The sequence below is a fragment of the Herpailurus yagouaroundi genome, unplaced genomic scaffold (assembly GCF_014898765.1).
Source record: "Herpailurus yagouaroundi ecotype Mexico unplaced genomic scaffold, PumYag 191, whole genome shotgun sequence".
Taxonomy (NCBI): Eukaryota; Metazoa; Chordata; class Mammalia; order Carnivora; family Felidae; genus Herpailurus; species Herpailurus yagouaroundi.
This window is the reverse complement of record NW_024412422.1, coordinates 16707996-16779508: the sequence shown is the minus strand read 5'-3', so window position 1 is coordinate 16779508 and position 71513 is coordinate 16707996. Positions and strand designations below refer to the sequence as shown.

At 50.3% G+C, this 71513-nt stretch overlaps 2 protein-coding genes across 2 annotated transcripts; one reads left to right on the top strand and one right to left on the bottom strand.

Annotated features, from left to right (window-relative positions):
- The first annotated feature begins 25616 nt into the window (after nt 1-25616).
- LOC121010483 (ribose-phosphate pyrophosphokinase 2-like) lies at nt 25617-26767 on the top strand. Its single transcript, XM_040444169.1, has one exon. The coding sequence runs from the start codon at nt 25882-25884 to the stop codon at nt 26566-26568; it is 687 nt and encodes a 228-aa protein (XP_040300103.1). The 5' UTR covers nt 25617-25881; the 3' UTR covers nt 26569-26767.
- A 3378-nt stretch (nt 26768-30145) lies between these two features.
- On the bottom strand, nt 30146-64221 carry LOC121010126 (transmembrane protein 132B-like). Its single transcript, XM_040443474.1, is given in 10 exon segments — nt 30146-30503; nt 30505-30923; nt 30926-31257; nt 31681-31745; nt 32182-32373; nt 59552-59697; nt 61016-61151; nt 63136-63160; nt 63850-63921; nt 64139-64221. Coding segments are annotated over 10 exon segments (1611 nt in total). The 3' UTR covers nt 30146-30362.
- Between the last annotated feature and the right edge of the window lie 7292 nt (nt 64222-71513).

The following is a 71513-nucleotide window of genomic DNA, read 5'->3' as shown; positions in this document are numbered from 1 at the left end:
CTCAGATCGTGAGTGTCCTGTGTCCCCAGCACCAAACTCAAAGCCAGGCACAGACCTGGTGCTATCCAACCAGTTTTCAGACATTGTTTGAGTCGAACTGAGTAAAACGGAATATAATGCAGTTCTGAGAAACACAAGAGGAGGCCAATGTCCCTAAATCCTGAGTGGACAGAAACCGTCCCCAGTCCCCAGTCCCCAGCTGACCAGGGCCCAGATGCTTGTGATGGTGAGGCCCCGGGCGGGGGTGTGGTGCCCGTAGCACAGATGATGTGAAGAACTGAATTTCCCAGAGAGCTCACGCTTGTTCCAGAATTAGGGGAGCAAGAGACGGAAAGGGCTTTTCATGGGCTTCTGACGCACAGAACAAAGATTTGCCTGAGGGGATGTCACTTTCCTTTGAAAGCTCAAAGGACGTCTTCCAGCAAATGTGCGGAGTTATTTGTAGGAGGCGAGCAGTGAAGGCCGTGTGCTTGCCCAACGTCCTCAGGCCGCCCCAGAGCCCAGGAAATGCCCTCTGTTTCCCGAACGCACGCAAGCTTGAGCTCAAGACAGATGCGGAAATGATCTCCATACCGTGTGGATAAACGAGTAAAGTTCTATGAAAGGCCGTCTCAGCTATTTGAACCAAATGGAGACCTTCTTGGCGATGGGGAGGCTCATTTCATTTAGACTTTGATTTTCTTTTTAATGTGTATTTATTTCTGAGAGAGAGAGCAGAGAGAAAGAGGGGGACACAGAACCCGAAGGAGGCTCCAGGCTCTGAGCTGTCAGCACAGAGCCCGATACGGGGCTTGAACCCACGATCCGTGAGATCATGACCTGAGCCAAAGTCGGATGCCACCCAGGCGCCCCAGGACTTTGAATTTTTAATCCTGGTCTTCGCTCCGCCTTGGCGTAGCTGCAGCCACGTCAGAGAGGGGACACGGGTGGGCCCTGAATCTCTGGGCCTCAGTTTGTTCATTTGCTAAGTGGGGCCAGTGATCACGCCACCCTCGTTAGTCGGGAGGACTGCACGGGCCGCTGTGAGTACAGCTCAGTAGCTGTGCCCATGTCCGCAGGAAGCACCGTGTGGACCTGAGCCCCGAATTTCTCCCAAGCCTGCCCCTGCCTCCCTCAGTCTTGCTCCTCCCGTAAACAGCAGCGGCTTCCCTAAATGTATGTTCAATGACAAAAAATGGCCACGACTCTGATGAATTTTTCAAAGTCACGGCATCCCTTTGCCTGGTGTTTAAAAACAAAAAGTACCTATTAAGCAAATGTACATTTCCAAAAAAAAAAAGCAATAAACAGATGTCTCTCATTAGCGAAATAATGTGCCCAACTTTAATCTTCTTCCTTAATGCTCATCAATAGATGTGATGGAATAAAGCCTTCAGCCAAATACCCAATTTCGCGAGTTTCCAGACATGAGGAACTTTGTAAAGTTGAGACAAAGGACACACCGGCTTGGCTACATTCTGGACAAGGACACAGCTGCCCAGTGTCATCTTGTTCTGGGATCGTGTTCCAACATATGGTACCCAAATAAAACGATTTCCCTAAAGGAGGCTGGATTGATCCCTCCAGGATCAGAAGAGTAACAAAGAACAGGGCTGGGAAAGCATTAACCTTGACCTGACCTTGTGTGCACCACCATATCTGTGCCTGGCCCCTGTGCTCAGGGAATGTAGAATGACCTTTGTCTCGTCACTGGACCGGAGACGGGGTCCGGGTCGCTCTCCTGTAGAAAACTTGGAGGACCAGGAGTCATGAAACCCAGGTGGGTGGTCAGGAGGGAAGCTCGCTGGGGGCATTCCCGATCCGCAGGTCAACCAGGTGGGCTCTCCCATCACTCCGGAAACAACCGGCCCTCTTCATCTATCTTTTGTTTTCCACTCCCGACAAAGACGCGGCTTCCAAAAAAACACCCGACTTTCCTCTTAACCCTCCCACAAGAAATCACAGCGCGAACGTCGTGGTGAATGCCGTGGAGAGCGTAGCTCCCACTCACCGTCGATGGCAGAGGGAAACAGTGAGAAGCGGGGACTTGGGCGCGCACAGAAGGTGCCCCGTGTAGACGGAACCTCTGAATTCTTCGGGGCACTGAAGTTATTTTCTGGCTCAGAGAAAGAGGCACGCATAGCGGCCTGCAAGGAAAAGAATGCTTCGCGGTGCTGCTGACCTTTCCAGTCAAGAAGACCGAGGTCAAGGAGGAAATAAACATGACAAAAGAAGTCTGGGTTATTGAGGGGTCCAGGGATCTCCACGGAGGCATCCGGTAGACTTAGCTGCTGCTTGATCCCAATGTCTGAGGATGGAGTCTAGAACCCCTCCGGGTTTGGTGGGGGTCACTTCCAGGAGGCTGTAGACGAGTGTTTGAAAACCCCCTGGTGTCATCCCTGGGCGCGGACCCTACAAACGCTCTCGGGGCCTCTGTGTGCATCCGGGCAGTGAGGGCTTCGCGGAGGCTCACTGGAGCCAGGTAGCGGGGCGCCCTTCAAGTGGTGCTCCTGCCAGGGGCATGGGTCCCTTCGTAAGGGCAGCATAGGAAGGCTGACACCGTTGTCTCCTCTCTTTCTATGCTAATTCATGTTTAATCCTAGGAAAGATTCACAGACACTGTGCTTGTCCCCTTTGACTTTGACCCTGAAGTCAATATCGATTGCTCTTCACAACAGAGTCACCACGAAGAGGCCGTCTCATCCTCGGTGGGTAGCCTGGTTGACCGAGGGACCGCCGTGTCCCGGATGGACTCGCTGGGTGTTTTGTCACTGTGTGTCACTTCAGTTTGGGAACAGTGGCCACAAGTCTGATGGGAAGCTTGGAATCCGGCACAAAGCCTCCTCTGCGCCCGACGCGCTCAGGGTCTGCGAGAAGAGATTTTCCACGGCTCTCTTATCCTGGGTCCCCAGGTTTGTCTCCGGAGCGTCGTAGGGGACCCGCGCTGGCTCCGCGTCAGTCTCCGGCGTGCCCGCTGCTGTGTGACTGCGCCTGCCATGCTCCCGTGGCTGCCATGCAGGATGTCCGGCTATGTCTCATCCGAAGTGACGAAGTCCGTTCGGCTGGCAAGGAGGTTTTCCAGAACCTTAGTTTGCTTCTCTGGGAAGCGAATACTGGCAGGGAGCCAGGGGTACACAGTTTATTGGGGACAAAGCCTGTGGAAGACAGACGCAGGAGGAAGCGGAGAGGGTTCAGGAAACAGATCTGAGAAAGTTCCAGCCAGCACAGCGGGAAGTCGGGAGCGGGGGCTGCCTGTTGGCGGAATCCCGCACCGGGCAGAGCTGGCCAGTCAGGGCGTCCCTGCCGCGATCTGCACGGTCTCTGGGAACAGGAAAAACGGTGGATCCAGAAGGCAAGAGGTGGAGACTGTCAGCTGGCCGGACCATTGCTGCTAAGTGACCACCTATGGAAACCCAGGTGGCCCCCGCCATTGCAGTGACGACGGGGCGCCTGTAACGGACCCACTTGTACTCCCGAGCCGGGCTCGTTACTCTATGGGTCTTTATTGGAGAAGCAGTTTCAGTCACACATCTGTCCCCTCCTTGATGCCTTCATTCTTTTAACAGATACTTGCAGGGCCGTATCTTTCATCCAGCCCCGGCCAGGGAGAGAGTATCACTCCTGCTAAGAGCTCGCCCTCTGGTGGCAGTCAGACCACCGGCCAGGCCTCCGCACCGTGGGACAGCGACGGTGGTGCGGTACTCACAGGGCGCTGGGGTGTGCCCTGGGGGTGTGCCGGGGACGGGTATGCACCCGGCCTCGTGAGGCCCGGCCAACCGTCCGGGGTCCCGCAGAGCCAATCTTGCCTCTGATCTTCCTGGTGGCCAACATTCTGCATTACTGGAGATACGTGGTGTTACAACTGACATGCACACATGTTATCACCGCAGTGACTCTCTTTTCGTGTTCAGGGAGGACCCGGGACCGGACAGGCCGATTCCTTCTCTTTTGGAACCCTTGCAGCAGTGAGCTGTCGGGAGCTGACGTCCAAAAGCAAGTGGGCGTGGGGTCAGAGGTTAGACGTGAGACCCCCCCCCGCCCCCCCCCCCCCCCACCAAGAGCGAGGAGAGAAACCAGGGCAGGTGGAGGAAGCGGGCAACAGAGAAATAGATCGTAAAGATAAACGCCTGCACTTAGATACTTAGTTACAAACCAAACCCAAATCCAGGCAGGAGACAGTAAGGTATTTAATAGCAGTTACTCATAATATCAGGCGTTATTATTGTCTCTGTTTTATAACTGAGGGAACTAAGTTTGAACACGAAGCAGAAACGCAGAAAGAGGCTGGATGAGATTGCGTTCAGCTCCAGGGACAGAATCCGAGGGGCTCGTTCCTTGTCCCCCCAAGCCCAGTACGATAGACGCTTGTGGAGGTTAAGGTACACGTGGGCTCCCACGGTGACCCCCGCGGAGGCTGCCCATTAGGAAGAAGAGGCAGGCCCCCGTCCCCCACCCCTGCCGCCTCACCTCGTGACAGTGTCCGCTGACTGGGGGACAGACCTCCCACTCCCCAGCCGGGCACCGAGCACGGTTTACGTCTACAGAGGGGAAGGCGGGTGAAGTCAAAGACCGGCAGCCCCCAAAGGCAGGCCGTGTGATTAACGGGGGCGGGGAGGCGGTCATGGGCTGGGTGCAACAGGGGGATGTACGTTGCCCATCGGGGAGCTGTGCCCGGCAGCGAGGATGGGATGCTCGGGAGGAATCACCCCGGTCCCCCCTTCTCGGCGTCGCGGACGGTTCAGCCTGAAGCTGACAGTGAGCTGTATCCACTAGGAAGACAACAATGCTTCCCTGAACCACGGCTGTGTGTCAGGTACGGCCTCGGGCCTGGGGATAAGACGGGACAAAAAGGCAGAGGGAAGTCCCCACTGCACTGCCGGGGGACTTGCATGCTGGGGCGGGGGTAGGCGGGGATCAGGTGTATCGGTGACGTCCGCAGCACCCCCATCAGGGGCAGAAGGGGCACGGATGAGAGTGAGGAGGGGGTGCAGGGAGTGTGGCCGGCGGCCGGGGGTGCAACTTTAGGGAAATAGGTAGGAATCCCTCGGCGAGGAGGTCGTCCCGTTGGAGGGGCTCTGTGTAGCAACGGAAAAGCAGAAACCACGGAATGGTCGCGGTAATGACCTGACAGAGCCCCTACTATGCGCCAGGGTCGGTCGCCCACGATTTACTTTACTGATTCTGCGTTTTACAGATACACTGAGGAGCAGATAATTAAGAAGCTTGCCCGAGTGACGTCGGCTGGGAGCCGTAGGGACAGGCGGTGACCTGGGCTCTGACAAAGAGTCCCCGCACTGTCCCTGGAGAGTGGATAAGGGGATAAGGCCGTCAGTGGTCAGTCGGTAGCCGCATAGACAGCAGTGCCTCGGGGGTCCTAATAGGACACATTGACAAGCCTGTGGTGAAGTTCATGAACATATACAGCTCGAAGAAGAGTTCTGGGCGCGGGTACGTGTTCAACTAAGGATGTTGGTTATTACTAATGTCACCGTTACGAGGAGTGCCTTTTTTAAAAATGTTTATTTATTTTTGACAGAGAGAGAGAGAGAGAGAGACAGAGCATGAACAGGGGAGGGGGAGAGAGAGAGGGGGACACAGAATCGGAAGCAGGCTCCAGTCTCCGAGCTGTCAGCACAGAGCCCGACACGGGGCTCGAACTCACAAACTGTGAGATCATGACCTGAGCCGAAGTCGGACGCTTAACCGACTGAGCCACCCAGGTGCCCTTACTCTTCCTTTTTTTTCAATGTTTATTTATTTTTGAGAGAGAGAGAGAGATAGAGACAGAACGTGAGCAGGGGAGAGGCAGAGAGAGAGGGAGACACAGAATCGGAAGCAGGATCCAGGCTCTGAGCCATCAGCACAGAGCCCGACACGGGGCTCAAACTCACAGACCGCGAGATCATGACATGAGCCGAAGTCGGACGCTCAACCGACCGAGCCACCCAGGCGCCCCATGAGGAGTGCCTTTTAAATCAAGGCTAAGATATGGGAAAAAAGTCAAAGTCATCCTCAGTGGAGAGAAAGTCAGAAGCTGTTTCCCTGCTGGGGCCGTGAACTGTCTGAGGAGTATCTATCTGTGTCTTTGTTTCTGGGCTTTTCCACCACCCCAGCCACCTTCCTGGTGCTCTGTCCCCAGCCATCATTGGGGATGGAGGCCACGTGCTCACGGGAGGACAGTGATCAAAGTCCCAATGGCCCAGGCTGGTCCCATGGGGAGAAGCCGTGTCTCCGTAAGCTCACTCCATGGCAGGGGTGACTCTGGGGGCACAGGACCTGCTGCGGGGCCACGGGAACCAGACACAGCTGCTCGTTAGTGACATGTCTTGGGGGGGGGGGTCTTGCTATGGCCACCATCATTCTTTCTGTCCTTTATTAATTTATTTGAACGCTTGCACAAGAAAGCCATCCACCCACCTTGATGGGAGCCCCACAGGGTAACAGGATTGTTTTTATTTTTTAAGTAGTGGACCCAAGTCTACTCGTCTATGGGTTGATATGTGACGTTTGAGTCGTTATGGCTTCCTCTACAAAATTACGTGTGCATAGCTTGTTTTATTAAAGTGACAGTTACTCTCCTCTTTGCTCTTGTCCTTAAGCTGAAAATGACACCCTTCAATTCCTCCTCCCACGTAACACATAAGAGGGCGCTCCGAGGGGAGATTCCCCCACCCCCCACCCCCCACTGGCGTGTAAATAGTAAGGAGCAGTTCTGGAAATTACTTGCTATTTTTTCGGAGGGAACTTTAAAAGGCCTCATTTTTAGAAATGGCTTCAAACTGAAATTTTAAAATCTCCCTCTGCTTATTCTAGGCGCCCAAACCTAGAGAAGGCAACACACGAAAAAGGGGAAAAGATAAGCTGAAGACTGAAGGGGGAACGTACAGTCTGATTAGCGTTGCTAACTCTCCCTTTTAGCAGAGGTGCAGAGACACGGATGCAACAGGCCGGCGTGGCCGGAAGGAAGGTGTGGTCCTGGCCACGCGCTCTCGTGTGGCCACCCGGTCTGCTCTCGGACGTGGGTGTCCCGCAAGGAGAGATTTCTTCTTTTAGGACAGGGTTTATAGGAAAATTAAGCGTCAGGAAGAAGCCTTCTGCAGCCTCCAACGTGAACTGGATTCATTGCCTCTACCCGAGGGCAAGGCTTTATTCTACCTGCTTTGAAACGGCCTTGTCGGTTTGTGTTTTCAGGAATAAAGGTTTGTGGGAGGGTCACAAGGTGGTCAGAAATCATTTGTGAGCATTTCAATGGCCTCATGGGTCTTTTGTCAGGAACACGCATCCTCGTCTGGGAGTGAGGCCCTTGGACCTGGGGACCATCCCCGTCCCCAGGAGGCAACGGTGACCAACCCCGTGGGCCGCGCTTTACAGAAGCGGGGCTCACACCACGGCTGCTGTCGCCCCCCGGGGCTTGAAAAAGAACTGTCCCTTTTGTTACATTAAAATGAGTTCTCAGTACGATGCTTATACATTCTGAGAGCCTCTCCAACAGCAGCAAACCTGTTTAATGAGGAAAAAGCTGGTCTCAGGTCGGAGTCCTTGTCACTCAGTCCAACTTGAATTTAGGGACATCATTTTGCACCCATTACACATTTGGAGAGGAATTGCGTTCGTGTGCGGGTGATCCCTAGCTCCGTTTCTGGTGGGGACATACAATTTCCTTCAGCGATGTGTTCATTGGAGCAAAGCCTGCATCATGTTTTCTTTTTTTTTTTTTTTAATGTTTATTTTTGAGAGAGAAAGGGGGGAGGGGCAAGTGGGGGAGGGGCGGGAAGGGGGGAGGACACAGAATCCGAAGCAGGCTTCAGGGTCTGAGCTGTCAGCACAGAGCCCGACGCGGGGCTCAAACCCACGAACTGAGAGATCGTGACCCGAGCTGAAGTTGGACGCTTCACCGACTGAGCCACCCAGGCACCCCCCCCATTCCTTTGTTTTAATGTTTATTTTTGAGAGACAGAGAGACAGAGAGACAGAGCATGAGCGGGGGAGGGGCAGAGACAGAGGGAGGCACGGAATCCGAAGCAAGATCCAGGCTCTGAGCCGTCAGCACGGAACCTGACGTGAGGCTCGAACCCATCATGACCTGAGCCAAAGTCGGACGCCTAACCGACCGAGGCGCCCCACCCGTATCATGTTTTCTTTGACGCCCAGCTTCCTCCATTCGGATGCTTGCAAAATCCATCACGCCTGTGCCCGACGGTCTTGGTCCTCCTCGGTGCCTCACACCCTTCCACGGAGGGAACAGACCCCCACAGATCTGTCTGTTGTGCTGTCCGTGTGCGTTTGGATGCTTCCCTCTGTGGGGCTAGGATCGCAAATGCGTTTCTAGGGCGTGTGTGTACTCTGGAGTCATGGGGATGCGTGTACGCAGCTGGGATAGACGCATCCAAAGAATTTGGGCCCGGGGTGTGGGGGCCCTGGCAGGTGTCAGGGCCCGGATGAGATCCTGACCTCACAGTTACGCTGCCAGGAGCCAGAAGCACTGTGGCCACACGTCCTTGCCTCACAGCCTGGCCAGGAGGGACGGTGGCACGAGCCCGTGTTTCCGGGCCCTCCTCCTTCCTGGCTCTGAGAGTACGGATGCCTCCTGTATCGCTGATAACGTTTGTGTCGCTCATCGTCCTGAGACCCTTCCTGGCTCCCAGGGGCCACTGGAGAGAGACCGCTAGCTTAGCAATCACCCAGAAGCCCCCACCAGCCCGTCTTCCCACGCGCCCTCGTGCCCTGCACACCCTCTGTTCCAGCCACCCAGGGCGACCCCGCCTGTTGGGAATATACCGCGTGCCCTTTGTGCCTTCCCAACACTGATCATTCAACAGGATGAAAGGCTGCCGCAGATCCAGCAGTTCCAACGACACGGTTTACGTGTGACTCTCACACGCCCTGCGAGGTCCGTGTCTGACGTGGTTTGTCTCCTGTTCAAGAAGAACGCTCGATGCCGGGCCAGTCAGGGAAGGCTGGCTTTGGCTGCTAACCCCGGCGGCTGCCGGCGACATGTCTTATCACTTGGTTATGTTCGTGACTGCGTCTGCCACCCGACTCAAAGGGCCTGGGACACGGGCTCACTCACCTCTCTCTCGTGTGACTGAACCAAAGTGAGTGAACAGGGAATAGGCATTGGATGGAAAACCCAAGAAGCCGTTTCCTACGTGTTTTGGCATGTGTCGCTACTCCTCGCGATGAACTTCTCATCCCAGCCGGTGATGTGTCCGTGGGGTCCCATGAGGAGAGCGGAACTAGGGGAGCCCGGAGGGCTCAGTCGGTTGAGCGTCCGACTTCGGCTCGGGTCACGATCTCGCAGTTCGTGGGTTCGAGCCCCGCGTCGGGCTCTGGGCTGACAGCTCGGATTTCAGCTGTTTCAGATTCTGTGTCTCCTTCTCTGTCTGTCTGTCTGTCTGTCTCTCTCTCAAAAACAAAGAAACCTAAAAAACTAAAAGGACAGAACGTGTCCACATAGTTCAACAGGGATAATTTTGTATTCTATTCATATACGTGTCTAATAAGCTATTTACAGAGAATATACACTAATTACAGAGGTGCCGTAAGAGCTCAGTCTACAGGAAAGTGAGGCAACCTGGAGATAAACAGTGTCAGAAAACTGTCAGTACCCTCGGGACTGGCCACGCCAAGGATCTGGGACTTTGAGGAAAAGTCTAAACCCTCAAAGAAGGCGGCATCCTCAGGGCCAGAGCTAGTGCGGGAAATCTCCCAGCCGAAGTCAGGGCCACAAGCAGGTGCTCCCCCAGGGCTGGGGCGGGAAGGGCGGGGAGGACTGGACCAGAGACGGAACAAAGCCAATGCTGGAAACACCCCCAGAGTAGAGAGAGGGTGCCAAGAGAAATGCTTTGGTTCCTCCCGTGTCCTAACCTTTCAACCTCCCCTCACGGGCCCGGCTGGCCAAGCCCACACAGACACGCATGCAGAAGCCTCAGACACAGAGTCTGCAAAGATCAGCCCCTGCCATGCAGGCCAGAGCAGGGAACGCATCTGAGAGCAAGCAGGAAAGACCCAGCGCGTGGGGAAAACCGAGGGTTCGTCACAATTTTGTTACTTCCACCGGCCGATCGGTTTCGATGGATGCGGGTTGGGGCCGACGGGGTGCAGGCGACTGCGGTGGCCCTCCATTTCGCCCCTTCTCCGGGGGGAAAGCCGACCTCACAGGGCAGGGCAGAACCCGTCACCGTCGCCCCGCGTCCCTGGGACGATAGCAGCGCTGACCTCATTCCCCAGGGCCGTCACAACGTCAGCTCCCACCAGGCAACTGCCCTTCTGCCATTCTGAGTGTGAGCCTTAAGACCTGGAAAGAAACCAACGAAAGTCACGTCCTCGGTAGGAAACACACGTTCCCCCCGGCCATCATTTATCTCACAGGGGGGATCGCAGGTCGGCTGGTTCTCAAGTTTTCCAGAACCTCCGCTCTCTTCAGCTCGCACGTGGGACGGGTTGGTGCACAAGAGCGGGAAGCAGCCGGCCTAAAGTGGGAGAGAGTTCTAGAAGCACGCCAGCTTTCTTTTTTTATCACCAAAAGACCCCAGCAACGGTCATTATGTCACGCAGGCAAATACTCATTATTTCACTTCTCCCGTACGTTGTGAATATGCTCTTTTCTTAGCGGCAAATACTGGAGCCGCAAACCGATGGAAACTCCCGAAGCCGTACGGGCACAGCAGAGGCAGAGGGATGAAGTGCCGTGATCCCGGCAGGGGTGAGGTGGCTTCCCCGGTGACAGAGAAGGAGAGGAGCGTCTCGGCTGTAGGACTGCAGCCCAACTGGCCTGTGTTCTGTCTTTCTGCAACAGACAAGTCCCAGTTTCTGCTCTTTGTGATGCAGACGAGGCCACTTGGGTCCAAGACCTGTATACGTCTCCTCCTTCACACGCAGAGTCACGCAGTCCTGTCTGAGGGCCAGGGGCCCGTGGCGTTTCAGGGAATGCTGCAAGATGAGCGTGAGCAGGCTCAGTCCCAGCTGCCTCCTGTTGACACGCTTAGCGATGTGCAGACAAACAGTGTGGGAGGTATTTGTAATTCTCAGCCAATGTCCTCAAAGTGCCCCCCAGGAACACAGATGGATGTGCGAGCTGGCTTTCCAACGGTGTAGAGTAAGTGACTGAAAATTCCATCTTCAGTTGGAAATTAACTTGGGGACTTTGGAAATATATCACAATATCTGTGAGCTGGAGAGAGATCTATGAATTTCAATCAGTCAACTCCCACCCAAAATACACAGATCCAGGAGCTTGGGACATCTGGTTTACCAGTATGTCTTTCTCTCTCCCTCTCTCTGTCTCACTGTCTCTCTGTCTCTCTCTCTCTACGCCCTCCCACCTCTAGCTTCGCTGCTATGCGTGCTCCCGTTTGCGGCCAGGGGCCGTGATGATTTCCGCAGGTGGATATCTCCCCACCTGAGTCCAACGCATTTAACTCAATCAACGGAGTTATCGCTCTGAGGCCAAAATATCTCCATTTCCCGTCCTTAACCTTTTTTTCTCAGATGAGTGTGGCCTTCATTTCCAGCTCCGACTGGCAGAATCCTCCCAGGGGTATAAAACGATAGAAGAAATCAGAGGTACGTCCTCCAGGTGCTCCCCCGACGGACCTCTCCACTGCCTCCCACAAACCCTTGACGGAATCTTCCAGGCTTGTGTAAAGTTCTGTAACGAGTCCCGTAAGTGCCAGGAGCCTCCTGTCTGCGGCGAATTCTCATTTAGGATGTGTTTCTCCTCTAATGTGTTTATTCCCCAATTCTTAGCGTGTCAGGAACGCGCTAAGACAGAAGCCGTAAGGGGCCTGAGACTCGCGGGCCGTATTGTCCCCCGACAGCACAGGGTTTGCAGGCTGTAGCTGTCTCCCCTCTGTCTGTTTAATCTGAGCCTCAATACAGGCGTTTGGCGTGGGTTTCTGCAACGGGAAGATGTAAAACTGTCAAAGCCACCTCGGAAAACCTGCTTGAGCATCGTGCTCGATTTCCTTCTCCTGAAGGGGTGCCCAAGTCTGACGACCGGCTTTCGTCTTGAAAGCAGTGTGCCTTTTCTCTCGGCCACTATGCAGTAAAGCCTGGATCCTGGGCTATCTCAATCCACACAGCCAGCTCCTTGCCAATGGAAGCAGACACGGTAAAAATGGAGAAAGTTGCACCCCCCAGGGGATGCCTCCAAAGTCCACCGCACTTAACCCATAAATGTTGATGGTAGGCTGAACACCACACACGTCTCGTATTTTTGTGGGGCTTTGCTGAATCTGGAGAGAAATTGATGCCATAAAATTCTAACTTCTAGGGCGAAAAATAAGGAAGGGAAAGAAACAAGGATGTATAGTATTTTGTTTCTTTTATTTAACTTTTTTCTGTTTTTTTCTTTCTTCCTTTATTATTATTATTATTTTTTAATAGAAAATTTATTGTCAAATTGGTTTCCATACAACACCCAGGGCTCATCCCAACAGTACTTTGTTCTTTAAAAAATTTTTTTAAATATTTATTTATTTTTGGGAGACAGAGTGCAAGCAGGGGAGGGGCAGAGAGAGAGAGGGAGACACAGAATCCGAAGCAGGTTCCAGGCCCCGAGCTCCGAGCTGTCAGCACAGAGCCTGACACGGGGCTCGAACCCACGAAGCATGGGATCATGACCTGGGCCGAAGTCGGACGCTTAACCGACTGAGCCACCCAGGCGCCCCAATTTTACTTTTTAAAAAAAAAAAAAAAAAAACCAAAAAAACAAAACTCACTCCTTCCAAGCCTCCACCTAGCTTGGGATCGCATAGAATTTTGCATGTAAATCGTCCAAACTGGCCTTTTTAAAAAGTTTATTGATGTATTTTGAGAGACAGGGGAGGGGCAGAGAGAGAGAGAGACAGAGAAAGGCAGAGAGAGAGAGTCCCAAGCAGGCTCCACGCTGTCAGCACAGAGCCCGACTCAGGGATCGATCTCGTGAACTGTGAGATCGTGACTTGAGCCAAAATCAGGAGTCGGACACTTAGCCAGCTGAGCCACCCGGGCGCTCCTGAAATGGGCTTTAAACAGTGGACACCTTTAAAAGGATCACGCAATTTATTCTCCCCCGACCCTCCAGCTGAAGCTTCCAGACCCTCCCTCTTCCAGCCCTGCCGGAAGTCCCATTCCAGTATTAAACTCTGTTACTTGACAGGCTGGTTTCCCGACACAGATACAATACCCACATCCATACATCCTAAAGGATGTCTTTCCCCCTCTGTGTGGAATGGTCTTGTTTCATCGGAGTTTCGTTGCAAGAGATTTTAACCCACGTAAGTGTCCCTTGCAGCCTCTTTTTGAAGCTACAACACGAGATTTGTGCAGGACAGTGACAGGAAGCCTTTGCCCGTGAGGAGTCCAGGAACGTAGGATGTAAATGCGTCCAGGTCAAGGCACAGGAAACTCAGCCAACGGTTCCCCAAACCATAAGAATATGTACTTTTTCAAGTTTATTTATTTATTTTGAGACAGACAGAGAGTGAGCGGAGAAGGGACAGAGAGAGAGGGAAAGAGAGTGAATCCCAAGCAGGTCCTGTGCTGTCAGCACAGAGCTCAACATATGGGGCTCGAACTCACGAAACTGAGATAGATCATGACCTGAGCTGAAATCAAGGGTCGGATGCTCAACCTGCTGAGCCACCCAGGCGCCCCAAGAGTATGTATTTTGTACTTTAGAAGTCTGGAGGTGACTTCAGAAGTGGTTTCCTCACCAAGGTCCCAGACCCCTGCCATCTCTCTGATACCCCTTTCAAAACCCTACATCAGGTTGGGAAAACAGGTCGGTAGGGCTTTCTTGCAGGGCGATTATCATCGAGAGAAAGAGAGTCCCCAGAAGACACCTCCTAACGTCTGATTGGCCCACGCTGGACCCCACATCTCGTTTCCGGTCCATTTCCTGGCAGCAGGAACGGATTACCTCCACGGGATGAGGCCAGTCACAATTCATCCCCTGGGGTGGGCGAGGGGCAGGCCTCCCCCCCGAAACAGGGAGACGTCCCCCTACTCGAGGTACTCAGACATCATTCTGGGGGATGTGACGGTAAGTATCACCGTGACCCCGCGATTCCCTTTCCGTGACTCTGTGTCTTTCTGGCTCCCTCAAGGAGAAGTTGTCTGTTTGGTGTGTGTATATCTGTAAATCCTTCCCGATTCTCTGGAATCTTCATAAAAGAGGCAGAACTCGGGCTGAAATCCTCACGCGGGTAGCAGCATCTAGGTCACAGTGTTTTGTATTTATTTCATTTATCTCCAGAGTCACCTACTATTTTCGATAAGTGGACGGTTTTCCACTCCTGCTTTCCATTCATACAGTTTCCCGTGTTGAAAATTTCCTTTCAAAATACATCTGCGTCAGTAAAACAAGACTTTGAAAGTAACTATTACATAGATAATAATACACATATTATGGCAATTATGGGCAACATTGTAGGAAGGTCCAACAGAAGATTAAAAACTGGGAAGTGTTGCTTAAAGATCACAAAAAGGAAGATTTGAAAGAGAAACTGGTCTACGGTGCAATTAGACCCTTCGGGAAAACCTGAACGCTGCCTCTAGGTTAATTTCTTTAAAAATTTTTTTCGTGTTTATTCATTTTTGGAAGACAGAGAGAGAGCCCAAGCAGGGGTGGGGCGGAGAGACAGGGGGACACAGAATCCGAAGCAGCTCCAGGCTCCGAGCTGTCGTCACAGAGCCCGATGTGGGGCCCGAACTCACAGACCGCGAGATCATGACCTGAGCTGAAGTCGGCCCCCCCAGACGTCCGGAGGACACAATCTCCTCCACATCTCCAGTACCTACTGGTTTTCCCATTAATCAAAGACAGGCTAGCATCACACCCACACCCAGCACCTTGGTGAGAGTCAGGATCTAACTAGAAAGGGAAGTTCCTTTGTACCAGTTGGAACGTTGGGCTACAATTAACATCTGAAAGACCGTGAAGAATGAGCTCTCCCAGCAGGTGGCTGAACTCAGGTCCCAGGGAACCAGCTCTGAGCCCCGCAGTTCCTGTGGCTTTTCTTCCTGGGACACACAGGGACGGGCTGGGCTTCGCACGTGAAATGTTCCAACATCAGCCTTCCGAGCAGGAAGGAAGGGAGCGAGAGAAGAGCCTCTCTTTTGGAAAAGCTCTTTCTTTTAATTTTCTTGGGAAGTTCTCTCTTCTTTTCTTTTTTCTTTCCCGCGTTTGTTTATTTGTTTTCCGAGCAGTTGTTCCTCTGCCTTCCCTTTCTGTCTCTCTGGCCTCTCCTGGGTCATATGGCCGTCCGTAGACCGGTCACGGGCAACGGGGGTGTGGCCCGGCCACACTGGCTCCCTCGCTCAGGACGGGACCTTGATGCCATTACCTTCTCTCTGCTAGTACCCATGTCAAACGCTTTTCCATGCACATGAAGAACTGACTTATTGCGTGACATAAACTTAGCAGAGTATACAGACCCCTTCCATGCCTCTATTCGACATCTCGGAGGACCCAAGGTGGCGAGGCGAGGCAGACGTCTCAATAAAGAAAGGCTGCTAAATGCAGTCAAAGCCACACGGATGTAGAATTGCGTTATGGGGTCAGGAAATCTTGCCAGTTTCCTGTTTCCCGTGGAAAGCACGACTCCCCGATATCATAGCCATAGTCATAGCCCGACTGTCTCATAAGGAAAATATAAATGTACGTTTCTTTTTGTCAGCTTGATAAGCGACCCCGTAAAAATCCCCTACCTCCCTTTGCAGACGAATATCAACGTTATCTTCCAGTTCAGATATGCTTATTAATCCTTTTTTTTTTTTTTTTCTTAAAAGAGCTGAATCTGAGCTCCGCTCCATTGTTTCTATGACTTTACTGGGTTTATAAAGAGTCATGATGTTGTTACGCTGTAAGACCGCGGCAGATGGAGGAGCTATAATTTAGGGAGATTAAATGAGCTGCATTTTATATGCCTGTAGCATTTAAGGCATTGAAAAATAACAAAATAATTGGAAGACGACGCATGGTGGACACCAGTCTATCTCTCAGCTGAACGGCTAATAATCACTCCTCACAAGGGCTCCAGATGTGTGTTTCCTCTAATAATGGAGAGTTAAAAATAACATTCCTAATTCCTCCTCCAAATGTGCCTGCTGCCTGGCACTCCCCGGGAGGGGCTGTTGTTGGGTGTCTCGAAGCAGCTTGACAATAAATAAATAAGCGTGTTCATCACATTAGTCAAACGCAGTCTTAATTACTTGCTCCAAACTTTCCAAGCAGGCTCCTGGGTTTTCGTCTTCCCGCTCACGACCTGGTGCTAACCAGATGTGCCTGCTGAGGGATGAATTTTTACTAGAGCTGGGTCGTTGCTTGATCCCGCGTCTGGGGACCAGACGGCACAGCCCAGTCCCCGCCTCACCCGCAAACCCAGCCCCCTGTCCTCGCAGCCGTCTTCGGGAGGTGACGCGCACGACAGGGCTGACTTACCGTTTGCTTTACACGCGTGGAAGTGACTGTGGCCCTTACTCCCCACCGGGGCCCGGCGACGGGGGAGAGAGATGCCCAATGGTGTCCCGCACTCCAACTGAGAGGGTGGCGGGCTGAAACCATGGGCTGCCTCAGCGTCCCAAAGGCAGGGGTGGCCTTCTGATTTGGGGTTTGGGGAACAAGCCGCGGGGTTGGCAGGAGGCCCTGAATCTCAGCTTCACGCGTCTGCCACCAAAGCGCGGGGCTGGTGGGCGATTTCTAACCACGAGGGTTCCCCTCTGCAAAATGAAATCCTAATATTCAGACCTCCCTCCCTCCCTCCAAGCTTCTGCCCCTCCAACCACGTTCTCCTCCTTGTGGCTGAGGGGGCCCCAGGTTGGAGTGTCACACGGGGAGGCAGAGGCCACGCCCTGCAGGGCTCTCTGACCTCCCCGGGGTGACAGTGGAGGAGGGAAGAAAACACAATAATGATGCCATAACTGTGACCGTGTCCCCAGCACAGTACCTACCCCAGCCCCCGTGCCTACCCCCATCCCCCCAGAGTCCACGGTTGACCGACCAGAATGCGCCCATGTGACATGGGACCGTCACGCAAACGTTCCCCCTGACACTGCACGGACTCGCTTTTCTGTTCGTGTTCACATTATAGACCACTGCGTGCCGAAGAATCAACTTTGTCCAAAGTGATATCTGTCCTTCCTTCACCTGTCTCCTGGGAGGGAAGCCGTGAGCCCTGCCATTTCCTCAGCGGTGGCTCTGTCTTTGTGCTGCCTATGGCTCCCGGGTCACACCTGGTAGTTTATGCTAATCAGATGACTGGGGCGGGGTTTGGCCAGGCCAGAAGGACCAACCAGTTGCTCAGAGGTTCTGGGGGATTTGAGCAGGTGGCCCGTGAGCCCCACCTCCAGCCGGGGACGAGCCGGACGTTGGATTCCACCACCCTGTGGACACATTTCCATCATTCACGCCTGTGTCCCAACGCTCCCCACAGACTCTGATGCAAAGCTCAGGGGAATTGCCTTCGAGGCGATGCTGGGTGTGTTTCGTCATATGTCGCAGCAGGGAGGGGTGCCCTGTCCAGGACCCCACACCGGGAGACGGCAGCAGGAGGTCCCATTTGGACCCCTCCCCTGGGACCCCCTCCTTGGACGGCTTCTAACTGTATCCTTCCCCTCTAATAAGAGCAACCACGAGGGTAGCACTTTCCTAGACCCAGGAGTCATTCTAGCGAATGGCCAGAACTGAGGGCGGCATTCAGAAGCCCCCACACTGGTGTCGGGGTCACGAGTGTCCAGAGGGGACCCTTCTCCCCTGACTTGGCGGTTTGCACTGACTCTCCTTCCCTGGGCAGTCCAGTTAAGGCCCACAAGCTCGCTTCGTTTCATCAAAATTTCCAAGGCGAAGATCAAAGACGCGGGAGAATTCCCTCCTCCTCCCTTTGCCAAACCTCAGCCTTTCAGCCATTCTGCGACCCTCCTGAGGTCTGAGCTGGGGATCCCGAAGAGAGAGAAGGAGCCAGGGCAAGTCTTCCTTGAACGGGTGACTCGGTAAAAGAGCTTCGCGCTCTGGACCCAGCACACGCCCACCCTGCGTCCTGATTCTCTTTGCGAGGAAGTTCTCCACTGGCCTCACCTCCCCGGCAGCTTCTAGGGCCCAGTGACTGTGTCACTTGCCCCGCCGGCCACCCGTTCCCCCCCCCCCCCTGCTTCCTGAAGAAAGCCCCACCTCACTGTCCTCCAGACTGCTTCCCACAGGCCCTTCATCAGACCATCCCCCAGAGGACCTGGCCCCAATCCTTGCTCAAACCCACGTCTGGCCCCAGGAGCCCAGAACCAATCCGTTGCTCTGAGACCGCGACGGGGAACCAAAGTCTGGCACGCGCGTGAACGTTGTTTCCACACAGATCATAGAGAAGCAACGTTATGGGCATTAAGGTGTCACGGGTAGGGCATAAACCCCTTTTCTGCTGCGACCATGGATCGTCTCTAGAATATCAAGTCTCTTTCACTGTGTGTTAGGAACACTGCTTTTCCCCTGGGTTTTTGATCGCTTCTGTGTTAATTGACCTTCTGCTCCCCTCGCTGGCCCCTGCTGCTTCTTGGGGTTTTTCTAAACTTTGTAGGTGGTGAGTCTCACCCAGAACATCACCCACAGGGAGTGGGGGGTCCTTTAATCTGTTTTTGGAGTCCAAGAAGTGATCCACAGCATGATACCCCTAGAAATCAAAGACAAGGCTCCCCATGGAAGGTAAGTATTTAAAAGGGTGTGTGTGGGGGAGCCTGGGGGCCTCACTCGGTTAAACGTCCAACTCTTCATTTCGGCTCAAGTCATGATCTCACGGTTGGTGGGATCGAGCCCGATGTCTGGCTCTGTGCTCACGGCATGGAGCCCGCTTGGGATTCTTTCTCTCTCTCTCTCTCTCTCTCTCTCTTTCCTTCTCTCTCTCTCTCTCTCTCTGAAAATAAATAAATAAACATTTTTTAAAATGGTGGAAACCAGAGAAGCCAGCAAAAACCACACCGTGGTTCCGTGTCCCTGTGCCACGAAGGAGTGCCCGAATCCTTCCATGTGCAAACGTCGGCATCTCTCGGCACATCGTTTGGGTGTCTGGGTTTTGCCTAATCCAGCACCTGGGTGCAGCTGGTGGGGGGGGGGGGGGGGTCCAGCACCATCGCACAGACATGTGAGTGGAACCTTCAAAACGCTAGAAAGAACTGAAAGTCCCTGTACTGGGAGGCGTGTGTTTGCAGACTCCAGCTGCGGTCCACCCACATCCGCCCACAATGTTCTCACAGTTGGGAAACGCTTGCCCTAGAGGAAAAGCCATGGAACCAGAGTAAAAAGGACATTCTAAAACACACCTGAAAGGGGAAAGACAACCCCTTCGTTAGGCAGCAGGAGAGGTGTGAATTAAGCACACTGTATAAGCCGTGCCTACACCTGCCATTTTTGTAAATTTGATTCATTGGGGCAGACTTGTTTATAATCTATCCTTTTATTTTTATTTTTTGAAGTTTATTTATTTAAAGAGAGAGCGAGTGGGAGAGGGGGAGAGATTGAGGGAGAGGGAGAATCCCAAGCAGTCCCCACGCTCAGCGCAGAGCCTGATGCAGGGCTCAAACCCACGACCCATGACATGATGACCTGAGCCAAAATCAAGAGTCAGACTCTCAATCGACTGAGCCACCCAGGCGCCCCTGGGTCAGACTTTATCACAAAAGGAATGGGCTGTTCCGTTCCAAACTCATAAAGCTATATGAGAATTGTGAGGGACCCCTATTTTCATGTGATTTCGGGCCCCAAGAAATAATGGGAGCTGCGGCAAGCCAGGAGTGACCAAAGCCATGCTGAACAAATAAAACATGATTAAAGGCGTAGAAGAGTGAGGCTCACACACAGCCCGGATTTGGAAGCCACACCCACCTCAATGTAAAGTGCAATTTCTCCTAATGAACAGAAAGGTGGCTTCTGCTCCCAGCGTCCGCTGTCTCCAGAGAGACAATCCTCCATCTAAACTAAAATACACGCATTTCATCCGAACAAATGACCCAGATCGACAATGAAAACCAGAGTCATTTTCGTGCTTCTCCTGAAACACAGACATCCGCCGGTTTTATCCGTTGATAACATCCCAGCCTTCTTAGATTGAGAAGAACATTTATTTCCCTGGTAGAGTTTAAAGCCCTTGGATTATTCCCACCTACGGGTCTCCAACTAGGGAAGGGTTTCTATTCAACTCTTCCCCACACTTTCTTATGTATTTTAAGATTTCTAAAAACAAACAACGCCCCTACCACCATAATGCATATAAATTATAGAGGTTCAGTAAGAAATCTTCCGCAGGTATTAAGAACTTTAATACCAAAAAAAAAAAACAAAAAAAAAAACACAAAAACCCATCTCAAATGCAGCATTTGTGCTTTGCACAGAAACTTCTAACTCAAGTCCTTGTTCTTTTTTGAGTTACATTTCAAACTTGCTTCCAATCTGGAATGCGATTACTAAGCCTCGGTGCACACCGAGGTGTGGGAAGACGTGAGAACCGTCAGCGGCCAGTGGCTCGGCTCTGTTTTCCGTCAGAAAGCGAACTGGATGAAGCTGTTAGTGAAAAATATTTTTTATAGCTCGGAAATTATGCTGATGGGGAAGAATGGATTGGGAATTTTGGAGAGCGTTCCGATTCATATTCTGCCAGCTCTTTTGAAGCAGGCAGGCACGGCACTTCTCAAAGACCTTTACCATTGGTGCCCACTCACTCGCAGGTCCCTGTGGGGCTCGGACAAAGAGCGGGCTTGGCTGAGGGGATTTATTGAGACTTATCAAGCGATTCAAGCCCTGGATTTCCAGGGAGATATCTCCTTGCATCCTGGAAGCAAAGTGTGGCGTTTGCCAAAATGGCCAGGGTGAGGCTGACAGTTTTGAAAAGTGCACATACGGCCCGGAGAACTTGGCAAATGCACCTGATGGTTTTTCAGCTGGGATGTCTGCACAAATCCTTGGAGACCCAACCAGAATCCCCAGCCGTCTTGAGTGTTTCTTATGTCTCTAGAGCTCCGTCGGCTGTGTAGCACCAGCACCCTGGGGATCGTGGACCCATACCCTGCCCCATCACAAACACATACACCCACGAGCACACAGAGACACGGGCACGCACAATACAGAGACACACACAAACACACACACGCGTACAGCACACGTAAACAACCACACATGTACAGGCACACGCACATGGCCACACACATAGGCAACTACAAACACATATGCACACACAAACACAGGCATAAACACACACGAACACCGACGTACCCACCACACGATACACACTATGCACATATGCACACAAATACACATACATGAATATACCCATCCACATCCACATCCAAGCCACTCACAAATATAGCTCAAAAGAGGAACAAAGAGAACCATCAGCTAGACCTTGAATATTTCCTTTTTCTGAGTTTTCATTTGGTTTGACCTGAGTGAGATGTGAAAAATACCTCCCCTCTTCCTGTCTTTAGTACACGGGGGCAACTATCCACAGAAAATTTTTGTCTGGGCGGCTGCAGGAATACATAAAATATTTCTTTTTTTAAGTTTATTTATTTATTGTGAGAGAGAGAAAGTGTGAGCAGGGGAGGGGCAGACAGAGAGGGAGAGAGAGAGAGAATCCCAAGCAGACTCCACACTGTCAGCACAGAGCCCAATGCAGGGCTCGAACCCACGAACCGCGAGATCATGACCTGAGCCCAAGTCGGACGCTTCACCGACTGAGCCATCCAGGCGCCCCCAGTTTCCCAGCGTTTTTAAGACTTTTAAATTCACACTTACCCTTACTGATTTGCAAAAAGCCGCCTGAGCCCTGAGTTCATCCCGGATCTAAACTCCTAGCTCAGTATTTTAGCATGCCTCCCCAGCATCTTTTTAAATTAGTGTTTTGGTTTTTTTTTTTTCTCGTAAAGTAGAGAATGCGCATGATATTTATTAATCGGGATAGTTTTGACTGGAGAGATGGCCGCTAGTTCAGAAGGCACTCATGTCGTGTTTACACGGACAGAGCTGTGGGCTGAGGCTTTTGAGGGGAGCAAAACCAGTTTCACTGCTGTTTTGAGACAGGAGGCAGCTTCTGTCTGCCGCTGCTGTTGGATAGGGTTGTCCCCGGATGGCCCCGCCCGCACTGGCTCCTCCAAATCCCGCTCACAAAGTGGGGGGCAACCAGCGTTCTGCTCAAAACGCACAGACGGCTTGTCACCTAATGTCGTCACCGTAAAACTCGGCTACCCACGTGGCTGTGAAACTAAGAATGCACCTTCCCACTTGACTCGATGTTCTCGCTTTCCCAAGGGTTCCGGAGAGACTTCCGGATGGTTTCAGTGTGGGATTAACCTGGTGTGTTTGCAAAATAAAAGCGAGGAAGTCAGTTTTGCTCCGTACAGGTGGTGTTTCCTGGGGCTTGCTGGGCGCCGTTTATCCCCAGGGAAAACGTCTCGTGTCTCCTGTTCTTGCTGTCTCCCGACTTAGCGTGCCCATGGATTTCAACCCCACTGTCTCCGTGAGGTCCCTGCTTCCCTACCCCCATCTCCTGGTCTCCAAAACGCGCCCCCCCCCCCGCCTCCAGACCCAGGGGACGGACCTCTCACACCCACAGTGTTTTAGGTGAATTCTCATAGAAGCACCTGTCCCCTCTGTTCCTTCAAGGATGCATAAACCTGGGGCGCTCCCAAGACAAACTAACCAGGATTAATCTGAGTCATTCCATCCTGCAGCAAGGGCCTTTATCCATAGCGCGCTTTGGATGGAATTGTTTGTTCGGAGCCACGATGTGAGTATCCCATCCACTAAAATCCCGCTCAGTTTAAGCAAACGGCGTCAGCCCCCGGGGCGCTGCATCTCGGAACTAATAACTCAGGTCCGTTTTTCCACGCTGGGTTACGCCTCTCAGGATGCGGTGTGTGTCATGTGGATGGCAACCAGCAGGGAAGTTAGCCCATGGCTTCTAATGGGCAAAGAAACGTCGAGAGCAGATATAACCCCGGGAAAATTTTGCTAAGTGGATGAGAGTCGGTGTCAAAGTTCGGCGAAATTTAGAGCCCCTGTGGTTTCATACCCAAATGTTTATTCTTTTGCTTCTTAAATGTTACACACACCCCCGCAGACCTATGGGAAAGGGGGGCCGTTTGGAAAAGGGGGTCCCAGCCCTCGTCCGGTTTTTGACTTTACGCTGAGTTTTAGCACAAGGAGCAGATTGGACCGCCCAGGAGCGACTGTATCTCGCTGAACGTGCCCACGTTCTCTCCCTCCACAAACTCCCCGTCAGGGACGCGGTACATGTCCCCGTTGTCATGGCCACCCTCCGCCACGTGTCCACATCGTGAGTTTGTCCTGCGCCCGAGCCGAGCGAGCTCGCCGGGCGAAGTGTCGCGCTTTGCAGGCTGCCTTCAACAGGCTCCTCGCCCCGGGGGTGGGGGTGGGGGGGTGTGACATCCATTGTCTCCCCACCCACCACGCAAACCCCCCTCACCCCCAACGTCTCCTTTCCAGGGGACGCGCCTGGCTGACTGCTCATGACTCATCCTGTCGCTGAGTTTAGATGCTTCTATTTCAGAAGCGAATTCCCATTATACTTGAGCCAAATGTCAAGTATCCAAATGGAGATAAGGTAAGCGAGAAGGAGCAGGCTTCATTTGAATAATTATGTTGGAATTAGCATGTTCTCTCCAGAAGTGAGGCCACCCCTCCAGGGGATGCTGGGGGAAACCTCGGAATCATCCCAAGGCTTACAAAAAAGCTCCTTCTGCAAGCGTCAGCCACCTTTTAAATAATCTTTGTTGTTACTGCTGGTGGTTATTTCTGACATTTTTTTTTTTCCTTTATACATGTCCACGCTTTCTACATACTTTAGAACAGACACCCGTTTCCTTGATTGACAACAATGATTAAGATCGGTTCTGGGGCGCCTGGGTGGCTCGGTTGGTTAAGCGTCCCACTCTTGGTTTCAGCTCAGGTCATGATCTCGCGGTTCGCGAGTTCGAGCCCCGTGTCGGGCTCTGCGCTCACAGTGTGGAGGCTGCTTGGGATCCTCTCTCCCTCTCTCTCTCTGGCTCCCCTCACTCTCTCTCTTTTTTTTTTTCTCAACAAAATTAAAAACTTATAAAAAAAAAAAAAAAAGAGAGACCGATCTGCAAAGGATCTAGGGCTTCAAAGGAACCATCATCTGAGTCCAGGGTCTGGAGGGTTAAGGCATCCTGTGAGATGCCCACGTTTGCTTTCACCGGAGACGTAGGTCTATTCCAGCCATCATGTCCAGAACCGCTCTGCATAATCCCTGGTCGCTCCTCTACTAAGGGGCTCCTCCCTTTCTCGTGGGGACCATCGGGCCCAGAGCCTGCAGCAAGAGCATAAGTTTCTTTCTCGTTCCTAACAGAAAAATTCAAGGATGAGCGAGTCTTTTTTGCTATGTCACCACACTCTTGCATTCAGGGCAAAGCCTCAGAAGCTCGATGCCCACAGTGCGGTACCTTTTAATTTTACATCAAATGATTCGGGGCTCCTGGCTTCATTCTCCAGGGAGATTTTTGAAAAAGTCAAGCTTTACCGACCTCACTCCTCAACCCCAGCAGTAACATGTTCAGGACTCAGAACTCCAGCTCCTGGGGGCAGGTCCGGTGATCTGCTCCTGTTTATAAACCCACAGGCATCCCAAAGACAGGAGATACAGGAAAGTGACAGTGCAGCTGGGGTGGACGGTCCCTCCCGGGGACGACGGGATGGAGATGAAGCCATGCTCCACTGTGAATTATGCGAGGCATCGCCCCTGGGGTCACAGGGCCGCCTCAGACCAGTCTGTAGGAACTTCCTACCCCTGTTCCTGAAAGTTCCATCTCTTAGACTTGGTCTTCAGATACGCAAGTCTACCTGTGATGTCACGTGAGCTGGCCATGAGCACCTCCGGAACAGAAGGTTCTACCCACTGACTCCCAATGGGATGAGACGTCCCTCACACGGATAAGAGAGCAAAGGCGGGGAGAAAACCACTCCTACGATCCGGAAGTTGCATCTGGGAGACAGGGTCGGAATCACACAGTTCACGCTTTGGGAGCAGTTCTTTCCCACTGGGTGCTGGCCTGACCTCCTTTTTTTCACATTGAAATTGGTATGACAAAATAATTTGAAAGTATAGAATAATAATGAGGTGCCAATGGACAGACCCAGAAATTTGGGATGCTAGTTTGTTATTTCTGTTTAAGATCTGTCTTTGAAAGAAAGACAACATTAAAGATTTAGCTTAAAAGTAAAGTATTTAAAAGTCTGAATTCCTGGGGTGCCTGAGTAGCTCAGTCGGTTAAGCACCCAACTTCGGCTCAGGTCAGGATCTCGCGGTTCGTGGGTTCGAGCCCCGCATCGGGCTCTGTGCGGACGGCTCGGAGCCTGGAGCCTGCTTCGGATTCTGTGTCTCCCTCTCTCTCTGCCCCTTCCCTGCTCATGCTCTCTCTCTCTCTCTCTCTCAAAAATAAATACACAATAAAAAAATAATAAAATAAAAATCTGGATTCCTGTCTCCTGCCCCTCGTACCATTGGTGCCATTCATTTCCCTTATATGTGCACGTACAGAATTGGGTACATTCTTGCTACTGTTACTTTGAACAGATTTTTCTCTGCTAACATCAATTGAGAGTAAGAAAAGTTAAAATTTTTATTATACCTTTGAGCCGCGCCTTCCCGCTGGCGTCGCAGCCTCCAGTGCCACCGCTGCCTCCGCCATGCCCAACATCATGCTCCTCAGTGGCAGCTCCCACCAGGACCTGTCCCAGTATGTGGCCGGCTGCCTGGGCCTGGAGCTGGGCAAGGTGGTCACTGAGAAGTTCAGCAACCAGGAGACCAGCGTCGAGATCGGTGAGAGCGTGTGAGGGGCGAAGATGTCTCTATCATCCAGAGTGGCTGTGGGGAAGTCAACGACAACCTCCTGGAGCTTCTCATCATGAACAATGCCTGTAAGATCGCGTCACCTTCCAGGGTGACTGCCGTGATCCTGTGTTTTCCGTATGCCCGACAAGACAAAAAGGACAAGGGCCGCGCTCCGATTTCTGCGAAACTTGCGGCCAATATGCTGTCAGTGGCTGGGGCAGATCACATCATCACCATGGACCTGCACGCCTCTCACCTCCAGGGATTCTCTGACATCCCAGTGGATAATTTGTACGCAGAGCCCGTGGTCCTGCAGTGGATCCGGGAGAACACTGCCGAGTGGGACCATTGTATCATAGTTTCACCTGACGCCGGGGAAGCCACGAGGGTCACCTCGATTGCGGACAGGCTGAATGTGGAATTTGCCCTGATTCACAAAGAGAGGAAGAAAGCAAACAAAGTGGACCGGATGGTTCCGGTGGGCGACGTGAAGGACCGCGTGGCCATCCTCGTGGACGACATGGCTGACACGTGTGGCACCATCTGCCATGCCGCGGACAAGCTACTCTCAGCTGGAGCCACCAAAGTTTATGCTGTCCTCACACACGGGATCTTCTCTGGGCCAGCTATTTCCAGAATAAATAATGTCGCCTTTAAGGCTGTTGTGGTCACAAACACTATTCCACAGGAGGACAAAATGAGACACTGTCCCCAGATTCAGGTTATTGATATCTCGATGATCTTGGCAGAGGTGATCTGAAGAACACGCAACGCTGAATCTGTGTCTTACCTGTTCAGCCATGGTCGCTATAGATCCCGGACGTGGGTATTTTGAGGCCACAATTTTCAAGTACATATAATTCCACTGTGGAAGTTCATAGTTTATATATTTTGAGGTTCCCAAAGGTGACTTCAGATTGAAACCTTCTGTGTAAATAATGATAGTGCCTATGGACATTTGGGTAAACTCTGTATGCAGAATTAGCCTTTTATTTCTGAGTGAATCTTAGAAAATTTATAATACCCTGAATTTTGATTTTTTTTTTTAAGTAACCAGATGTCAAATGAACCATTGGGGTTATTGTGCTTAATGCGACCAAATTTTATGTGGCTTAAGATGGCCACGGACACGTTTACCGTCTGATAAACATTAGCCATATCAGAGGCAGTGTAGTTTGGTGTCTTTTTTGTTATTGCCACTTCTGAAAAACATGTTACAACTGTCACTTACCTGCAGTGTCACGTTCTGAAATTCCAAAATTTGTGTTCGGCAACAGATCTGATTGAGAGAGTGTCGAGATAGACCCAGTGAGCGGACTGGTGGCACTCACGCTGTGCTCTGGCCATCCCGGGGGGACAGCTCTTTGAGCGGCTCCCGTCCCGCTGTCTTATTTTACGACCTGGTTTTAGCTCTAGCTTTTACGTTGCCTTTTTTCCAAGAATTTCATGTTGTGGGTTTCCACCAAAGCACAGCCTCCCCTGAGCCCCCTCAAACGTACTAGTCTGATTGTTATTTTGTTTTTAACATAATAAAAAGGTGAGCTTTTGTGACAGCCACCAAATGCATATTTGAACATTCCATCCTCCATTTTAATTTCCTATGCCTTTGCCTTCTGTAGTCAAAAGTAGCAAGTCTCCCAGTCAGCTGATTATTTTAACTAAAACTGCTAAATGAACAATGTCGGTAAGGCGGACGAGAAACGCATAAATAAGTAAGCATTGATTGCTCTATTAAGATCATGTCAACGCGGTGGCAGGTGCCTCTTGGAGGATGTTGTGAGTTTTGTTAGATGCACCTTGGTGCACAACCACCTGAATTTTTCAGCCCCGAAAGAGGAGAATCTGCCTCAGAGACAAAGCCCTGGTTACAGTAACAGTCTCTCCCTCTGCTCAGTCTCAAAACTCGAAGAGAGGAGACCCTCTGCTCTAGATTCTGCTGGTGGCAAAATCCAATCTTTAAGTCATTAACAGACTTGAACCACAATCTTTAAGCTTTCAGACTTCACTGCAGCAGAGGCCGAGATTTAAAAGGATCATTTTGGTCATTGCGTTGTGCTGTACCTTAAAAAGTCTTCTGAGAAAACAGTGGTATTACAGCCTGATAGTGTCAGCCCTACGATATGGACTGGCTCTATCTAGGAAGAGTTGACTTGAGATCTGGAAAGAGCCTATTTCGATGTATGTGATTCTTAGTTTCAAAAAATGAGTGCTAGCTCTTTCTGGGAATTTCTATGCACAGGCAACTGAAAATGTAGTCATGTGTGCACGTGAGTAGACAGCCTAGGCATACTACTGTAGACATGTTGACGTGACTGCAAAAAAGTTGATTTAAAGGTACTCATTTCACCTTAAGATGGACTCCAAGATCTAAAACTAGTTTTAAAATCTTCACATAAAAAAATCTGCATAGTCATTATCATGAACTGTTTGTTTCTCTCATTTAGCCTCACTTTTTGTTTTCAAGTACTTGTGGTACATTAACTGATTAGGCTAGACTTGGCCATACACAGTGGCAATGCAGTCCTTAACTGTTCGATGGTTTCACTTCAAGAAGGATGCTGAAGGTGACCTCAGGAGTGGCCCGATCCCAGAACTTGGGTACCCCTTGCTGCTTGCCTGGAAACATTGAAGTGATGATGAATTGAAGTGATGATGAATTGAATGATGATGAATTGAAGTGATGATGAATTGAAGTGACGAATGAATGAGCCCAGTAGATTGGTTCTGTCCAACTCTGCTGAACGGGGCCGGACTCCCAAATATCCAGCCAAAAGGGGAGCCAGAGAAATTCAGAAACACCAAAGCTGCCTATCTTCCAACTTAAATTATATCATTCAACTTACGGATGCTCATATTAGAACTTGCCTTTGTTAGATGTGAACTACGTTCAAGAATATATCATTTGCAGTGCTTGAATTTGTTTAGAATATAGGATTTTAAGATTGTCCAACACTGTACTAAACCACATCAATAAAATCATGCTACTACTTTAAAATTTTTTTATTATACCTTCAAAAAAGCTTTTTTCTGAGAGAAAAAAGTAAAGTAAGTAAAATGGCTTAGCAGAGACTATGAAGGGCTATTCTAGCCCAAAGTCCAACTCAACAGCTATTCCATCTTAATAAAATTGAACTTGGGGCACCTGGGTGGCTCAGTTGGTTAAGCATCTGACACTTGATCTCAGCTCAGGTCATGATCTCATGGTTCCTGAATTCGAGCCCTGCTTCAGGCTCTGTGCTGACAGTGTGGAGCCTGCTTAGAATTCTCCCTTTCCCTCTCTCTCTCTGTCCCTCCCTTTCTCTCACCCACTCTCCCTCTCTCAAAATAAGTATTAAAAAATTGTACTTAATCTTCTGACCCTGAATATTTTTGCTTCTGACCATTCCTGTGGTTTATATCCAGTAACATTTTCTGTTTTATAAGTTATGCAAGAATCAATATTTTATAAGCTATGCGATTTCTTTCTTCTTTGCCACTGATTTACAGCCACTGTGTTTTCCCAGCAACAGCTCAATCTTGGAACTGCCATTTCCTTTTGTGATTTGTATGTGTGTTTGTGTGTGCATGTGTGTTTGCACCCAGGCCAGTTACGTTTCTCCCTCCACTGTGCATCCTGTGGCTGTTTGAATTTTTTAAAAGTATTTATTTATTTTTGAGAGAAAGAGAAAGATAGAGAGAGATAGTGAGAGAGAGAGAGAGAGAGAGAGAGAGAGAGAGAACATGAGCAGGGAAGGGGCAGAGAGAGAGGGAGACACAGAATCCCAAGCAAGCTTTAGGCTCTCAACTGCCAGCACAGACCCCGACACAAAGTTCAAACTCATGAGCTGTGAGATCATGACCTGAGCTGAAGTCGGACACTTAACCGACTGAACCTCCCAGATGCCCTGGATGTTTTGTTTCTACCACAAAAATAATTGTGAACATCTCACTTGTCATCAGATAGATGGATGTCTACATACTGTCAAATTGGAATATCATCTATTTATTTCTTTTTACTTTTATTCACACAAATGGCAAGCATCATCTGCAGCTGTTTCCTTGACAATTCCTTTTCTGTACATAGAAACACTATTTTTAGATTTCACATTGGGTGCAAAAAAATTGATACTCATAGTGCTTCATAAATAGAGCTAGAAGTAGTTTGAGAGATTGGACCCACCCAAGAAGGGCCCCTATTAGTTCCCCCATGAAGCTATAATGACCAGAGGAAACACAATAAACATGTTTGTGATGGCAACATTTCCCCCAAAATTCATGTGGGAAAAAGTTTCATGTAAAACTTATTAAATAGCACTCTTTTATTGACACTCATATATTAAGTGAAGCCTCTTGTATAATTCAAGCTATTTTAAATAAGGAAAACTAGAAAAGATAAAGTAGGGATATGAATTTACACACTGACCCTGAACACTGATGTGAGGGTAGGTGGAGAAAACGAACGTGCAGCATGGATACTCAGTCAATGGAAAGAGGTGACAAGGCCCAGGTAATGAAACTTGTAGGACAATCAAACAGATCTTGAAGGGAGGACTAGATTTTTCCCTAGTCATGTTTCTAAAAGAGTAGTTGACTATGGAAAGTCTTCTGGGAGCCACCGTTGAGAAGGAAGTTCCTCTCCTCGAACTGCAGCCCCCTGTCTCTCATGGTTGTGCACTCCTCCGACGGGAGGGTGATGTCCACGGGGTTTTCCAGAAGTTTCTACTTCATTCCCAAGCCAGACCCAGTCATGGGAATGGGGGATGTTGCCTTGTTCGCTCACAGCGAAACTTTGGTGTCTGTATTTTCAAACAAATGCCACACAGTTGATTAAGAAGACCAAAATGGCCAAGCAGAAGACACAGAGCAGAGCGTACATGCCGATCTCCAAATCAGTTAACCCCCTTGAGGTCACTGTAAGGTCACTGGGATTATTGGGTTCCGGTAACTTCCCTTGAGTGGGGAGGCTTGTGAAGGCGTCTGGACCGCCACTCTTGAGCAACTTCTTATCCTTTCCTTCCAGGGGGTACTGTGGGGTTGTGCTTCTGTTGCTACGTTCCTCTTGGCCAACAGAGGCGCCATGTTGGAACCACTCCTGAACCGCTCTCTCCTGGTTTCCTTCACGCTGTATGGAATTAAGTGGTCTTCGTATTCCTGACTGATGCCCTCGATATCGTTGGTGCCTCCTAGGTGCTCATCAACATTTGGTTCAAATTTGACCTTGACGTTTCCTTTACCCACGGCAAGAACACTCTTCCTCTTGGTCTTCTGACAGGGTTCGCTAATCATCACCTCTAATTTAATCAAGGGACCTTGCCCTTCACCCTGTGCAACCACAACCGGCCATTGGGACTGAAGGTTTGCCTGGACAGACACCACCGTTTCATCCAATGAGGACACAGTAACTGAAAAATCCTTGGGATCATCAATGTCTAAGGGTGTCACCGAACCATCACTGAACAAAATCCAACAACTAAGAAAAATGAAATTAAGGCATTATGTTATAATTCATCTCCTTCAAATGTGTAAACATGTACACAGATTTATAAATCACACATGTGGTTTCCTATGACAGATGTTTTCAATACGAAGCAGAGAAGAATAAATATGTTTTACAATCTGAATCAGTTGCTGTCATACATCAAACTGGCGTAAATAATGGGCTGTAACCGTACAGGTGTGAGGAGCAAATGTGTAGACCGTGGTGAATGCAGTGCTGTGTATATTAACGTATTGAATGTTGTGTAACAGAATTTGATTCTGAAGTCTCCAAAGAGTTTGAAAGACCACGTGATGCATCTGAATCAATTTCAGGTGCAGCTAATCAGGCTCACGATAATGTCACTTCAAGCATTCTTTATTAGGAAGGCATGCTCATTTGAAGTATCTGAGAAACGATGTCGTGTGGGGACGGGCATGCTTGAAAGACACAGTGACCCTGATATAATTCAACTGGATTTGCTACAAGTTTAAAGACGGAACAGAGGTTTAAAGTTGCCCGTAATTATTATAAACCAACAGATGTCTGGTGTCCATTAGCCATACTTGTTTAAGTAGCAGAAATAGAATTTGCAAGTATTGATGAGTACTTATTTTGGAAAAGTGAGTACATGTGATCCTTAGGTTATGGTCTATCAGTAGTGCTCCCTGCCCCCTCATCACAGATAACCAGCTGCGAAGTGGTATTTGGACACATGGTCAGTGTGTAAAATATATGCGGACGATTTATCCAAAGTCCTGAACACTTTTCTCAGAGATGAGACAGACTGCATAGAAAGCAGGAAGGAGTTTCAAGGACCTGTCCTAGACACAAGTGCTCTACTGATGTCCTCTGCAGATATGCGGGGGAGGGAAGTGGTCTCAAACGACCGGGGACAAAAGGACTCTGGGATCCCACCTGCTGCGGGGCTCGGAGAACATCCTGGGCAGCCACCATCGAGACGATGGCTCTTTTGTCCGCTCTGTGAGGCTTCAGGGCAAGAGACAAGCCAGCCACCAGCTGCACGCCCAGGTCGGCGATGGTGACGCGGTCATCCAGGACGATCACCGTCTTCTCGGCCAGGATGGAGTCAGAGAGCGGGGAGAGGACCTTCAAAGGAAGCGACCAAGCTCCAGTGTGTGCTCCACACATTATTAATGAGGGGAAAAAAGGAAAGAAACCGGTAAAATGCCCGCAAAAGAAAGTGGGGCTTTGTAAGCAGGTGGCTGCCTTATTTTCAGGCATTTCTTTGTCGCCATCCTTTAAACCCTGAAGTGTGTTCTCAGGGCTAAATGAGTTTCTGGAAACTAGGAACGAGCTCAGCCCAAGAAAGCCAAACCCTGCCCTTCCCTTTGTTCGGCTGTGATGACAGATGTGGGTGAAGTCACCTGCCACATTAGCAGGAAACATTCCTCCCAGGGACAATAGAGCTGTGGTATCAGAACAACCCCTTTTGGGGGTGACTGTTATCTTTTTTGACCCCCGCGAAACACTGTTCTCTAAACGCAAGGATTATCAGAAACTTTGCTCTTTGAAATCCTGTCGTCAGGCAGGATGAGTCCCTCTCTTGCCTGGAGGACCTAAGTCACTCTGACACAGAGAAGCAGGTCTGATTTCCAACTCCAGTGCAGGATTTCAGAAAATGGGTTTCTGAACCTATCATTCCCCGCATACGTGAGTTCTGCGTTTCGCTAGCAAGCAGGACCCTGGGTCCGCTGCACGGTCCAGACTGATGCCGGCAGCCCTGCGTGCCTGGAGCTACCCACTTTCTGCTTGATTCGAGCCTTGCCTGCCCTCAGCCTTTGCCAGCTTCCTTTCAGAATCTCTCTCTTTTGAATGATAATGTTTCCCACATTTCCTGTGTGTGTTGTCTCCCCGAGAGCAGTAGGTCAGTAACCTGACTTTTTCAGACAACAGATTTGCACCTGGTGATCTTAGGACAGACAGATGGTCTTGGGCTAGGACAACTCACTGAAATGCCTATGGCATAGAAGAACATTTTTTAATGTTCAGTTGCAACCCCCTCGGTGAAAAGGAATTATAAATAGATCAACCTAATACATTTTACTTCCTTTGATTTATACAAGGTTAGTCAGTTATTTTCTCCAAAGACCTTGATTTCATTTAGTGATGATGCCCCCCAAATTAAAGAATATTATCTCCCTGCTGGCGTTGGCCCATTACAGCACAGAAAATGTGGCATTGTCCTCAAAATGAATAGTTACATTTTGACAATCTTTTTCCTAAAAATATTTAGAGAAATGGCGTCTTGCCTTCTTCCCCCATTTCATTCTTTCTCTTTCTCTTTGGGTAGTTAGATGTTTATCAGACAACAATTGCAGAGCCTTGTGGCATCACTGAGCTTGCTGAGAAAATTCTGTGGAAAAAGGAATCGTCATGGCCTTAAAAAGTCATTTCACCTCATAAAGCATCAATTTGCAGCCAGAGTGTTTCAGACCTAGACTAATGTAGTATCAATAAACCAGCGTTTGCAAAATCACGTTTGGGCAAACCCTAAATTGGGGTGTGATACGGAATATTTAAACACTTTGTAAAGATAATGATCCGCTGCATAATCTCTTCACAGCCATCCTATTAAAATAACTAAGAAGCATCTTCAATAATAGTCTAAGAAAAGAGAAAGCATAGCGTGATGGAACACGTGGCTACCTCTACATGCATGTGACAAGCAAAAAGTGTCCCAACTTTGCCAAGCGTCCTGTGGTTGACAGCCGCTAATACCAGGGAAAGAAGGTTGCTTCCATGAAGTGTGTCTTAACTTAGCATCCACTGGGGAAAGGGAGAGATATTTGATCTCAAGAGTTTCTCTAGAACACTATGGGGGGGGGTTCTTCAAAAACTAAAAATAGAACCATCCTATCAGCCAGCAATTGCACTACTGGGTATTTACCCAAAGGATACAAAAATACAGATTTGAGGGAGCACATGTACCCTGATGGTGATAGCAGCACTATCAACAATAGCCGAACTATAGAGAGAGCCCAAATGTCCACTGACGGATGAATGGATAAAGGAGATGCGGTACATATACAAGAGAGTGTTACTCAGCCATCAAAAAGAATGAGATCTTGCTATTTGCAATGACGTGGTTGGAGCTGGAATGTTTTATGCCAAGCGAGATAAGTCAGTCAGAGAAAGACAAATACCATAAGATTTCACTCGTGTGGCATTTAAGAAACGAAACAGATGAACATATGGGAAGGAGGGGAGAGAAGAGAGGGAAATAAACCACAAGAGACTCTTAAAGACAGAGAACACATTGAAGGTTGATGGAGGGAAGTAGGTGGGGGTTGGGCTAGATGAGTGATGGGTATTAAGGAGGGCGCTTGTTGAGACGAACACAATGTCTTATGTAAGTGATGAGTCACTGAATTCTACTCCTGAAACCAGTATTGCCCTGCACGCTAACTAACTAGAATTTAAATACAAATCAGAATGAGCATGACCCACATTAGGGATGTTTGAAATATCCTCAATTTTCCAGAAAGTGTGGGACTGTGGTCATGAAATGTCAATGTCAGGACGTGGCTCTCTCCTGGCCAAACGTGTGTATCCACAGATTCACCTACAACGTCTTCAGCTATCTGGCATCTGGCACAGAACTTGGCCAGAATTGTGGCTTCATGCTCAGAACACAGGAAACAAAGACATCATCTCGTGCTTCCAGCTTGTTTTCGCTCAAGTGCAGGATCCACCCAGCCGGAGAAACAGTTCCAGAACTTTGCTGCACTGTGGAATCGCCTGCGGGTGATCCTACTGCCCAGTTTCAGCCCACGGCAATGTAATCAGAGTGTCTTGAGGTTAGAGCCAGGCATCCATATATTTCAAAGAGCCCCTGGCGATTCCAATGGGCAGCAGTTTGGGAAGCAGTAGTTTGAGCTCCAAATGTAACAGAACTAGTCCCTGTTCCACGCTAACTTAGACAAGGCATGTGCGTGCTCTGATCCTTATTTTCCTCCCCTGGGAAATTGGGGGTGCCCACCTCTGCTGTGGTTGTAGCAGGAGAGGGGAACAAATCATGCCATGTTGTTTGACCTGAGGCCAGCTTACAATGGAATACAGCTTGGCAATGAGAAAGAATGAAATCCTGCCATTTGCAGCAATGTGGATGGAACTGGAGGGTATTATGCTAAGTGAAGTAAGTCAGGCAGAGAAAGACAGATACCATATGTTTGCACTCTTATGTGAATCCTGAGAAAGTTACGACCATGGGGGAGGGGAAGGAAAAAAAAAGTTAGGGAGAGAGTCAAACCATAAGAGACTCTTAAAAACTGAGAATAAACTGAGGGTTGATGGGGGGTGGGAGGGAGGGGAGGGTGGGTGATGGGCATTGAGGAGGGCACCTGTTGGGATGAGCACTGGGTTGTAGGGAAACCTGTTTGACAATAAATTGTATTTTAATTTTTTTTTAACGTTTATTTATTTTTGAGACAGAGAGAGACAGAGCATGAACGGGGGGGGGGGGGCGGGCAGAGAGAGAGGGAGACACAGAATTGGAAGCAGGCTCCAGGCTCTGAGCCATCAGCCCAGAGTCCAACGCGGGGCTCGAACTCACAGACCGCGAGAGCGTGACCTGAGCTGAAGTCGGCCGCTTAACCGACTGAGCCACCCAGCTGCCCCAATAAATTGTATTTTAAAAAATAGAATTTAAGAGATGGTGTTATTAACGTCTCAAGGACAGGTGTGAGTGGGGACCTCACAGAGGTCAGCTTGGGCTCCAGGAGAGGCGGGAGACAGGATGGCTGGGAACCTGTGCGGTTGAAAGGGGCTCATTACGAATAACAAACACCCATTCTGCCTTTATGACTCTCAGCCTAGGACAGAAGATCAACGATTATAACAGAAGATGCTCAAAATCGCTCTCATCACTTAGAAAATCCCAAGGGTCTTGGGGCTGTGAGCCAGGAACCAAACACAAAGACCAAAACACAGATCTGTTCTAATTCACAGCGTCACAGGCAGCGTCCAGCATGGCCTCGGCTCCTGGGGCAACATTAGAGGCCACCATCACTGCTATGCCTTCGCACATTTACTTGGTTTCCAGCCACGGGGCTACTTCCGGTCGCCCATGGTCTCCCAGAGGGACATCGGCCGCCACCTAGCGTGCACGGCCCTGCATCCTTCTGTCACTAAGAAGGACTCCTCTTCTGTCACTTCAGTCTGCGCGGCTGCCAAGCAGGGAGAGAAGTGAAGCGGCCATTAGCAGCCCACACTGTCTTGTCAAATAATAGCATCCACTTAAGTGGCTGTTAGACTTCATGGGACATAAACGCTTTCCTCTCTAACCCACTTCCTGTTTACCCATAGAATAGGCACTTCGTCTCCTCATTTCAGCTTCTCTTCTGTCTCGAAAATCAGATACTCAGCCCCAGGCAGTTATCGGCTCCCTCATTATGCCCCCATGCTGGGGGATTCATTGCCTCAGCAACGCTTGATTCCATGAGCTGATCGCTATTTCTGAAGTCAAAACAAAACAACAACAAAAGTCACTTATTTACAATGATATTTGGGAAAGTTTTCTTCTTTCTCCCTCCAGGGTGTTTATACTGGCTGTCTCTTGATAGACTCGGCTACACCTGCTACGGAAGAGCTATGATGAAGGCAAATTTATGTCGCTGCTTTTTGTTTGGTTTGGTTTGGTTAGCAACCAAGTCCGCTGCTTGAACGTGGGCCCCCCGTGTCTCTTGATCAAGTATTTGGGTACAGTGAAGGCAGGCCCACAGCTGGCAAGGGGAGCAGCTAGGAAAACGACCTTTGAGGGAGCGCCTGGGTGGCGCAGTCGGTTGAGCGTCCGACTTCAGCCAGGTCACGATCTCGCGGTCCGGGAGTTCGAGCCCCGCGTCGGGCTCTGGGCTGATGGCTCAGAGCCTGGAGCCTCTTTCCGATTCTGCGTCTCCCTCTCTCTCTGCCCCTCCCCCATTCATGCTCTGTCTCTCTCTGTCCCAAAAAAATAAAATAAAACGTTGAAAAAAAAATTTAAAAAAAAAAGAAAAGAAAAACGACCTTTGAATCTTACTCACTTATTCTCAATCTCTATATTCCCTGGGGAAGCCAGGCACCCAATTTGTCAGAAATTTAAACTTATTGTGGTAAGAACACCTAACTTAGGAGATTTACCCTCCTAACAAATTTTTTTTAATGTAATATATACATATGTTTTCCAGATCACACAAAACATAATGAAGGAAAAGGTTCAGCCACAGGAGCAAGGTATTTGGGAATTTGGGTTTAACCCCCCCCCAAATTATAAATAGATAGATAGATAGATAGATAGATAAGTAAATACTCCCCACCAGGGCCATTCTCCCAGGCCATGTAGGTCACCACTCTCCCATGGGGGAGATGTGCCTGTAAACCCCACCCCCCAACAATCTGCAGGGCAGACAGGGACCCCACCTGCTGATATCAACGGGGCAGATGGAAAGCCTTCACCGCCAGTTTCAAGTTTGTCCCTGGCCACCTAAGTTCAGTCCAGGATCTGAGAAAGGATTCACAAGTTGACTTTTAAATGTTCCATTAGTGACCATCGAAAAGGCCAAAGCAAACCCAGCGTAAAACAGAAAACTTCTCTCACCCTGAAAAACAGGGAGTGTCGGGTCATGATTTTTCTCCAGAAGTTCTGCCCCACCCACCACCCTGGCAGTTTCACTGAGAGAAATTGGTCTCCGGGAAGGTGGTGTTTCTGCAGATGTTCTGTCTACAGGCAGCAGTGTTCTCCCTGAGGTCAAGGCTAGCCCCCTCCGCTAGAGCCTCCTGAACCATCATGAGACCCGCCCCCACCGCCTCAGGTGCAGGGCCCTGGGATGCGCACGCACCCTGCAGGTGGAGGGCGGCCACGTCCCCCCTTGGAGGAGCGTTCCTGCCTTCTCTCCACCGTCTCCCAGACGTGGGTCTCTACTTGTCCTTCCCCGGCCCCAGCAACGACAGATATTTACATGTGTGTTCATACGTGTAACGTGTCTGCCCTTTGCCGCACATTTTTCTAACCCCGCTCATTGCTTTTCTGGTACTTCTCCGGAATCTTTTGGTTTCTAATATCATTTGCCATTACAAGGAGCCGGGCTTCTTAGAGGTATGAATGATTCTAGACGGGGGCAGACAGTGCAGTCGCCCCCCTGATCCAAAGTTTCACTCACCTGTGGACAACTGTGGTCGGAAGCAGATGGTCCTCCTTCTGACTTACCCTCATACGGTCAAGAGTAGCCTAACTCCAGGTCTCAGTGCCTGGGCCATTCAGCTCATCACCTGGGCAAAGCACCTGGGGTGGTCACAGGACGGGGGTTGGGCAAAGCACCTGGGGTGGTCACAGGAGGGGTTGTGCTGGTTAGACACTCTGTGTGCGTGTTTAATATACATGTATAGTCACTATATATACAAATACACAACGTAATATATAGTGATATATATTACGTATAGTAATATAGTATATGGCTATACATATGTACTATATATAGTGTAAGACTATACAGATATGCTCTGTAGAGTATAATACTAATAATATATTATTATGTACGTATACATACGTATATGTATACACATATACTGTGTATATTATACTACAATACAGTATAGTGTATTATTAGCATTATGCTATACAGAGCATATATGTCTAGTAATTATATACAATTTGTATGTATATCATAGAACGATGCATTATATATCCCATTATTAGTATTATACTCTACAGAGTATGTACGTAATTACATATAATTTGTGTCTAATGGCTCACTGTGCATTTCATGCATATTTTATATTTACATAACATATAAATATGTCGCATTTGTTTTCATTATATATTCATTATGTATCTTAATGTTACATAGCATAGGTACAATTTCTATGCATGCTTTATGGGTTAGTGTGTATTTCACGTACATGTTACATTTACAGAATATAAGCGTTTTACATGCATTACACATATTTATGTTGTAGAAAACGGAGCTCTCGGATTGTAGAACTATAATCCGGAGTGCTGTTGCCTTTCCCAGTTGCATAAGAGGGAGCCGAGGACGGGGCAGCACCGGTAGCCGGCCCAGGGTCGTCGAGCCGGAAGCGGCAGGTCCGGGACTCACACGGCGCCCGCCATCACGCTTCCCACCATGTCGCTGTCTTCAAAAACGGAAAGGAGGGTTTAGTCTGTGTGCTCATCCCTGCCCTTCGCTGAGTTTGCCACCGAATCGATCTGTCTCAACGGCAGGAAGCCTGGCCGTGCATTGTAACTCCCCTCACCACCCTGCCCTCAACCTGACAACACATCAAGGAAGGAAGGCTACAGAATCGGATGGTACGTTTCTCACACGTACACGGAAAATGCACACATCTCTATGCAGACATGCAAAATACATCAATAAAAGCTGTTTTTGATGTTTATTTATTTTGAGAGAAAAAGCAAGAGAGTGCGAGAGAGACAGAGAGAGAGAATGCATGAGCTGGGGAGGGGCAGAGAGAGAAGGGGAGGGAGAGAATCTCAAGCAGGCTCCACGCTGTCAGCACACAGCTCGAGGTGGGGCTCGAACCCACGAACCGGGAGATTGTGACTTGCGCTGAAACCAAGCGTCCGACGCTCAACTGACGAAGCCACCCAGGTGCTCCTTAAAAAAACTTTTAACGGTCATTTTTTTTTAAATTTTTTTTTTAACGGTCATTTTTGATCCAAACCTAAAGGCTGTTTATTTATTTTTTTATTAAATTTTTTTTTCAATGTTTATTTATTTTTGGGACAGAGAGAGACAGAGCATGAACAGGGGAGGGGCAGAGAGAGAGGGAGACACAGAATCGGAAACAGGCTCCAGGCTCTGAGCCATCAGCCCAGAGCCTGACGCGGGGCTCGAACTCGCGGACCGCGAGATCGTGACCTGGCTGAAGTCGGACGCTTAACCGACTGCGCCACCCAGGTGCCCCCCTAAAGGCTGTTTAATATGTCTTCCGTAGTTTGCAAAAACGGTTAGTCTCCGCCCCTTAAGGAGCACTTGCCTACATTTTTGGGTTTGCCTTATAAGCCGGGAACCCCTGAAATCAGAGAAGGGCTAATAGTCAGGAGCCTATGTGGAGCGCTGTCCGTGCACTGGGCATCGTTCTTAGAACTTAGTATGTCCTGTTTGCATTCAATCCTCACAATAACTGTGTAACATGAAGCATCCTGGTTTTTCTATCAGAACGCACCAACTGAGCTAAGAGGGGCCAGCTGGCCAAGGGGACAGAGCCAGCAAGAGACAGAGTCAGGATTTGAGCTGAGTTTTGATAAGGAATCATTTTTGGAAGATACTTACCTAGAAAGAGCGAGACCTTATTGGACGTGTTTTGGGGAAGGGGTGCCCGGGCGGCTCAGTCAGTGAAGCATCTGACTCTTGATTTTGCCCCAGGTCACGTTCTCACGCTTCGTGAGATTGAGCCTCGCGTCAGGCTCATGACACCTGGACGTAAGACAGGTGTTCCTAACCGATTTGGGTTAATAGCCCAGCACAAATACGCAGGACAGGAGCCACGGCCCTTCTCCGTCAAGCAGTGGGGTCCAGTTGGGACACAGGAGAAGGAGCGTGTAGCGAGAACTTCCTGACTGATCCATGGTCTTCCAACTAAACTCCCAAGGAGGGGAGGGGGGCAGGATTGCCGGCTTCGTGCAGGGACCTGAACCAGGGGGGCTCTGGGCCCATTGTCCCTTCTCCTGACTGCCCGTGTCCTCAGGTCTGACAGTCACTCTCCTAAGCACTACACACAGAGTATGTAGCGATTAGTAAACTAATCAGGGTTCTCTGGGAGCCAATCAAATTTAAAAATGAGAAAAATTGACTTATTATGAGAACATGTATGAAATGGATTATGTCGGCTGGGCTGTATAAAATGGTGACATTTCGGGGCACCTGGGTGGCTCAGTCGGTTACGCGTCGGACTTCGGCTCAGGTCACGATCTCACGGTCCGTGAGTTCGAGCCCCGCGTCGGGCTCTGTGCTGACGGCTCAGAGCCTGGAACCTGCTTCAGATTCTGTGTCTCCCTCTCTCTCTGACCCTCCCCTGTTCATGCTCTGTCTCTCTGTCCCAAAAATAAATAAACGTTAAAAAAAATTGTTTTTTAAATGTGACATTTCTACCTTTGCAAATCTCTCAGCAAATTGCCTGTGATGCACATCACGTTCTGGTTTAATACGGACTCAATAATGAAATTGTTTTCTTTCTCCTCTGCTTTTTTTTGGAGAGGTTTTCTGAGTTGGCAGAACGTACTGTTTTTAATTGTATTTCCCTAAAGCTCCTGGGGGGCCTGGGGGATGGACACGTTCACTGGCTGTTTTCACCTCAGAACCACGAGAGGGGTTGACTGTTCACCTTAATTAGAGACACGCACGACAGACATCTGCACAGAAGGACTCCCTAACAACTCTCTCAGCCAAGCTCCATTAGATGGCACAGGACAGTCCTGGACTCTATCCGATGGGCCATCACTATGGCAAAACTAAGACATGTTAGTTGTTTTTCCTCTAGGGAAAAAGCTCTGTCCCCAAACACTGTCTTGTTTTCTAATGTTTATTTGTTTATTTTGACAAAGAGAGAGAGCGAAAGAAAACAAGAGAACGTGCGTGCACAAGCAGGGGAGGGGCAGAGAGAGAGGGAGAGGGAGAATCTCAAGCAGCCTCCGCGCTGTCAGCACAGAGCCCGACTCAGGGCTCAATCCCGCGAACTGTGAGATCATGACCTGAGCCCAAATCAAGAGTCAGATGCTTAGCCGACTGAGCCCCCCAGGTGCCCCTGCCCCAAAACACGTTCAGTAAGGTTTTGTTATTTCTAGATACGTATCTTCCCAAAATTATTCCTTATTAAAACTTCAGAGCGTCCCAGGCCAGACTATGGCTCAGTACAAAGTTTAGCGTACCCTTATTTGTAGGATGCTTTCATCTTAGCGTCTCATCCCTTGGCATCGGGGGATTTTAAAAGCACCACCAATGCTTGTTAGCTTAGCAAAAGATCCAAGCACTTCACGTTCATCGAACGGTGCCCCAGAAGGGATTAGGGGGTGCTTATCTGGTGAGAGCCCAGCATATGGCTGTGCCCGGCTTCTTGCACCCGCTCTGACTGCGCGCACTGGGCCTGCTGGGGAGACGCGCTGTTAATTAGGCTCCATTGGCACAGATGTTGAAGCTAAGGCTTAGATGTTTGGGGCTTGCACGTAAATTAGTCACACACACACACACACACACACACACACACACACATTCATAAGGTATTTTGGCAGGATAAACAGGTTTTCAAGGGGAAAAATAAGAGAAAGTTCCACAGACTTTTTCCAACTTCTACGACAGCTACTTAGGTCATGTCTATTAGGAAAAGCGCTTGGGAAATCAGAGACTCACGCATGGTGAACTTAAGGTACCAATAGCGGAAGAGTTTATTTCTGTGATTCCCAGGAAAAGGACAGAAGTAAACGCAAGCAGTGGCCTCTCGACCACCTGTTCCACAAAGAGACATTGGAAGAGGGACTTTGAAAGTCCCAAGCGGACAGGGCCCGGCAGACGCAAGGCGTGGTCCCCACCGCCAAGAGAAGGCTGGACCTCCACACTCACACTCTTCACGGAGTCGTTCTCAAGGGAACTGGAAATTCAGAATCTAGCCCAGCCCCGGCCCTTCGTGGGGAAATTCTGGGTGCACAAGCAATGTTCTCGTCATCACCTTGTGGGACCATTGATGGCGCTTGTGTTCCCTCCGCCACGAATACAGGTTAATGAAACCCTTGCCTACGAGAGACTCTCTGAACTGCCCGAGAAAGTCGTGTCCGCAAGCGCTGAGCTCATCCATGGCCACAAATCTTGATTGGGTAGTGTGGTACATCCACTGTACCTCCAGTCCCGCCTCCCCCACACCTCCAGGGTGAGATGACACCCGATCCTTGCGTGATCCAACGTCTAGATTTACACGAATGAAGCAAAGCAGACTCATCATCCTATTACCCTGCACATCCACAGCAGCCTTCAATTGGCAAGAAGGTAATTTACCCATCAATTCTCACAAATAAAGGAGTGGCATGAAATAGTGTTCAGGCTAGGTAAGCAGACACAACACAACACACACAGCACAACACAGCCCTGAGTGGCCCGTCGGGTGGGTGTGATGGGCCTGGGGTATTGGGACAAGGCAAACCGGAAGGAGACTTTCACTCGAGGGAGGCGGCCACCACAGCTGGGATGAGTTGCTTTCACGCAGGAGTGCTAGCACTGCTCTTTGAGGGCGCCTGATTGCTTTTCGAAAGAAACAGGAAATCCAGGTAGAGAGCGAAATCTATCAAGTTTCAACACCGGCCACTGACGGGAAAACTGTAAAGAAGGATCCTGGCCGAACAAAGCAAGTCTTGGGACTGTTTTTGCCTGAAGAATTGGCATTTTATAGCCTTGGGCGTAATGCTTTCCTTGACAGTATGCCTCCGACGCCCAGGGAAGCAGGTGGGTTTACTGTTATTTTTTCAGCGTATGAAATCATCTGGAACAAAGGTGTCCCTCGCGGACATTATGCTGCGGTCCTTACTTGATACTGCTCCCGGCGCCCACAGACTGTACCATAAATAGGAAAGGCTTCATCGCATTTGTGAGTGTAGAAGGATCCCCACAGGCGCTGGGGGCTTGTCCAGAGAAGGAGTCTGGACTCTGGGGAGAGGCGTGCAAGGACTGATTAGTGATGTCTTCCTGGAACAGGAGCTAGGGAGCTGTGCTACGCGTGTCTTACCTCTCCCATTTTTGCTATCGATTCAAATCCGAATTCGTCAGAAGGTCCCGAAGGCTCTTCAAACCCTAATAACAACAAAGCTTCCAAGGTGCTTCTCGGCAGCAACGATGTCTTTTTTTTAATTCTTTTTGATATTTTATTTATGGTTGAGTGTGAGAGGGTGAGCAGGAGAGAGACACAGAGAGAGGGGAACCGGAGATGTGAAGCGGGCTCTGTACTGACAGTGGTGAGCCCAACGCGGGGCTCAAACTCACAAACCGTGAGATCGTGACCCAAGCTGATGGCAGACGCTCAACCAGCTGAGCCCCCCGGGCTCCCGTGGCTGCCTCGTCTCTTTCGTGTTAGTGCCAAAAATCACACAAGCAGCATTTCAGATAAATAATTTAGTATCCGTACTTCTCCATAAATCCAACTCCCTCTTTTGAAGTAATAATCCTGATGTTGCCCACATAGTTATCTGCGCCAACTCTCTCCCTTGCGGACAGAAGGGGGATCTGTGGCTTGAGAACCTCCATAGTGTTCTCCTCCCATTGAACCTGCTTACACGGCCCATGAGAATTCAGCCGTGCTTTTTACAAATTAAGATAAAAGTCACCTATCATTAAATTCACCTTGTAAAGTGGACGAGTGGACGGCTTGTGGTAGATTCACGGTTGGCAATAATCGCTATCTACTGTTAGACTATTTTTGTCACCCACGAAAGAAACCGCGTACTCCTTAGGCATCGCTTCATTGCTCACTGCCCTCCCCCCGCCAGCTCCTGGCGACCACGAGTCTACTTTCTGTTTCTATGAATTTTTCTACTCTAGACATTTCATACGAGTGGAATCCTGCTCTATGTGCCCTTTGGTGCCTGGATTCTCTCACTCGGCATCATGTTCGCAAGCTCATTCACGTTGTAACATAGATCAGGGCTTCATTCCTTTCTACAGCTGAGTAATGGCCTCTTATCTGGATAGACCACATGTGTTTCACCCCCCAGGGGAAAGCGGACACTTGGGCTATTTCTCCTTTTTTTGATATTATGAATAAAGTTGCCATGAGCATCCACGTAACAGTTTCTGCCGATGAGGACTTACATTTTCATGTCTCTTCGATATACGCCTACAGGTGGGATTGCTGGGTCACGTGAGAACTCCACGTTTAATGTTTTCAGGATCTGCTAAACTGTTTCCCAGAGCAGTGGCCCTATTTACATTCCCACCAACAATGTCTGAGTATCCCAATTTCGACATCTTCGGCGGCCATGATTTTGAGAGCAAACCCTCCACCCAAAGTACGAGCTGTCACATTCCAGACTTCTCTACCCATCCACAGGAAAATACTTAAGAAGACCTTCTTTCTTTGGATTGCCTGTCAAAAGGAAGATTTCTCCACTGAGGAGTGAATTGCAAGGTCTAAACTGTGACCCAGAAGCACCAGTTGAAGTATCTATCAGTTTCTGCTTGTAGATTTAGACATTATTTCCTTTCAAACACCCACATACCCACTAAGGATGTTCTTTTTCATGAAACAACTGGAGAAGGCAGTCTTTAAATGGTGCATTGAACATATGACTGGGTATATGCACGATTGAGTAGTGACTGGATACGTGAATAATAGGTGGGCGAATGAGGAAGCTCAGTGAATATTTACTGAACACCCTGGAGGGACCAGATGCCGTGCTAGACATGGGGCCGCTGCGAACAACAGAGACACGTGAGAACTCACAAAGATCACGTTCTGTTGCGGGAGACAGACAGGATCAAGCAAATACGCCAGTGGAAGGAGAAGGTCAGCTAGAGGCAGACGCTATAAAGGAAGCCAAAGGGGGTCAAGGAGTGTAGTGGTTGGGCAGGACCTTGCAATCGTGGTCATGGTCATGGGATGGAGGGAAGGGAGGTGTTGAGGATATTATAGCTCTTTCTGCTCTGAGTCTAACTCTTCGACTCAGTGGTCACCACTGTTTCTCTCTGGTCTCCTCTCAAGCCCTCCTTGTTCCCCTTCTTGCAAGAGAACTTCCAAAATACTCTTCCCTCTCTCCTACCCACCTCCTACACGATTGCCTGAATTTCCTTATCTCCAAGGCTCATTTTCAAAAACTCTATCACCCGATGGCCATTGTCCTGGGGCTCCCCTCTGACCAGGGGCTAAACTCCAAACTCCTTTGCTCACCTTCACACTCGTCCTCCTGCACACACCCCAGGGCCTCTCCCGCTATCTGTGCTTCAAGAAAACTGGTATCTCCCTATTTGCCCAAGCACATTGGGCATTAGAAAACAACAACAATTAACAGATGCTTTTTCAATGCTGAGAATGCCTGATTTCTCATTGTCTTCCTAATCAGATTCCATCTGCTCCCTCCTAACCTCTGTATCTACTTCCAGGCCATTTTCATTCATTTCCCAAATCACTGAAGAGTGTACTGTCACCACCCATTGAGATAACTTAGTTCTCCATCTCAGTTTTAGCTGAACATCTAGTAAAAGCAGACCAGAAACCTGTCAGAGGCAGGACACAAATATGCAATTTATCTTCATATCCTCCACACACAGGACAAGGAATGGCACAGAGTATATGAGTGATGATGGATGGATGGGTGGATGGTTGGATGGATGGATGGATGGATGGACGGGTGGATGGATGGATGGGTGGCTGGCTGGCTGGATGGATGGATGGACGGGTAGATGGATGGATGGATGGATGGATGGATGGATGGGTAGATGGCTGGCTGGCTGGATGGATGGATGGATGGATGGATGGATGGAAAAATGGATGGATGTATGAACAGGTGGATGGCTGGATGGATGCGTGTATGGATGGATGGAAAAATGGATGGATAGATGGATGGATGGATGGATGGATGGATGGACAGGTCGGTGAATGGATATTTGGATGGACAGACAGGTGGATGAATGAATGAATGAATGAACCGATCAGAAAAACTTCCTCCTTTCTCCCTGGCAGCAGGCCTGCCCAACAAGAGAGCATGTGAGCCAAAAGAATCCCTCAGCTCCCTCCCAACACAGACAGCTTAGAAGTCACTTACAGTCAGATGTGTTACCAAAGCTGGACCAGAGCCCTTTGCGGGAGCTTTTGGACTGAACTTCATTGGAAAAGATTCTTTTCCTTCCTGATAATAGAGTTGCACAGATATGAGCTTGAAGCTACTTGTGGCCACAGTCCCAATTGCATGGACAAGCTTGTCAGGAGAAGGAAAACTGGTGTCGAGAAGTAAGAGATGCATAGACAATGTCTGGCAATGGTTTCATCTCTGGCTGCTGATCATCCCTAAAGCCCCAAACTTCTAAACATGGGCTTACGGGGTCCAATATATTCCCCTCGATCCCATCTTTTTTCTGGAGGTAGAATTCGGTGGTTCTCACCCAGGGACAGTTCTACCTCTAGCGTAAAGCTATTCTGGGGGGCATTTTGGGTTGTCACAATTCAGGCAGGTGGCTGCCACTGGCATCTAGTGAGTAAACGCTAGAGATGCGTGTAAATCCCCTACAATGCACAGCACAGACCCTCCTGAGAAAGAAGTATCAGACTTCAACTGTCAGGACTGGGAAACCTTCGATTAGCTCAAACCCAGCACTTATGACGAGGGTCCCGACAGCACACTCACACCGGGGACTTGCAAAGCCTGTGCCTGAAGCTGACCACTGCCCTCCAGCCTGCCAGGGGGACCCGCCTGCCCCCATCTGCAAGTCAACCCCCAAGACCCCCCGTCCTACAAAGGGGGCGTTCCCATGTTAAAATAGTTGATTTTCATCTCACACTGTCTTGCCTGGATCGCATATGAAAAGCATTTTCTTTTCCCTCTTAATCCTGCTCCCTTTCCATCAATGAAACAAGGCAATTCTCGAAGTTAAAGCAAGTAACAACAGAACTGATTAGCCCTGGTGTTTTCAAACAGCTCTATCAGCATTCCGTGGGTTACGCAGGCTGCAGATGTCGCCTGTTGATTGGACCTGAAAGAACCCCTTCTTCCCGGAGAGCAGGTGCCTACTTCTCTGCGATGTGTGGTCTCTGTGCTGACAGGTCTCGGCCCCTGCAGTCGCATTGATCGGTCCGGCCACTGATTTTTTGATGAACGTGTGGATAATGCAGAATATGAGAGCGCGCATTGATTCAGTCTTGAGGGATGCCTTCTTTGCGCAGAAAGACCCTCTCGAAACGTTTCCCATTGGACCGTATTCTTGTTTTGTTCCGTTTTTGTCTCGTTTTGCTGTACCCCTTATCATGCTACCCTAGGTGAATACCATAAGCCTGGTTCTGTGCAGAAGTATTGGCTTTTCCACGTGCTTCCCCAGAGGGTCCAAGACTCTGATTGATCTTCCTGTGCTCAGCGGGAATCCTTTGGCATCCGCTGCGATGCCCGTGTGCTGTCACAATCCACAGGGCCCCTCACAAATACACCACCCCATGAAAAAATCCCGGAGATTCGCCAAGCGTTCCTGAGTTTGTATCCTCCTGGGTGGTAGCTCTGAGCCGACCAAACACAGACTCTGGAGCGGGACGAATCGGGACTCAAACCTCGTTTTACTTGTTTGGTGCTCAACTGATGTGGGCACATAAATTTCCCAGAGCCTTAGTTCCGGTGAAATGGAGGCTCTATCACTTGTATCTGAAAGGCCTATAGGATCCATCACTTTGATGAAAAAGGCTGGAGGACAGAACCAGGCACCGGAGAATCATTCCCCAAATTAATCGATATATTTTTGTAATTTTTTCATGTTTATTTATTATTTAGAGAGACAGACAGATAGTGAGTGAAGGGGCAGAGAGAGAGGGAGACACAGAATCCAAAGCAGGCTCCAGGCTCCGAGCCGTCAGCGCAGAGCCCGACGCGGGGCTCGAACCCACGGACCGCGAGATCATGACCTGAGCCGAAGTCGGACGCTTAACCGACTGAGCCACCCAGACGCCCCTATCCATAAATTTTTAAAAAGCAAATAAGGGGCACCTGGGTGGCTCAGTCGATTGAGCGTCCAACTTCGGCTCAGGTCATGATCTCGCGATTTGTGAGTTCAAGCCCCCCATCAGGCTAACAGCTTGGAGCCTGGAGCCTCCTTCGGATTCTGTGTCTCCGTCTCTCTCTGTCACCCACCCACCCCCTATACTCACTCTCTGTCTCTCAAAAATGAATAAACGTTAAAATTTTTTGACAAAAAGCGAATAAAATAATTCTCCAATCTCTACCTTCCTGGTTGCCGTAAAGAAAGGCCAGTCTGGAGGAACTTGGGAAAACCGGAAAATCGTCTCATACTGGCCATGAAACAAACAAGAAGACACTGTACTGAGTAGGAGATCGGTATTTGGAGGCGATCACGCAGCTGGGCTTGGAAACTTGGCACGACTTGGCCGAGGTAAGGTGCGATGTAATAACACCAGGACCCAGACCAATGCCAGGTGGCCCGGGCGCTGCACTCTGCAGTATTCACGTCTATGCAGCATATCCACCCACATGTAATCACAATTCTAAAGACTGTCTGAAGTGCATCATCAGCAATATGAAATGGGAGGGAATGAGCATTTTATTTCAATGGGGAGGTCAAAATACGAGCACAGGGCCAGGGAAGAAACAGGCAGGGGAGGGGCGGCGGACAGACAGTGGATGGCAGGCTTTGGGTGTCTACACAGCCTGACCTAAGAGGGAAACGGCAGGTCCAAGGGCAGTAGGGAGTGAGTGCACAGTCCCCTGGGCTCCAGGTAAGCAAGCAGAGCAGAGCAGACGAGGGATCGGGTCCCTCCCGGAACTCGCCAGGAGGGGGAATGTGCCCCGTGGCTCTCAGGCCACGTGCCAGGGAGCTGCAGTCATATGACGGGTCTGTGCATCCCTCAGCCACACTGAGCAGAGGGCCAGGCCACTGCTTTGCTCAGGGTCAGCCGGGGTGGGGGCTTCTCAGGCAAGGGGACGTCAGCTCCTGGCACACAGCTCTGAATGCACCTGGCTCTGTCTTTTGCAGAGGCAGCCGTTCCACCATGAAGCCCTTTAATGGCAACATCAGCTTTGCAAAGTGGAGCCACGGGAACCACAGAGCAGGTGCCTCCGGGAGCCGCTGGCGTCGTCTGTCACGGCTGAGGCCGGGCTGACAGGTGTTACCCAAGTGCCTGCCCGAGCCTCACCTCGCGGGCTTCCCGGTGTCACTTTGTATTCGAACGATGGTCACAAAGGGAGGGCTTGGCAACCTCAGTGTTATGACTAATAGCATCTTATGAAGTTTAGTAAAAGGCCTCCACTAAGGGCTGAACACAGCCAAGCTGCGGTCTCTACCGTCGTCAGCGTGCCTGGAAAAATGCCGTCACACTTAGGGTTTTCAACTTGCAGAGACACGGACGCCTGGGGGGCTCCGTCGGTTGAGCGTCCAACTTCGGCTCAGGTCACGATCTCGCGGTTCGTGAGTTTGAGCCTGTGCCGACGGCTCAGAGCCTGGAACCTGCTTCGGATGCTGTGTCTCCCGCTCTCTGCCCCTCCCTCACTGGCCTTCTGTCTCTCTCTCTCAAAAATAAATAAAAATTGTTCTAACTTGCAGAGACACAACCCACACGCCCACTGAGTTATTCCCAGGAGCGGCAGTGATAGTAAAAATAAGCGTGTATTTGTTTCACGAAGGGCATTTTACAAATTGTCAATGATGGGAAATGCCTTACTCACTGCTGTTGCCTGTTTGGCCTGGAGAAGCACCTGGAAACGTCGATGTTTGCTGATTGACTAATGAATAACAGTATTGTATCATATGCGCATACGGGGCTGGGGAGGCGGCCTGAACTCATCTTTTCCGTTAAGAGGAAGAAACTGAGGTTCTTGGAGTTGAACCGACTCGCTGAGCCTCACAGTCAGTAGTCAGGAGACAAACCTTGCTTTTCTGCAGCAGGGGGAAAACACAGTGGTGGTTATGAGCACGGACGGCAGAACAGCACAGGCCTGGCTACACATCCAGGCCCCTACTTATGATTTGTGAAGTCTTGGGCGTTACTTACCTTTGCTCAGTTTCCCCCTCTGTAAAGTGGGGATAGTGACATACCCTCCCTCAGAACTAGAGAGCCTTACGTGAACTAGACACAGGAGTTCCTTAGAATAGCGAGTCTGTAATCAGCATCACATCGAGATCAGGCGCTGTCATAGCTTGAATGCTCTCTCTCCTGTGCTTTGCGGCATTTTTAAGAGGCCAGGCAAGTCGGAGTGGAACTCTGTTATTACTGCTGATGGCCTGGTAGTCGTTCCTGCTTCTCTGAGTGGCAGAGCTCTGATTTTCCCTGGAGAGACCTCACTTCCTCATGCTCCGTCTGTTCCGATTGCATACAGCCAGATCCAGGAGTGGCCGGTGACCCAGACGTGACAGTCATCACGTTCCTGTCCCCTGAGCAAAGCAGCCAGGCCGGAAACGAGATGGGGCGTGAACTGCTCCCGTCAAGTCAATCCCAGGGCTTTTGCTGAAACTCAGGAAAATGAAACTCCCTTCCTGCTGGGCATGAGCAGAAAAGGGGGAGAGAGAAAGAGAGAGAGAGAGAGAGAGAGAGAATCCCATGAAGGCTTCACGCTGTGAGCATGGAGTCAGACATTGGGCTCGATCTCATGACCCTGGGGTTATGGCCTGAGCGACAATCAAGAGTCTGACGCTCCACCAACTGAGCCACCCACCCACGTGCCACAGAAATGAAGCTGTTCATTTCTCTCACTGAGCTCAAAATGAATGCATCTCCAAAAGGGACAAGGCAGTAAGAGCCAGGGTTAAGCAGCGTCTGAGACCTGCAGCCCACGAAGGGCCCCAAAGCTCTGAGAGCCCCGTGTTCCTGAGGACACAGGTGGCTGCAGGTAGCTGGAGACGGGCCAGGGAGGCTTCGCCCCGGGAGGAGGGAGAAGTTCCGGTGACATTCTGGGCCAGCAGAGAAGCTGGGGAACTTGCCACATTAAAGGATTTAAGAATGTTCGTTCTTAACGGAGGTTGCCAAAACCGTACTGGGGGAAAAAAGAAAAAAACCCGTCTAATTAATATTGAAATCATAATCTACACAGCGGGAGCCGAAGGTTAAGAACAAGGTGTTGTCTCCAGTCCAGAAACCAGGAAATAGATGCCATATCTCCAACCAGAAAGAGGTGGCTGATGGCGACATTACTGAGAGAAGGGAAAACAAAGCCAGGCAAGAACTCTGAACTGCCTGACGGTTTATATTTGAATTCTCGGCTCCTGGGGTTAGCCAATGGGATGGAGATGATGCCCAACAACTTGCAGGAAGTGCTGGCCACCATGGCCAAGGAAGAGGCATCCGTCTTACGTCTCAAATCCCAGCTAAGAACCGCGTACTTACGTTCTGCGTTTCCACAGCCAAGGCTAAGCCCAGGGCTGACGTCCTACGGTTGCCACTCCGGATTGAAATCCTCCATATGTGTGCACCTGCTGGTGTGCATATCAACATGCTCATTGCACGACCTAGTGTGAGCTCCTAGGTGTGATAATAATTCTATTATTGTTAGTGGTAGTGCCTCCTTTTGACTTTACCTCCTCCAACTCCACAGTACGCAACCAGTCAAGACCCCAGTGCAGCTCTTCCTGCCCATGGGCTCTGCACCCGTGCTTTAATAAAACCACCTTTTTGTACCAAAGATGTCTCAAAATCTCTTTCTTGGCCGTCAGCTCTGGATCACCACCACTCCAAAACCCCATCCGTATAGACCCCATCAATGCAGAGGTAAATTAGACATGGTTCCTGCCCTCAGGAAGCTGGAATCTCAGGGAAGGACCAACCTGTCCCATGCATATCCTCATAAAACCAGTCCAGGAAGCCAACAGGCTGATCCCTGTGCAAGGCAGGGTAGCCGTGGAGTGAGAGAGGCCAGGAGGAAAAGCCTAGGCAGAGGAGGGGCCCTGAGCCAGCTGGGGACCTAAGTGTGGTCCAGCGTCCCCACGTAGAGGGCTTCTGTCAGGAATGAAAAGTTCTAGAAAAAGTCAGGTTCAACCAGAGAGACCCTTGACCCAACTTTGTATAGTGGCATCATGATGTTTTCCGTTGTATAAGCCAGGACACTTCCTCTTAAGGAGAACATGCTTGAGCCCGTGTGATGTTTCCACTACAGAAGACCAAACTACCATAATTAACCTAAGAGCTTACGGTAGACGTGCCGGTCGCCATTGTGTATCACCTGGGTGCAGGTGCCTCCAGCCAGAATCTTCCATAAGGTCCTCACCTCCGTCACTAAGGCTCAAGCATGCCCCTCTATGGGTCTGCGTTCAGGAAGCGGATCAGTGATCACTTTATCACTTCCTCTAAATTCACCCAATGTTGAACCATCTAAAGAGACCTTGGGAGGTGAGCTCATTTGGACTTATTCCACATTCACCCAGGAACCGCAGGCTTCCGACCATCTCCAGAGATGACATCACCTTCTGCTTAGTGACCAATTTCCTTTGCATTTCTGAGCAAACAGCAGTTCAGATTTTCTCTGACGGCACATCTATCAGGAAACATACCCATTGTAAACTAAGTGTGAGAAGAAGATGCTTCCCTGGGGCAGGAAAGCCTTTAAAATGTTAATGCAACTTTTTGGGAGTCTTTTGACACCTCATTAGTGCTCAGTCCAGTGGATATTGGGAACCTGAAAACTTTATTATCGCGGAGTAAGTTGGTAGGCGCCACCTTCCAGAGCGGCAATAGCGTTTTTGGCTATTTCTGTCCAAGAATGAAAAAACAATCCAGCCCCTTGCTGATGATGTGGGACTGGCTTCTGGTGTTCTGGAAGCCAAGGTTCACTGGCAAACAATACAGTTACCAGTAACGGAAAAACAGCAGCCCAGCCCTCAGTCACAAAGGTAGATTCTCAAAGGTTGCACTGTAATCGCACCCTGGAAATCACATTTGTCTTCCTTCCGGAAAAGACCTTCAAAGAAACTGGAAAGAAAAAGGAAAAACAAAACAAGAAATGATACAAGGTTTAGAGGTGATGTGGTTAAATACAGAAGTGTTTTTGAAAGCTCAAAAAAGCTCGCTCCAACTAACAGATCCCTTTGGTGGAGGACTAGCAGGAACGGTACTTTGGCTACTCGTTTCTGAGGACGGCCTCTGTCGACACATCCACGCTGAAAATTCATTAATGCGCAGTGTGGGGAGGGGCAGCTCTGGGGCCTGCAAGCACCCGTGAGCACCTGCCCACTGGGCGACCCGGGGTGAGTTTCCTAACGTCTCTGCACCTCTGATCACACGTCTATAACATCACGTGATAAATAGTCTTACCTGCCTCAAAAACACGTGTGAGTTAAATGAGTCAGCAGTGCCTAGCACATCGTGAGAGTGAGAGGGAGTGAGAGGGAGTGAGAGCTCCAAAAAGAGTTAACTAGTTCTTTCCCTCAGGCTGGTTATCACCCTCCACGGACAGGACACATATCCGTATCCCAGCTGGTTGCCCACCAAGCCCCCTGCACATTGCTGTGCTCAGAGCAGACCATCATCCCTGTTGCAACAAAAGCATCCCATGAAGCAAAACCCCACTTGGGCCAAGGTTGCAAGCCCCAAGTCAGATCACTTGGACAAAGATGCTCCAGATACCAGTCCTCTTGGAAGATGTCCAACAGCAGGGTCTTCCCCAGGGACGTCCTAGCAAAGACTAAACGACCACAGAGAGAGCTCACTGCATCTTGGGAAAGAGCTCTGGAATGAACTGCATCTCCCCAAATTCACATGCCGAAGCCCTAACCCCAGCGTGACTGTGTTTGGAGAGAGGGCCTCTGGGTGGGGGTCATGAGGATCCGGTGAGGTGATTAGGGTGCAGTGCAATAGAAGCGGTGTCCTTATAAGAAGAGGGACAGACACTAGGGACCTCCTCCTCTGTGCATGTGCACAGATAAAAGGCCATGTGAGGACACAGCCAGGAGGCAGCTATCTGAAAGCCAGCAAGAGTGGCCTCACAAGACACCAGCCCTGAGAGCACCTTGCTTTCAAACCTTACTGATAAAATGAATTTCTACTGTTCAAGTCACCCAGCCCATGGTATTTTGTGAGGACAGCTCTAGCTGACGGATTTCCCTAATACATCCGTCCTACATACACATTAGTACTTCTGTGTGTGATAAACACTGGTGAATGAGATAGAGTTCTTATCCTACGGAGCTTTGAATCAAGCGGAGGTAAAACATTATAGACATCCCTACACACAAGCTCAATTCCTAAAGGGACACGCAAATTTACTCCCAGATTGGCAAAAACAAAAGCAAACTCCGAGTCTAATTCCACGGGTCTTAGACTGGATATTTTTGACAGAATGCTTACTTTGCCAATGAATCATTTAGGCACATTCTGTATTTCCAGAAAGACACAGTTCTTTCTTGACATCCTGGTCCTGCTCATTCAATCTTTCCATAGTCCACTCCTGCTAGATGCCAGGGCATGGGGTTAGAAAGAACAGGTGTGAAGGAACACGGCACATGCAATTGTGGTGCTCAACTTGACCTTCTCAACCATCTATATGGTAAGCACTATTTTTCTTCTCTTCTACAGACAGATGATGTGTTTTTCTTTGATAAAAATTTGGAACTAACAACTACTGGGCAAGAAAACAGAAAATTTGGAGTGCAAATTTGAAAACATGGTAATTGAGCTAAGGAAGGTGTAGCATTGGCATGTTATACATATATGGGGATTTTTTCTCCTTCTAGATAGAATTATAATCATTCATCCATCCATTCATCTATCCGTCCATTCATACATCCATACATTCACTCACCTGTCCATTCACTCACACATCCATTTACTTATCCATCCATCCACCCATCCACTCATTCACCCACTCATTCATCCATTCACTCATCCAAATCATTCATTCGTCCATTCACTCACCTGTCCATTCACTCACACATTCACTCACACATCCATTCACTTATCCATCCATCCACTCATCCATTCATCTACCCATTCATCCAATCATTCATTCATTCTCCCATCCATTCATCCACTCGTCCATCCACTCATTCATCCATTCCCTCATCCAAATCATTCATTCATGCATTCACTCACCTGTCCATTCACTCACACATCCATTCGCTTATCCATCCATCCACTCATCCACTCACTCATTCATCCATTCATGCATTCATCCATTTGTGCACCACGCGTTACCTGAACGCATACTTCGGTCATTTTTCTATTCTGTACATTAAGATGACCAATAAACAAACAACCAAGTGATACAGATTCCCCACTCGGAAGAACCCATTCTCACAAGAAAAAATAAACAAACACAAATAATTAAGACGTCCGTTGGGAAAGCCCTGAGCAATTGGGGATAAAAAGACGTCGTGGCAGTTTGGACAAAAGTATAGATGTGGAGAGATGTTCTTGGAAGCAGAGCTGAGGTTTTCGAAGAAAGAAGAATCCCATGAGCGTATGGCAACCTCAGCTGCTGTCCAGCTTTCCGGGTCCGCATCCTGACAGCCTGCCCCTTGGGTTTCTGACGTGCCTGCCGCCCCCACCGCTGTAGAGACCAGCTCTGTGCATTGCTTCTCTTAGCAGATGCGAGTGCCATGGTTTCTGTTCCTCACCAGCTGGCTGGTCAGGTTAACACTGCGGCTGCTCAGGGGCACAGCCAAGATCGGAAGAGAGACTCTTAGAGTCAACACCCACCATCCTAGATTGGCTAAATACCGTGTTATTTCCTCAGCCAAATCACCTCCTCCAATAAATGCAGTTACAACATCATCTTATCCAAGTAAAAAGGGATCTTCGAGGGTGAACACTGACCTCCTAAAACTTTAGTTAAATGAGAAAGAATGCACAACAAGAACTAATTAAGTGTGTTTTGCCCTATGTGAAGTTCGGCCAGTAGAGAAATACCGAAGGAGCCCCAAGGCTCACGAGTATTGACCACAAGGCTTGTGGTTTATGATATACCCAATCCGCCTACATCCCGAAAGCTCCAGGAGAAGCCGCAAGCCCTGAGGTCCAACGCCAAGCTCTGAAGGTGACTTCATTCCATTTTTCTCCCTTTGCCCTCACGTGCCTCGAGTCATGATTTCTCAAACTTCAAGACAGCTGTAAACTTCCGGCAGAGAAAAACTCAGGTTTTTGCTACCACGTAAATCATGATTTTCAATCCCCGTGCTGGGCATCAGATAACTCTGAAGTCTGCGTAGCCTACCACTTAAACTCTATTTTTGTGGCCTCTGATAATAGGCTATCCTGGTGGTATACACTTTCAAAATCCAGCTACCTGTTGGTCCCTGCAGAAAATGAGGAAAGACATTTCAAATAAGATAGCACTTAGAGAAAAATTCAATAAAAATTCAGCTCAGCTCAAAGCACACTTGCTGTGTCAAGGGGGTAATAGCTAATATGGGGAGACAGGAAAGCTGGAGGAAACTCCCATTATCACCGTCCCTGTGGATGGAGAACGTCCATCAGTAGCCAAGACTAACTAGATAATAGCATCCACCTACCTGCCCCCCCGGGGTCACTGCGAGGAAGCGACTGGCCACTGGGCTTTATGTGTCGTTCACCAAGTTTTCTCGATTAAATGCATCTGTACAACTTGCAGGCAGAATATAAAACAGGTGAGTTTCTAACCTGCGCACGGAAAGCTGGATGCTGGGGAGGCAACAATAAAGACAAATTGCCCCTTCCGGCGAGAGTGGGAGCATCTGAACCGAGAAAACTCGAAGGGACTGGCAATCCAATGAGAGTAAAAGACCAACTTTCGTGTCTGCAACATGGTGAATGAGTGGCCACCCCATGTTTGTTAAATAAACGTGAGGCAGTGGTATTCAAACGCTCATTAGTAATTTCTCTCTTCCTGCTATCCTTCTGCCTGGGGACAGCTACAGGGACCCCAGAAGCCATTCTGGGAAGCTGGGAAGCATGACCCACCTACCCTGGCCACCACTGAGTCGTCCATTGGTGAACTTGCCCCAAACTGGGTCTTGAGGCAACAGCCATGGGTTTGGGGGGGTCAAGTCTCTCTCTTAGCTCTTTTCTTGAGAGGTAGGGGCATAAACCCAGGAGCAGCTGGTGGCCATTTCATGCCACCTACATGAAAAGCAGAGAAAGGAGTCCCGTAGGAAGGGCAACAAGGAAGCACCTTTGTAGAAAGAAGCAGAAATATGAGCTCCGGGGCTGGTTTCAGGTTATCCTTAAGCAAGATGGCGGGGGGAGGCGGAGAGAGTCTCCTGCCCTTGGGGTCGTTGAGGCGTTCTGTCACCATAGCAACACACATCAGTGCCCTTTCCACCATGAGTCCGTTGTGGGGGGTGCCGGCCTACAGTCTCTACATTTCCCCCATCATCCTAAAGCGTGTAAAGCCTTCCCACCTGCACCCCATTCTCACTTCCTGTTCACAGACAGACACCAGCTCCTGCACTCCCAGCCACACATCCTCGGCCTCGCCGCGGGGAAGGGAAGATGAGTGGGTACAAGAGGCTGTCACTAAGGGTCACAGGTGAGGGCTCACCTCCGCTGTGCTGCCAGGTTTGGGGGCGACCCAAGCCAGCAAGAGCCTCTGTCCACTTCCTCGCCTGCAGATCTGGGAGTCCTAGTCTATCCTATCGTCGTTCCCAAGGATGGACAGTGATTGGACAATGACTGGAGAAAGGAAAGGAGGGAAGGAAGGGAGAGGATTAGTATCTTGCCAGGCGGAGGAAAGGCCAGCCGAACCCTGGAAAGAATGAGTCTCTGAGACCAAGCCCTCCAAAGGTCGAGATGGGGACGGAGAGGATAGAACAACCTGGATGCCTCCCACCGGGGGAAGTACTGGGACACGCACCTTACAGAAGACGAGCGGAGGCTCAGAGACCAGTCACTTCCCCGAGGTCACAAGGCGGCTCAGGCGTTGAGCTGGGGCGTGCCAGGCTGCAGCGTCACGTGGGGAAAGCCTGCGCTTGTCGCCGTGACTGGGGCTGGGGGGAAGAGGGGGGGGAGTCTGGTTTTCAACGTGTTGGTAGCTGTGCAGGATTGTATCACGCCACGGTGAATAAAAAACACGAAAAACGGAGGGGATTCGGTCCGTGGCTGAGTCTCCCTCTGCGTTTGATAACGAACAACAAGCAAAGCGAAGCCTTGATGTTCTGTTATCACTCGGGGCCCCTCTCCGTCTGCGGTGTCTGAACCGAGAGACAGGTGTCTGTCAGGCACCTGTGAGAGGGCAGGGCGACCAGTGATCTCCCGGTTCCGTGCCAGGGAGGAACAGAATCCTGGTCTGCGTGAGGGGGAGGGACAGGACCGAGAGGCAGGCAGACAGTCAGATAAGGTAAGGAAACTGAGGCGGAGAGACAGGACGTCAGAGAATCCCCACGCGCAAAGAAACCAGAGGCAGAGTGGCACAAGTGGGACCCCCGTAGTTGGAAGGACAGCCGGAGGCAGCGAGAGGGGCTGGCAAGTGCAGAGATGGGGCACAGGGGCTTTCAGACAGACAGAGTCACGGAAATGAGGCCAAAGACGGTCGGAAAAACAAATTAACTTCTGCTCCGGTACAGGCGTCACAGCCTAACCCCGAGGACGTGCCAGTGTCCTCCCGACGGCAGAAGAGGGACTCACGGAGGTGATGAAGTTCAAGGTCTTGAGAAGACGAAGCCGTCCTCGTTATGACCCCTGAACACACCTGCCTGTGTCCTCTAAGAGGCAGGGACAGGAGCGTCTGGTGCAGAAGGAAGGGGGACAGGCAGGTGCCCAGCAGTGAGGCGGCCACAAGCCAAGGGCCGCCAGGGGCCGCCAGAGGAGGAGGGAGGGCGTCATCCCCGGGGCCTCCTGAGGGCGCAAACCCTGCGGACACCTTGGTTTCAGCCCCACCCACGCTGATTTTAGACTTTCGACCTCCAGGGTAGTGAGAGGGCACATTTCTGCTGTTTTCAGTCATCCCCGCTGTGGTCAGTTGTTAACAGCAGTCACAGGAAAGGACACGCCATCGGGCAGAGAGAGACCAGCCGGAGAGGGAATGACAGACAGGCGGGAACACGGCAGAGCCTGGCAGGCAAGGTCGAGCGCGCCCAGCTGACACCGTCTCCGTCATGCGGGTGGGTCCACTCATTCGCACACCCCAGCGCCGGCACTGAATCATCAGTGTTTATCTCTAATTCCTTCCCGGCGCCTGAATCTATTAGCGGTTCAGTCGAGCTCTGCCTAATTACGTCTGTAACCTGCTAATGCAACCGTCTTTGTTGACTGGAGGCGCCTTCTTCCCCGCCGTGGGCCAAATGAAAATGAAATAGCACATCCAGTTGCCACAGAGCTAGCATGCAAATATCGGTCGCTGAATTAACACCCAACCCTGATGAGACAGCGGCTTGTGGAGCAAAGCTCTGGAAGAGAAGCCTGGAACCCCGGCCCGTGGCGGTGGCTTCGCCGAAGAACGAGGGCCCCCTGCCCCGTGGCTCCTGTCATATGGACACGGGTAGGTCCGGTCAGCAGGGGAGACGCGGCCGGAGCCGGGTTGACTCTCGGTCCTTTGGACAGAAGATGGGATGGGGCGCCTGGGTGGCGCAGTCGGTTAAGCGTCCGACTTCAGCCAGGTCACGATCTCGCGGTCCGTGAGTTCGAGCCCCGCGTCGGGCTCTGGGCTGATGGCTCGGAGCCTGGAGCCTGTTTCCGATTCTGTGTCTCCCTGTCTCTCTGCCCCTCCCCCGTTCATGCTCTGTCTCTCTCTGTCCCAAAAATAAATAAACGTTGAAAAAAGAAGACGGGAAGGGACAGGGAGACAGGCAGATAGAGACAAGAGCCACACGTTGAGTAGAGTCACAGGCAGAGGAGCAGAGGGCCGGACAGAATATGCGAGTATCGGTGCAGACGAGTAACAGAATGAACACAGAAACAGAGGCGGCGGGGAGAGAGAGAGAGAGAGAGAGAGAGAGAGAGAGAGAGGGAATGAGAAAGCCAGGCTGGTTAAAAAGAGTAGGAAATCCAAGAGAGAGGCAGGCGGCCAAGGACACAGAGACGAAACCTAACAGAGCAGAGAGCGGGCGACACAAAGACATACAGAGAGGGCATCAAAGGGAGATACGGAGGGAGAGGCAAGGGGACCTCGGACCCAGGGACGCGTGCGGTCCTCATGGCCTGTCCCACCCCACACCTGTGACTACGGTGTTCCGGATGTCAATCCAGCCACCCCGGCCCCCGTTTAGCTGCATCCCGGTGCTTATCCGGGCATCCGGCAGGTAGCGTGTTCTCAGCCGACACATGTTGGCAAGGACACAGGAGAAGGAGGCCTAAGAAAAGAGAGGAGCCCCCCAGAAGGGGGGTTCCCCCAAACCCCTGCAAGACACCGCACTTGTCCACCCCGTTCTGTGAAGCTTCCGTGGGGCTGATTATCCGTCCCCGAGCCACACAGCTGGGGAGTCACACGCCACCCAGTCCTTGAGCAGATGACTTCCTTTAACCATTCATGCTTCAGCAGGCTTCTCTCTCTTTCCCGAAGCTCTTTCTTCCCCAGCGCCCCCCGGTGTGGTGTGACGGCTGAAAGCCGGGTTCTGGGGACGGCGGGCCTGCTCCAAAAGCTACCTGTGCTTGGGAGAGTGAGTCCCCCGTTGGCTCATCTGTAAAAGGGACATGCTGAGCATTTCCTCTCGCTCACACGGTTTTGTTGAATTTTTTCTTAACATTTATTTTTGAGAGACAGAGCGTGAGTAGGGGAGGGGCAGGGAGAGAGGGAGACACAGAATCCGAAACAGGCTCCAGGCCCCGAGCTGTCGGCACAGAGCCCGACACGGGGCTCGAACCCACGAACCGGGAGATCATGACCTGAGCCGGAGTTGGCCGCTTAAGCGACTGAGCCACCCGGGGGCCCCTCGCTCACACTGTTGAATGGCTGATGGTGACAAGGCGTTGGAAACATGTAAAAAGCACGTGTGGGGCACAGTTAGTGCTGTTAACAGTAACTACTGATTTCATGACTCACGGCTCCTCATTCTTCCTGGCAAACTCCTACCGATCCTTCAAAACCCCATTCCGGTACTGTCTTTACTTTCAAGCCTTCCCAGGTGAAACGTGCCCCTCTTGGAAGAGTCAGCCCTCTCTTTAAATACGGAGACGTACCGCCCCGTAGCATATGGGAACATCGCTTACATACCTGTGTCTCAGCTCTACTGCACAAGTCCTGAAAGTGAGTATGGGTACAACTTGATCGTTTACGCCTAGAACCAAGTATATAGCACCTGGAGCAGAGACAGTGCTTGAGTGAATTGGTAAAGAGCTGGGGGAGGGGAGGGGAGCTGGGGATGTGAGAAATGTCACCACATTTTCCGTGGCAGAAATTCTGAATGCACCCCCACCCTGCCCCGACCCTGAGCCCGCCGCGGTCCCCTCCCCCTCGCCAAGAAGCGAAAACTCATCTCGGGAGCGTGTGATCGGTTAAGTCATTTTTGGGGGAGAACAGCTAGGCACAAAGAAAAGCGGTCTGTGTGTCAGCAGGGGAAAATCTGATAGAAAACTGTGTCTTTTTCCGTCAAGGCTTTGGCATTGAAATCTCTCAGGAAAGGTTACAAGAGGGTAGCAATAAACCAAAGTCTCTGAAAACCAGATCGTGTGTTCTACCCGTGGCCTCCACGCCGAGCCCCCTCCCACGCCCGTTGGAAGCAGGTGCCCTCAGAAGGGGTCCTCGAGGGGCCGTCCTTCCTATGTGCCATTTGAACAATGGACAGGGTGACTTTATTTCCCTTTGTGAGAGTTATTCACCACGATGTTTCTTCTTCAGACGAAACAGAAAGGAGACGTATTTACTGAGCCAGCCTGAAATAAAGAGTAGATGATTTGCTAAATTATGATCATGCAAAGCAATTCTGACATGCTGCCCAGCGCTTCTGAACAGGACTCGGAGCACAAATGCATAAGCGTCGGCCCACAGGCAGCAAGGCTGTTTTTGATTTCCAGTGTTACATCCAAGTCAGCTCTCTCATAACTTTGCCTAAGTCTTAGAGCACAGAAGGGGCTCCTATCTTTTTTTTTTTTAATGTTTATTTATTTTCGAGGGAGAGAGAGAGAGACAGAGTGCGATCGGGGAGGTGGGGTGACAGAGGGAGACACAGAGTCTGAAACAGGCTCCGGGCTCCCAGCCGTCAGCACAGAGCCCGACGCGGGGCTCGAACCCACGAACCGTGAGATCATGACCTGAGCCGAACTCTGACGCTCAACCGACTGAGCCACCCAGGCGCCCCAACGGGCTCTTTTCTTAAGGCTACAGGAAGCAGGGCTCACGCTGAACGGTCTGGCGTTGATCTTGCTAGAAGAACACAAAGGAAACATGGCGGCCGTTGCCTTCATCCAGAGAAAACACTTCCTCACCCTCTAAACGATACCTCAGTAGTTTGGGGAAACCATTTGGGTTCTTTTTTTTCCCAAAGAACTCTCAAGTTGCCAAGCAACCATTTTCAGGGTCCCCTGCTTAATGAGAACTATGATCACCAGCCTTTTATCCTATGGAAAGGTCTCAGTATTTTGCTTCCAAAGGTTGTACTCCAGAAAATGGTCCTGGTCTATGATCAGGAGGGAAAGGGAAGGTAACCTATACCTTCTCTTCTCCAACGCTGGTCACAACACGCCATTGTCCAGAACGGGTCGCTGGCCGGGTCGCGGGGTCTGTGAGGATCGCAGGTCTGACAGGGGGTTTGTGATGCCTACCCGGCCTCGGGTGGGGAGGTGATCATCGAACAGATGGGCTGATGGCACCAGTCTTCTCCTGTAGATTTACGTCTGGGCGGGAGCAGGGAGCCCAGAGTGTCTCTGCCTCTGTCTTCCGTTTGCTGCTCCCAGACATCAACCCTCTAACCTCCATTTGGAAGAGGGTCCCTGGGGTAATGGTTTCGGAGAATTGGTGTGAGTGGATCCTACTACGAAACAAAGAAAACTCCATGCCTTCCCTGAACAGATTAACGTGAGGAGTGGTGTTTTGCATGGGGAACGGGACCGTACCTGCCTTTGCCTTCCTCCCGACACGTCTCATCATCTGTGGCTTTGAACCCTCTCGAGCTCCCCGGGTGAAATCTGAAAGCAGGGCCGAGGGAGGGCAGGGAGAGGCCGAGAAGGGGGCAGAGCGCCCCGGATGGCAGGCAGCAGGTGCAACAGGCAGGGGCGCTCCCATCCAGGCTTGTCTTGGGGGACGGACGAGCAGATTTGGGCCCCGCCTGCCAGTATCTTGGGGTTCACAGAGAGGCCTCAGCGGGCATCGCCGCAACATCGCCATGGTCTCAGCGCCGCATACCCCTCAAGGCCGCGGCCCGGAAACCCGCTCCCACCATGGGAAGGAAGGCAGAGCCCCATCCGGAAGAGAGGTACAGCAGCCATCTTGGCACCACGAGGCAACAAGTATGGGGAAAAGATCTCAAGAATCTCAAAAACTCTGATCCCGATATCATAGAACCATGGCGCCGAAACAGAAGCTTCCAGGCCTCTTGCCCTGGAGACGAATAAGCCCCGATTTCATTTTGTTTTGCTCTGTTTCACTACCATGACTCAGCTATTCTGTTGCTCACAGACCAAAGCATATCTAATAGCCACCCCTTCCGATGGCTTAGGGGAAGCCCAAGGGAGGCAAAATTAAACAAAAAAAGGCCAATGGGACATTAGCTGTCTGTGAAAGGCAGGAGAGAAGTAGGGAAGAGGGGAGGGGGAAAGGAAACCGGCCAGGGAAGCTTGTTCTCGGTGTTCTTTGTGGATCTGGGGGCAAGGGTGGCATACATTTACTGTGGGACCCAGGGAATGTCTCGGGTGATGCAAACACCGAGTCGAACAGCCTCTGGACCTTCACGTACTCAGATTAAGCTTCTCTGTCTGTCTCCCCCAGACCCAGATGTACTTTGACAGCAGAAAGCCGCACGGCAGGTTCCTATTGTTTTATGGATTATTCTAAACCTTCCCCATGTTCGCCATTGCGTGCCATCTTATCTCGTGTCTGGATCGTCAGCCCTCCCGCACCAGAACTTCTCCCGGGGGCCCCCCAGATTTTAAAGAAACAGGCACGGGAAGCGATACTCCACAAGTTACCGCCTTACGAGACCCCAGTGGGTCTCTCAGCTTGAATTGTAATTCATAAAGCCGTCTGTGGCTCTCTCTCTCTCAGCCGTCAGCATTGCTGCTGCTTAATTCTTCAAAGGACTGTGCTAATTGCCTTTCTCCCCCCCCCCCACCTCCTTTTTTGTAGAAGTTGAAAGAGACAGTTTCCACAGCAGGGGCCAGCTGAGGCCACTCCAGAGGCGGCTGAAGACGAAATACACTGATGACAAGGAAAAGGTGTGTGTTTGCGGTGGTGACGCAAGAGGGATCCCGCAGCCCGAGACTCGGGCCGTCCCGTCGCCTCGGAGGGGCCTCCCTGCACAGCGTCCCCCCCGTGGGATTCGGGGCTCGCCTCCGAGACCCCGAGCACGGTTCCTCCTGCACGCGCATGTGGACACCACGGGGGAGCAGTGGCAGCGGGGGAGCTCGGCCTTGGGTCTGAGGGAGGCACAGAGACCCCTCACCCCCCCACACGCTCACCCCCCGACACGCCCTGTGCTCTTACGTGTCTCTTCAAAAGGTCACCAGCTTGGTATTTTTCTTTAAAGCAGCTCAGGCCTCAACTCACAAGCCTTGCTGTGAGCAATGGGCATTGCAAAATATCGTCCGAGGGCCAGCGTCTCCTCACTTCCTCCTAATGCGTTTTAATTACAGCTACGCGCATACACGGTGTCCACGCACATAAACGCACGTGGCGATGCGCATTCAAGCACATGCACGCACCCCATCGCCTGTGCTATGAAAACCCGCCAGTGACAAACATGAGTCTTATTGAAATGACTCGTTTTAATCAGGAGAAGGGGCCCCGAGAAGAGAAAGGACTTCTCCAGCGTCATTTAGCTAAAATAGTAAGGGGCAGAACTCGAACCCAGGACCACCGATGCCCGATCCAGACCTCTTGTCTGAAGAATCAAGATTGCCCGGCTTGACAGACAAGGCCAAATCAGGTAAGGCGGAGGGTGGCCGCATGGGGGAGGCGCATCGGGTAGAAGACCATCGGAGGCCTCAGACCTGCACACCTGGGGGTGTGTTCACACCAGGGGGAGGGGGCACAGCCGCTGGAGCAGGTGGGTTGAGATCCAAGGCCTTATGTCTTCCTCCTACCTAGGAACTGCCTACCTAAGACCCCTGCCTCCAGGGGCGCCTGGGTGGCTCAGTCTGTTGAGCATCCGACTTCGGCTCAGGTCATGATCTCACAGTTTGTGAGTTCGAGCCCCGCGTCGGGCTCTGTGCTGACAGCTCAGAGCCTGGAACCTGCTTCGGATTCTGTGTCTCCCTCTCTCTCTGCCTATCCTTGCCTGCTCTCTGTCTCTCTCAAAAATAAACATTAAAAAAAAATAAGACCCCTTGCTCCATTCAGCCTGGGCCCTCAGTGTGGCCTTTTGTCACCCTGTCCCCATCACGACCTTTGCCATATCCAGACAAATGTCAGCTCCTGGGACTATGGATCCTGGGCCTTTTTAAAAAGAAGTAAAGATGGGGTGCCTGGGTGGCTCAGTCGGTTGAGCGCCCAACTTCGGCTCAGGTCATAATCTCACAGTCTGTGGGTTCGAGCCCCGCGTCAGGCTCTGTGCTGACAGTTCAGAGCCTGGAGCCTGCCTCCAATCCTGTGTCTCCCTCTCGCTCTGCCCCTCCCCACTCTCACTTTGTCTCACTCTGTCTCTCAAAAGTAAATAAATAAAAATTAAAAAAAAAAAAAAAGAAAAAGGAGTAAAGAAAAACAACAGTGAAGTTACCAAGTGAACCCACATCCCAAGAGTATGTATGTTCTTGTCCAACTACAGGGACAACAGGGACCTTGCAAAGAAGGGTCGGTGACTGAGGAGGGAGCAGGAAGTGCCCTTTCCCCAGGGCTCAGGCCCAGGTGGGGAGAGCATGATGGCTGTTTGCCGCTGTGAGGAGGTTGAGTTACTCTTGCCCTAGTCGGGCTACGACAGATCCGGATCCCGTGGACTCGGGGACACAGCTTAGTCCTGGTCGGGGTCGCCAAGCATGGGTGAGCGTGTCTCCCGGGCACATCGACAGGGTCTGGGTCGTCTCTGGCATCTGGCAGGCGGAATCCAGGGACGCTGCTCAAAGTCCCACAAGGCACGGAACAGACTCTCTGGGCAAAGATTTATCCAGCACAAACCGCCAGCCCTGCTGAGGCTGAGAAGCTCCGAGGTCAAGACTGTGGCTCGGAATTGACGGATGTGACAGGACACAGCCGAGGAAGGGGCAGCGTCCTACGTGTGGTCACCGAAGTGTCAGCGGGGCATCCCCCGCCCGCCCTCCACCCGCCGGGGCCAGCCTGCCACGGGGGGTGACATCCACCAGAAGACAACGGTATTCTCTACTGTTGGCGTCATGAATGCTTCTCGTTTCTATCCGGGGAGGACATCTCCAAGGTCATTCTTGTCCGACGGGGTTGTGAACGACTCCGGGGCTCGTGCGTCATGTCACATCACAGGGACCATTACTGACGCAAACGGGGAGAGAAACAAGGTTGTCTGTGACCGGAGAATGGAGGGGGCTGGGGGAAACACCCAGAAAGGGGTATTTCGCCTTTGAGAGGAGCAGCCCTACAGAGGACAAACTGAAGGCGGCTGGAGGGGAGGTGGGCGGGGGATGGGCTGGATGGGGGATGGGCATCAGGAGGGCACTTGTTGGGACAAGCCCTGGGCGTCATATGGAAGTGACAGGTCACTAACTTCTACTCATGAAACCATTCCTACACTATATGTCAACCAGCTTAGATTTAAATAAAATTTTAAAAATGATAATAGCCAAAAAAAAAAAACAAAAAAAACCCAAGCAAACCAAACAGAACCATCACGTGAATCTGTCAGCCGGTCTGTGGGCTCCACCTTCTAACACTGAAAACCGGAGTCCTGCCCGTCGCTGGCACTGCTGGCTCTTGGGTCCAAGCCACTCCCATCATCCACCGTCCGGATTATTCCAGCAGCCTCCCACCTGACCCTTTCGACCTTGCCTTTGCTCCTCTTTGGTATGTCCTCAAACCAGCACCCAGTGTGAGCCTCTAAAAATGTGTAACGAAACAAATCCCTCCTCTACTCAAATTCTCCAACGGCTCCTAATTCCTGTGAAGAAAAAGCCACAGTCCTTCAATGGCCATGAAGACCCACCATGATTTCCTCAATCCAACACAGACACATTCCTGCCTCAGGGCCTTTGCACTGCTGTCCCCTCTTCCTGGAATCCCTAGGTATCTTTGTGGCCAATTCACACATTTCCTTTCATCTTGACTCAGATGGAAAGAATGTTCATTTTTTTGGAGAAAAATTTCCTGGACTCTCTCTAAAATTGCAAGCTTTCCTTTTACCCCTACAGACACTATGCCTGCTCTTTCTTTTCTGAACACTTTTCACGATCTAACATACCACATATATTACTCATGTATTGTATCTCTCTCTGCCCCAGAAGATGCCAAGTCCCATGAGAACAGAGATTTTTTTTAAGTATATTTATTTATTTGAGGATGGTGGGAGGGGCAGAGAGAGAGAGAGAGAGAGAGAGAGAGTGAGAGAATCCCAAACAGGCTCCATGCTGCCAGCACAGAGCCCAACCTGGGGTTCGATCTCACAGTTCGTGAGATCATAACCTGAGCCAAAATCAACGCTCAACCGACTGAGCCACCCAGGTGCCCAGAGAACAAAGAATTTTATATTTGGTCATTATGAAATCACCAGCGCCTAGAATCATGCCTACCATATATAGGAGGCTCTCAGCAATTATTTCTTGAATGAATTAATGAGACATAATAGAAGAATTGCTAACCATGCAGCCTGTATACACACACTATTTCTAAAAAGCTCAAGTGATGATAATATATGTGTCCCACTTACCAATCAAATATGTAATTACCAGAAATCAGTAAGTACAAAAATGTGTTCCTTACTTACAAGTTACAAAAGAAGCACAAGTAAAAACAATATGACATTTCCCCCATCAAATTAGCAAGTATGTTTTAAAAACAGATTGACAATGCCCAGTATCAGGATGAGTAAGCATTTCTCACACTGTTAATGAGAAATCAGTCGGGGCGCCTGGGTGGCGCAGTCGGTTGGGTGTCCGACTTCAGCCAGGTCACGATCTCACGATCTCACGGTCCGTGAGTTCGAGCCCCGCGTCAGGCTCTGGGCTGATGGCTCGGAGCCTGGAGCCTGTTTCCGATTCTGTGTCTCCCTCTCTCTCTGCCCCTCCCCCGTTCATGCTCTGTCTCTGTCTGTCCCATAAATAAATAAAAACGTTGAGAAAAAAAAATTTAAAAGAAAATGAGAAATCAGTCTTGCGACTTCTCTGCGAAACATGTTGGCAAGCAGGTAGCAGCCATCTTAAAAATATTTGTGAAAATATTAGTCATTTCATTTTAAGAAACAATCTAAAGAAATAACAAGAGGACTAGACAAAGACATATCACATATAACATAAGCCTGTAACACTGCTTATAATATTAAAAAAAATTGGGAGCACCTGGGTGGCTCAGTCGGTTCAGCATCCGACTTCGGCTCAGGTCGTGATCTCGCAGCTCACGAGTTGGAGCCCCGCATCGGGCTCTGTGCTGATGGCTCAGAGCCTGGAGCCTGCTTCGGATTCTCTGTCTCCCTGTCTCTCTGCCCCTCCTCCGATTGTGCTCTGTCTGTCTCTCTCTCTCTCTCAAAAATAAATAAACATTAAAAAACATTTTTTTAAAGAAAAGAAAGGAGTTGATTAAATACATTATATTTCAGCCATTTAGCAAGGTGCTCTGGCCAACGAAATCCTGAATGGTCGGTTACTGGGTGATATATTCCAATAGTATATTAAGTAGCTGGCTGCAAATCTTCACCCCTCCCTATGTCTACACTCGCCTGCAATAGAGTCCACCCTCTCATATTCCTCTGTAGGTACTGGATGCTCTAAATGTAGAGCCAATGAACAGCTGCTCCTGTTTGAAGGAGTTAAAGAGTTAGCTGAGCAATGGCCAGCAGTGCAGTCAATCGAATCTGAATTTCCCATACATGTACCTAAAATAGAGAACCATGATAGGGAGGTAGCTTTACATGGCAGGTCAACATCCGAACAAGACATAAAATGTGTCCTCCCCCACTCCCACCCCCCACGTCAGGACACAAGACCTTCTGTCACACCAGTGCTTCCTCTGGGTCTTTGAGGTGGAGTCTACGGCACAATCCGGGGTCTCTGAAAGTTTCCACGGGGCTGTGTGTGTGTGTTGCCCCCATGGAGTGGGGAGAGTGCACGTGCATTTTGGAAGACTGGGCTGCTTGTGTGTTTGTTCTCCACGACAGAGAAGGAGCAAACACAGAGTCCTCCTGCTGGTGACGCGGTGGACGAGAGCCTCCCTGGGATGTCCTTCCCCAGTTCTGCAGGATGTGAGAGGGGCTTTTGGCCAAAAGCAACTTTAAATGTACACCAGCAGCAATAAATGTAAGTGACCATCAAGCTTTGGTCTGCTCCAGAATCCCCAAGCTGTTCTCGGATCAGCTCAGGTCATAGAGGAACTATCTCAGGTCTGGGCTTCAAGAAGGACCTTAGCCATGCCCCTGCTGCCACGCTGGCCCCAGCCACCGTGTCCCTTCTCCTGGACGAGGACAGCAGCTTCCAAAGCTGCCACCCACCTTCCAGGCTTGAAACGCCCCACCCCGATGCCACACAGTAGCCAGACTTGCAGATTCAATGGTTTTATGTCTAAATAAGGTAGGTAATGTCAGCCTCCTGCTTAAAGCCCTGCAGTGACTTCCTGCCTTTACGGAAAGACCCAGGCTCTGTCCGTGGTCTTGAGAGGCCCCGCACAATTGAGCACCTGGTACAAGTCTGATCTCCGTTTGTACAACATTTCTTTGTTGTCTACAACAAATTATCCAAAATTTGGTGGCTTAAAAATAACAGAAATTCATTCTCTCAGGGCGCCCTGGTGGCTCGGTCGGTTGAGCGTCAGACTTCAGCTCAGGTCATGATCTCGTGGTTCGTGAGTTCGAGTCCAACGTCGGGCTCTGTGCTGACAGCTCAGAGTCTGGAGGCTGCTTCGGGTTCTGTGTCTCCCCCTCTCTGCCCCCCCCCCCCTTGCTCTCTGTCTCTCTTTCTCTCAAAAGTAAATTAAAAAAAAAAACATTTAAAAAATTAAAAAAAAAGAAGTATGATGTCTACAGAGTAGAAGTACAGTGAATGGCCCCAGGGCCTTTCTCCCTTCTTATCAGCAGGACACCTGGTGCCTAAGGTCACCACTGACAAGTGTCCCAGAAGCCACGACCTCCCCAAGTGTTCCCATCGTTTGAGAGCAAAAGGGGAAGAAAGGAGGAACAAAAGCTGGAAGGGAGTAAGATCATTCTGCCTGCCCCAATTCTAGTGCGATTGTCTCACCAAATGTATTTATCAGACATCTACCATGTGCCAAGGACGATTTTAAAGAATTTTACCGAAGTATACATGCTATAACACAGAATGCATATATTTAAGAAATGTAATATTTTCTAAGTTGCGACCTATGTGTTAGCCTGGAAGACCATGACCGAAAGCAAGAGAACAATGATCATCCCTCCGCCTACCCCCTCCCCCGCCCCGCACCCCTACCCCAATCTGCACAC

Coding starts and splice junctions, on each gene's coding strand:
- LOC121010483 (XM_040444169.1), top strand. CDS start 25,882: ATGAACAATGCCTGTAAGATCGCGTCACCTTCCAGGGTGACTGCCGTG.